Raw genomic sequence first — 60514 nt, forward strand, 5'->3', positions numbered from 1 at the left:
ATCTTCCTTTGCTTGTACCATATTGGTGATATTAAATTAATTATAGAAATTCCTTAAATCATAGACTGGAAGGCATACACTTTATGATGCCTTATTTTGCATTCTTTATCTTTTTATTCATTTGAAAGGATGGTAAGCTTATACAAGAATTGAAAAATACCCACTGAGGAAAAATCTATGCATCTTAATAAAATCCAGTTAAAAAATATAGATAAATAGAGAACACAGAGTCATAAAAAAAATGCTTTCAGATAAACATTACAGAAGAATTTCTAAGAAAAAAATCAAAAAGACTTTTAAGAAACAAGTATTTTTTACCTATAATGATTGTCAAAAATAAAAAAATGCATTATATTTTTTTAATTTTTTTGGTGTCATGTCAATATGAAATACTACAAGCATGCGATATGACCACCTTTTACATGTTACCCTATCTTTTTCAACTGCATTGGTGACAAAAATCAGTGCTTAACAGAACTCAGTAACTAAAGAGTTTACTTCTACAAGTTAATACGTGAGAGCAGTTTTACTTTTCCCAGTCCTTAGAGCAACATAATCATTAGTATCGAGTGTGTAGGCAGCCCTGGATGTCAGACTGAGCAGACTGCTGAAAATTTTTTGTGACATTTGTCTTTACATTGTTGCCTTGCATCCCAGCTAATCCCCCAGCATATCCCATTAGTTTAAGGTAGTTTTCCATATTCATAATCAAAATGTAGACAACAGACATGGATAATTAATCATGGTTATTTGCAGATGTATTGGGTAATATATATGTTAAGACACACAGCAATGTTTAAAACACAAATATACAAAACTTGGGTACTAAAATACTGCAATTAAAAAAACTGATAGTGTTGAAAAAAAATGAATCTACTTTTATTTTCCATTATATAAAAAATCACTTGATATAAACTCTAAAATTAGCATTTTTACTTACAAGTGTCTTGGAAAGGAAATGATGCAGACACAAACGTTAGCTACATTTTGGACATAACATCTGGATTATTTCAGGAAAGCCCATAGGCAAAATAGTGTTACTAGTCAGATGGTATTATCTTCTGCTAATTCATAATGTTGTTCACATGTTAATCACATTTTCAAGCTGACAAAAGAGATAATCATACCAGGAAATTGATAATGAGCTGTGCAGAACATTCTTGAAAAACTTGTTGGTAAAAAGGTGGATATTTTAGCAAAAGAGGTAAATTTACATGGGTGCAGAAAAAATATTTGCTTAATTATTAGTTACATTCATTTTGAGGCTACAGCCACCTATTTAGAATTAAAGTTGGAGATGTGGCAATGGTGGTGGTATATCACAGTGACTGTAAATAGAGCAATCTAGAAAAGCAGTGCTTGGGGAATTGCAACATAATGAACAATGACATATACTTATGTGTTATATGGATTTCTGTGCTTGCACAAAGCTTAGCTGCGGTTATTGTAGCCAGTGTCTTGAGAGGAAAATACATTTATTACTCTGTGCAGGACTGGCATACAAAAGGGACACTGAGGTGGAACAGAGCCCATGTTTGTGGTGGTGCTTTCAGAAATGTATGAGCAGTGAAATCATTTTTGCTTTCTTTCTTAGTAAATATTCACAATTTAACCTACTAGAATTTAAAAACATGGTACCTTTGGTTAGAATACGATATCATAAATAATTTGTGACAAGGACAGTCATTGGGCCTAATTTATCAATGAAATCTGCGCTCGCTGTTTGCGCGTACTTTCGCGCCGTTATATACCGCGGACTGGAGTCATATGCGCTCGTTCAGTCGCATCTCACTGCCAAGCCGGATGCTTGTCTTCATAACAAAATGGGCAATAGGGGTCGCGCATCCGCCAATTAGGGCGATTAGATTTCAGCTGCGCGATTAAGGAGGATCTGTTAAGCCCAATTTTATGAGGACCTAAATTTAAAAATAATCTTTTTACATTAAAGATTTCAGATGCTTTGTTTTGTTTTAATTTTAGCTTTGTGTTATGTCTTTGTGGATATCTGCAAGTAGATTATGACTTACTATAAAAAACAGACACTATGGAGCTAGAAGTCCAACAGTATATAAAATAATTCCTTAATGAATACTTAGTATGATAGAAATAGAGCTATAGGCTACTTTTAACTATTTGTTGATTTAGAAGGTAGACCTTGTTATAGTAATAAAGAATTTTGCGTATGTTGAACCTTTTGTGCATGATAGTTCTAGTGGCAATTATGGTGGGAATCCTATCTGCTTGCCTAGTGTATGCATTGTTGGTATTTTAATCTGGAAGAATCCATATACTTTGATCACCCTCAAATTTGTGATTCAATATGGTAAAATCTTTACCTTGGAAATCAATTTGCATATCTTTAAACTTTGTTTGCTAATACAACACTGCATTGGAAAGCCAGATGGGGAAAAACAGGGATATGCCTGATACATCAAGTTTCTGTAGATGTAGAATGTTTGAACAACTTAATGACTTCAATATCTGTCATTTATCTCTTTCCACATGATTCCCAAAGCTGATATTACACAGCCAAAGAATGGTTGTAGAATGTTTGAACAACTTAATGACTTCAATATCTGTCATTTATCTCTTTCCACATGATTCCCAAAGCTGATATTACACAGCCAAAGAATGGTGCCACTCTCCTCATAAGGTAGAGTAAACAAATAATTCAGCATTCCAATTTCAAAAGAGTGACACCTTAATTATGGCCTTATGATAAAGCTGATATACAAGCTTTTAGGGAACACTCCAATTTTACAGTCACAAATACACAGGAAATTAAAGGTAAAATATGGCTACATTAATACATATTTTTTAACAGGAGTGTGCTTAATCAAAGCCTGGAATGCACACAGATCTTGGACCAAATAAAACATATTCTGTGATCACGAAATGGCATCATCTGTGTTCAAAATGGGGCAGTCATTTATTAGTCACCACAGGCAAAAAAAATAGAATATAAACAGTCAAATACAATTCAGGCTTTTTAATGCGTGCTATTAAATGTGAACAGCTGCATGGGAGCCCACAGAATCCATGAGCCATGATTCATCACCCAGGGCAATTCTCTCAGACTTGAATCTGGACCAACATTGTACATTCTTTAAACAAGGCAAATTGATTGCTAGCTAGTCACAATTAAACAACAAAATTAAGTTTACATTATTAATGTGTTGGAAATTTATTTCAATACACAGTAAAATATATCATTGTAGCTTGAGCACTCTGAATTTCCGAGATACAAATAATACTACCTAGAAAAGCAGTGCTTGGGGAATTGCAACATAATGAACAATGACATATACTTATGTGTTATATGGATTTCTGTGCTTGCACAAAGCTTAGCTGCAGTTATTGTAGCCAGTATCTTGAGAGGAAAATACATTTATTACTCTGTGCAGGACTGGCATACAAAAGGGAGACTGAGGTGGAACAGAGCCCATGTTTGTGGTGGTGCTTTCAGAAATGTATGAGCAGTGAAATCATTTTTGCTTTCTTTCTTAGTAAATATTCACAGTTTAACCTACTAGAATTTAAAAACATGGTACCTTTGGTTAGAATACAATATCATAAATAATTTGTGACAAGGACAGTCATTGTCTCCCATGTAGTCCCATTCATGGACTATTAGTCCTGTACAGTTAGGTTTACTCTTTCAATGTTTATCTTCTGGGAAGAATATTAGTGCTGATTGTTGGAGTAATGGCTAAGTCACTTCTTGCCTGCCATTTCTGCCACAGTCATTATTAGCCACAAAGAAACTGGAGATTTTGTCTGTGGGGGTCAAGGTGATATCAGCCAAAGTAGGAATCTGATATGGTTGGATGGTAGGATGGTTACATGAAAAGAGGGGTCACTGCTGGTGAAAGACAATGGTGAGCAATCCGATTCTTCCTGTTGAAGTGGAACATTCCTGGAATTCCTTCATGAGACTGCAAAGGAGAGTCTTAGGTGTTGAGAAAGTATGACGTACTGTACTCTACTGTAGTTAAAGAGTGCTTTAGTGTCTGGTGGATCAGGAACTCATCTTCCCTGTGCCATGCCCATATTATAAGCAGGTTATACTTCAGCTTTAGTTTTCTCAGTTTATTGACAGACTTGAGGCATAACCCTTCCAAACTCTATCAATATGTAAAAACTGGCTCTACATTCTCCTTCATTTTGATTGATGAGTACCTTCTAAAGTAAAATGTAATAGTTTAGAATGAGTGTACCTGAATATTAGTATACAAAAGTTATACTTTAGGATTTCTTCTGCAAAAAACTTTCTATAGTTCTAAAATGTACATCCCGTTCACTTTTTTATTTGTTGGCATGTCAAAAAGATATTATGAAGCTAAAAATATCTGTTTTCACTTAGACTGAAATGGTTCTCCAAATACCTTTTATTTCACATTTTCTGAAATAATGTATTTCATCTTGGCTTTACTGCTTTTCATTTTAAATCTTGGTTGACTGTGGTGAATTATTGCTAAATCCTTTTGTTATGAAACACAGGAATATAAATAGATTTAGACATGGACATCTCAACTGTGATATAATGTACAAGATTAATAATGTATACAACTAAGAATAGCTCTTGCAGAGCAACTGCTAGCTAATGCTTTTCAGCTAGTCTTGCTTGTGTTATTTTTCATCTGGCGATACTTCAGCCTGGACATGGCAAGATCCACAGGTGGTAGATAAAATTAAGCTCCAGTTTGGGATTATTATACCCCCTACTTTGTGTTGCCTTCTTTGTTTTACAACAATAACATTTGGCAAAATGCCTCACAACAGTACTTAGCTAATGGGCCTGTATTTCTAAAAATCCAGCTTATTCTATCAGTTAGGGTAAGCATTGTTTGCTCAGCATCACAACAAGATATTTAAAACACTGCATTGTCTCTTGCAAAAAATGTTACTCAGTTGTGAAGATCTGGTAAAGCAGAACACTGGGCAGATAAAAAGGGCACAAAATACAGTTCTTCCATCGTTATTATTACATCATTAAAGCCCATCTCTTTTTTCCTTACCTTCTGAAGCACAACATACTCAAGTAAATCCTCATTCAGGTCCATCGATAACAAGGTTCCTGGCTGCAGGGCACTGCTGATTTAGTGTTGCAGGTATTTTCTTCAGCTACTTTAATGTCTCATCTGCAGACTCTCTTCTAATTTCTGAGAGAACTCAGTCAACTGGAAGAATCCATCTCATGTAGACGGTGATGTGGACATCAAAAGAAGGACCCTACCTCCAGTAAACCATAGTAGACCCTACCTCCAGAGGAAGAGGTAAGGCCCAGGCCAGACTGATTTAGATGGGCAAAGTAGCCATTTAGATTTTTTATGCAACAGAGGTTGCCATTTACCTGGAGATCAACCTAATAAAAATAAGTCTATTCGCAGGCTGGGTCAGAATTAGGCTCCGAGGGGGTGGGATGAATGGGGTGTTGTTCACCAGACTGAGGACACCTTGTGGTAGATAATTGTACTGCAAAAACAAATTCTGGATTGACATTGATTATTGCAGCAAAAGCTGATTTTATTTTAGGTTTTAATAGACTAAAGTTATCCTACTGTGGCTGGAGATCTGCTCCAGAGAATAAAAATTGTTTCTGCTAATTATGTATTATTTTAGAAAAAAAAATAACAGTGAACTTAGTGAATTAGCATTCTTTTCTTGCTATACAAAGCATTTTCTTGTTTTGCTAGTTGTAAAATGGGTGTTATTTGCTATTTGTTAGCAAATATTTTCAATCCTAGACCAGATCCATTTTAGGTTTGCTTGGTCACCTGGGTTCACTGATGAAAGTGTATCTTCCAAAGTCCTGGAGAGCTTTAATAAATCAGGCACAGTGGAACTGATTTTTTTAAGCTCTCAAAGACTGGAGAAGATAGACCATCATAAGTGATCCTGGGTGATCCAACAAACCTGGAATGGATTTCTTAACAATCATTTGCTTTTAATTGGCAAATTGTTTCAATCCACTCCAGTTGTTCTGGATCACCCAGGTTCTATCACGATAGTTTATCTTAACCAGTCTGGGAGAGCTTTTATAAGTCAGACCCAATGGGCCTGATTTATTAAAGCTCTCCATGGCTGGAGAGAATACACTTTCATCAATGAAGCTGGGTGATCCAGCAATCCTGGAATGGATCTAGTCCAGATTCAAAACATTTGCTAGCAAATAGCAAATGACTTTGAAAAAAATCCATACCAGGTTTGCTGGATCACCAGGGTTCATTGCTGAAAGTGTATCCTCTCCAGCCTTGGAGGGCTTTAATAAATCAGGGCCTTTGCAGCACTGTAGTACATTTGGTGTATGGCAATACATGTGTGTTGGAGGTGCCTTTTTCTTAAAGACAAATGGCACCAAACATGCTAATGCATATAATTGCAACATACCCAGTTGAAAATGTGTGTTTCAGCCTTTTATGTCTTCAACATCAGGACTATATCTTTGCAATATACAGTTTGGCATTACCTGAAATATTCCTGGCAAAGAATCAAATACTACCATTGAAACACATGGACCAAGCTACAGGAATGCTGTTTTGTGCAGTGAGGTGCTCTATCCCTTGTAAAAATAAAGGAACATAATGACATACTAACAGGAAGGTATTGTGGGGTGGTTCAGTGTACGTGTACATGTATGCCATTATAGTGATACTGTGCCAAGTTTGAACTTCAGCTAGAACACTGTATGAATAGAATTATATATGTTGGCCCTGTATCTGCGTTGGATTCTTCCTCCTGATGACATGCAGGTAGGTTGGCTTTAATGGTTGGTGTTAATGGCTACGGTAGGGACATTGATTGTGAGCCCCTTTGAGGGACCTTTAATGACATGACTATAGACTTTGTAAAGTCTTGTGCAGATGACAATGATGAAGCCCAGTGAACTTTAAAATCTGTTTCTATGATTGCACTAGAATCAAAGTTTTGCAGGTATGCATAAGATACATTTTTTTTTCATTTATACACTATTTTCATCTTGCAATTTCAGAGTGTTTACATTAAAGAGGAAACTCTTTACGCTTTTTTGCCAGTACCTTGAGCACCTTATGTAATATAAATGTGTATGGCATTATATTCTGTGAATTCAGAGTTATGTAACTGACATTTTTATGAATCGAGCTGCTGATGGATGTGTTTGAGAAAAGTCTGATTATGTTTTTTTTGCTTTAGCTTTGTGACTGAGAGCAGCAGATTGAAATGTTATATGTGTTGTTAAAAGCTACTGGGTGAATCACTGTCAAAGCAGATTAGAAGACTTCCAGAGTCCTTTACTTTGTGGTTTGGATTTATGTTTCCTAAATTAAATTAGTTTTATTTTATTTTTTTTTTTAATTATAAAATAAAGATGGTAGTAACCTACAGTGTTGTGCTACTTTATCTTGGTGATCTTTTTAAAGGGGCAAAGCCAGGAAAATGGAGAGGAAGCTGGTTTATGGAAGCAGAAAGTACATGTTGATGTAATCCTTTCTTGACTAATATATTTTTCTAAAGATGAAGTTGAAAGCCTAAAGGACAGGACAGAGGCATGAGGATTTTAAATTGTGGTACTCCATAGTAGGTATAACATTCATAGGGGCCACATTTAAGGAGTTATGGCAAATCCTTTAGGTTTGAAATGTAGGGTCTTTACGCTAAAATAATCATTTTGGGATTCTGCTGCTGTATGTAAACTAGATTAGTTGTAACCTGTAAGAAAAATAAATGAATTTCACTACCAAATATGCACTGCCAGGATGCATTGTCACTTAGGCTGTCTGTAACTGAGAGAGGAAAGTAAGGAAATAGAGGGTCTTTATTACCAGGAGAGCGAGGAGGAAAGTTCCCCACCCTCCAAATAAATGGTACAAAAATTGGGTTTATGATTCTGGATTGGCAGTTTGGGCCAGTGTTTTAGGGTTCTGGTTGGGTAAACCCATCTATGGCATGTGTTTGTCAGGAGGTGGTGTCCCCAAAAAGGGGGTATGTGGGTGTATGTAGGGCTTCTGGAGTTGATTTTCATTACCGAGATGATGTAGGGCGGCTGGGAGCAATAATATCATGGGAGTGGCTGAGCCTTCTGGGGGGGGGGGGGGGGGGGGGGGGGGGGGGGGGGGGGGGGGGGGGGGGGGGGGGGGGAGAGGACACTGGTGGGGTAAGGGCCTTCGAGGACCTGAAACCTGATGTTATGGTGTTAGGGGATTGTTGTAAAGTTATATCTTAAAAATTGTATTATTTAGGATGTTTTTTATTTTGGTTAATAAATGTGTTTAAGAATAAACGGCTGCAAACTTGGGTGTTGTCTGGTAAAGGGGTGAGGGGTAAAGAGGGAGGTGGCTGTTGCAGCAAGGAAATAGGGAACGAATATCTGGGCTACACAAGTCATGTATAACTTGCTTTAAAGCATCTGCAAACATGTAATTAAATTATTGGTGAATACCACAGAAAAAGGAACCATTTTCTGATATTTCTTAAACATTTTTTCTAAGTAGATGTCCCCCATAGTGGTACCTAGCTTCCCAGTAGCTTTTCTGTTATCCCCAAATAGGGCCAGACTTTCTAGCAGGATTTGACCCATTAAACTTCATCTAAATTTAGGGTAATTTACAGACAATTTACAGCTGATTTATATTGAACTGCTCTAAACCAATCAGAAATTGCATGCTTGTTGCTCCATTGACCTGATACCTGTAGGTTACCCCACCATATAGCTATTATTAGACTTTTGAGTGATTTGCTGTTGAGGCATTGTATGCCAGGTTTGATGCCAAATATAGCTGAACAATTCTAATTGAAACCCCAACAAAAATCCAGCAAAATTCCTGTCCCTTTGTTCACAATAACTACAAAATTCACATAGTTTATCTCCAGCCACAATGTGAATTTTGTAGTTAGTAATCTGTTTTTATGATAACAGATTATTATTTGCAAGCACCCCACATCCAGAGGGCCCCAAATGCGCTAAAACATGACAACCTCTTCTTCTTCTCTTCCTCTTCCTGGCTCAGCTTTATGATGGGGGCATCAGTAACCAGTATAGAGAGTCCAGTTGAAGATCAGAGACCATTTTGATTCTTTCAGAATTAGCATAATAGAGTGCTCCATGTTTTTGGTGGTTTCAGAATTACTTTTAGGAAATGTGAACAAGTTGTCAGGTACTTGAATTTGGCATTTTAATACTGCAACCCTTAACAGGGTCCAACACTGAAAAAAACTCCACTGAAAAATGCTTTTAAGCATTTCTTTAAAATGAAAAACAAAAGAAAGCAGTTTATTCCTATTATTAAAGATACTATTGTGGGATGAATGATAAATAAATATAACATGCTTGAAAGTATGAAGTGACAATGATTTTTTCTTTAAGAAGAATCTTGTTCTAAAAGGCATGGAGAGTATTGTTATTTACTTTAATGAGAAATCACAGATGACAATTGCTATTCCAGAACGGCATCAAATTAGTATTCTAATTGAATGCACTACGGCTCTGATATTTACTGAGTGCATCACACACCTACTGTTGTAATGAATTATTCATTATAGAAAGAAAAACTGCCAAAACACAATCAAAGCGATCCAGAAAAACAATGAGTAACCTTTAAGTGAGTGGTAGGAGTTTGTAATCACCTAAAATGATCCCTTTAGAAAAGACATGTATTTGCCCCTGGAATTCTCTATAAAAGCATGTTTTACCATTTGGCATTTATTGTTAGAACGGCTTGCATGCCTTTGAATTATTTCCTGGGTAATTGTCAAGCAGAGAACTTGTATTGCTGTTAACTCATTCTTACTTCAGGTTGTTATTTATGTTTTTTATTATCCATGCAGTATACAGTAATCATTTTCACAGCCAATCTAAGACATTTTTGCTTAAGAACATATATTAGCACATTCCCTATTTATCATTAATATTTACTTATAATGTATATATGTGTAATAATACAAATATAAAAAAGTACTCAAATTTATTGAGTAATACATTTCCAGTTTTACATTTTATCAACTGCAATAATAATTATATTTTGTGGCCTTGATGCTCTAAACCAGGCTTTCTCAAACTTAAAAAAAGAGGAAAACCTTTGAAATGCCTGAGTTTTAGGGAACCGCTGCCAATAATAACAATATCCACAACCCACACTAGATATGTGTGGTGGTCATTCATTGCTGGCTATTTGTAAGAATTTTCACCCTTACAGAATAAAATGATTATTGGTACCTGACTTTAGAGGCACATATTGCTCATTTTTCAAGCAATCGCTGGAGGAACTCTGGATGAGAAACACTGCTCTAAACTAATAAAATGATCAGCCTAAATAGTTCCATAAAATACTGTACATCATTGATTCCTGCAGTTGAACTGCACACAGATCAACATGCCTTTGTGTTTAGAATTACAAGGGAACATAGTAATGTGAATTACATCTATCGTGCACTTTACCCAACAAGGGACTAACACTACTTCCAATTAGTTACCAAAAGGCCCTGGAAGCATTGGAAGAAGAAAATTGTATGTTGTGGCTTGAAGGTCCATTTTGTCCTAAATATAGCAGGGATATATATAATCTAATACATGACTATGCAATATTTTTTTTTCAGTATAGATCTTCCCCTTCGATCTAGTGCTGCATTTGCCCAACAACATTTCCCTTTTATAGTACCAGCAATCACAATATTTTAAGAAATATTATAAGGTTACCTTAGGTTTACCATCTTTTTAATTGGATGGAATGGGTTTTAAAGAAATCCCATGTCAAAATACCTGAATATATATTGGAAGATGTGAGTTCATGCTTAGGATTGCCCTTCTCCCATGTTCCGTTGCATATAAATAATTAGTATTTTCGTATAGACCTGGAAAAGTATTGGATTTACATATTGTGGATTGAACTTAGTCATTATGAACATGATTAGGTATTGAATTAACTTTTAGCATTACCTTTACGTTACCATACCTTTCTTTCTTTGGATTGACCGGGACCAACATTATGGAAAAACATTGGAAATGAACACTTCTGATGATTTTTATCAGTATTTATTTTTGCTGCTAGGGTAATGGTAACCCATTTCTTGCCTGAAATTTTAGTTAGGCAGTATAACAGAAAAGTGGATTTATGCCTAAAGTTATGTAGCTAGGTAAAATACTAAAATTGGGCCTGTCTTTAAATCCACTAAATATATAACTATTTTGTTATAACTAAACTTTAGAACTCATATAAAGCACATTTTCAACAGTTAAAAAGGTTTAATGTTTATTTTGCGAGTACAATGGGAATGTTACACATTATTGCAAACATTAAAGGCTTCTAAATGAAGCACAGTACAAAGGCATAATTCTGCATATGAAAAAAAATGGTTTTCTTACATGTGACCATCTGTCAAACCAGATGTGATAGCAAAGCTGAAGATCTTCTTTTGTTGGTATGTTATATGCTATACAGATTGATGTTATCCAAAAATTATTGCTATATTTTACTATTGCACATGCATTCATTAACTTTCTACCCTTCTCTCTATTATAAAATAAATTTTATTAGGAGCACTCCCTCTGAAATGGAGTGCTCCTAATCCAAGCTTGTTACAGTACCTGTATAAAAGACACCTGTCCACAGAAGCAATCAATCTGATTTGAACCTAGCCACCATGGCCAGGACCAAAGAACTGTCTAAGGATGTCCGGGACAAGATTGTAGACCTACACAAGGCTGGACTGGGCTACAAGGCTATTGCCAAGCAGCTTAGTGAGAAGGTGACAACAGTTGGCGCGATAGTTTGCAAATGGAAGAAAAACAAAATAATGGTCAATCTCCCTCAGTCTGGGGCTCCATGCAAGATCTCCCCTCGTGGAGTTGCAATGATCATTAGAACGGTGCAAATGGCACACTGTGCTGAGCAATACATACATACATACCACAGCGCTGTACAAAGATCAGCGGTGCACTCACATGAGTCTCAGTCATATGTCTAGCAAGTTTGATTGAAATGTCTCCATGTGTTTCAGAGTGATGGTGAAACATATATACATACATCTAAATATAGCTCTGACATATAACACAGCGCTGTACAAAGATCAGCGTGTGCACTCACATGAGTCTCTGTCATATGTCTATCAGGTTTGGTTGAAATGTGTCCATGTGTTTCCTATTGATGGTGGAACATTAGCAAGTTTGGTTAAAATGTCCCCATGCGTTTAATCCAAATATAGCTCCGACATATACCATAGCACTTTACAAAGATGACAGGTGAAATATCTCAATGCGTTTTCGAGTGATGGTGGAACATACACACATATATACATACATATAAACATCCAATTTTATATATATATATATATATATATATATATATATATATATATATATATATAGATAGATATATATATATATTTGTACATTATTTTAGGTACTAAAATAAAAATATTCAAAGTCTGCAGTTTGCTTCATGTTTAACATCTTAGGGTGATCAAATATCAACTTTGTGCATCAATCAATAGTAGTTCTGGCCTCCTCTTACAGATGCACTTACTTCAGATTGCACAGGTAAATTGGATCCCTATTGTGCAAAATGATAAAATTTGCCAAAGGTCCAAAAGCTTTTACAAAGCACTATATGTTAGGACATGCAATAGGCATGCAAAGCTGCAGTAACAAACAGGCTGCCACAGGTGCGATTACCCCCCAATAATCTACTAATAAGTCATGATTTAGTACTTTTGGCATTATAAAATATTTTAAGTACAGGTTTATCTATTCCAGATTAGTGAGTTATAGTGAATCTGCATCAGAAGGAGGATTTAGTGGTTTTTGCTGCTGTTAGTGCCATAACTTCTAACTTTTCCAACTTTGGCAGGTTTAGAGGCCTAAAAAAGTGTAGGCTGGAGGGTGGAGAAGGGCCCTAGCATGAGAACTGAGATACAGACTCATATGTTTAAGCTATTTTAAGCTGTCATGTGAAAGCTGACATCCATGCACAATGAAAAAAAATACTACCTCCCTTAACTCTCTAATTCTTCGGGATAATGCCCTGATTATTCACTTAAAGCCTTGGTCATATATCACTGCAACTTTAGGTCTTCTTTTTTTTCTCTTGTTAACATTAAACAGCAATCTTTTTTTTTAAATGTTCACTAATATTACCTGCATAACAATAGCTGCCCAGTGCTTGGGTCTTCTCACAATGAAAACAAGAGAGTGGACCAACAGGTGCAGACAGATGTGCAGCACTGGGGAGTAGCAGTGGTAAAATGTCATTAAGAAACCTGGACCTCAGATTTAGGCAGGTATGTCTTGCTATAAAAGATAAAGTACAAAATTATTTACATCGGGTGTTAGAAGTTATAGAAGAATGCATGGGAAAAAGATAGGTGTTTTTTAAAGATTGGATTTATCCAAAGTGACAACAAATGATGGGATTTGTGGGATTACTGCATATTCTATTCACAATTTATAAAAAAAAAAAAAAATATGCTATTCGTGTTTGGCAGCCTTTTGTATCTGATTTTGGAAAGACAGTCATTGCAAGATCTAACTGCCTGTGAATCAGTGTTGGACTACCAGAGGACTGGAAAAGAATAGTTACATGCCACCCAATTGATAGATTTGTGCCAAATGGGTGGTCACAGGCCTTTTAGTGGGCCCCTAACCCTGCCTTCCATACAAAAATGGCAGGAAAGCTATCCATTCTTGTGGGCCCTTATTCCCATTGACTCTGGTGGGCCAGGGGTCCCCAGTTTAATTCTGTCAGAGTTCTGTTCATCAAAACAATGAAGGATGTTATTTTACAGCTTTAGCTACTAACCCAAGAAAACAATTGTTTTAAAAAAAAATACAGATGGAAAATATACTTACTGCATGTCATGTCTACTGAAAAGCCAATTGATAAAACAAGACACATAAAGGCATGAAAAGCATTAGCTGCTATGTGTTTGCAAACATACTAAGCCAGCCATTGATTACTAACAAAAGATCATATTCACTGCATGTCATTAATGTAATTTACACAATACAGTGACTTCTCTTTCTTTATTATCCCTGCAGTGTCTGTAGGAAAACAAATTGTACATCCACTATGCTCTGAACCAAATTTGAATTTAATAAGATGACTGCAGTCAGCTCATTTTTCCTAACTGCCAGTGAAAGAGATAGCAGAAAGACCTGAAAGGTAATCCTAGGCCAGACACACATTATTTCTCTTTGCTGATGATGAATCCAAGCATAGAAAATGGAATGAGTCACAGACTTTCCTGCCCACAGTATTATCTCTATGGAAACCACTGTTGCCAGGTGGAGAATTTTGTCATAGTTCATCACAATCACTATGCCCAATTTACTCAGCCATTACATTAAACACTGTAATGTTCTGTATATACTGTATGGATATATAATGAAAATAAGTGAATGATCCATGGGTTTTTTAACATGATTAACATCAATCAGGTTTCATTGCCATTACTACCGTCAGGAAGAAGATGGAAACGAAAGACTGTAATATAGAATTACTAACTAGTGCACAGCACTAATCATATAGTACTGCCATCATATATAGCATTGATTATACTTCCAGTCAGCCGAAGACATTTAAAATAGATGTAAAAGCTATGCTCCTAAACCACCAAATGTATAATATGGCAAAAGTAAAATTAAAAAAATAAAAAAAAAAACTATCCGAGATAAGATTTTTACAAATGCCTTTATTTCTTTTTTTTTTTTAAAGACATGTGACTACATTTATCTGCAAATGTTGGGAATGCAGGTTGAGTAGTAGGCATCGTTGTCCCTATATTTGGAGTGTTCTAATATTATGTAAGCTAAAAATTTAGTAAACTAAAAAAATCTTGAATAAAGAACATTAAAAGGCTATTAACCATACCAAATCAAATATTATGCTACCGTTTTGTTTTAAATGTATCATCCTCTATTTAATGTACTTTAATTTTAATGTAATGTAATTTGTAATGTAATTTTGGTAGTCAACATGACTTCCTTGTTCTTAGTGACAAGGCAGTGCAGGACTCATATTTCTCTTCAGCACTGCCATACTCAGACTTAGAATTTTTACAAGTGGTTTGGAGCTTCTACTGCCCTGTTACCACTTCTGGGCACTTTGACAGTTTGACAGTGACTCCGCAGTCTTTATCAGCAAGTCTGAACATGTGCAAAGCACTCATGCTCTTCATTCCATTTGGGAAAAGCAAAAGTCTTTCTGCATTCTTCGCCATGCACACCACCGTACATGACTCTATTTGTATACCTTATGTGCACTCCATCTCCCAGTGCTTGTGCAGTTTTTCTTGGAGTGCATGGTTTCCCTACCCCACACAACTCTATTAAATACCTTGTAGTGTAGCCTATTACATATGCAGGCTGTATTTTACACATTTTCTGAATTCTCCATCTACACACAATGGAAAGTAAAGTGCAAAGTAACAGTAAAAAGTCAGGACCTTGATAAGAGGCCACAATAAAATATGTACATTTTACCATAGCAATTGGCACTGCAAGGGTTGTAATGGGCATACATACATAATTAGGAATAAATAAGAACTAAATATAGAAGCAAACTTTTAAACTTTGACATACTATAATATTATTTAACCTATTCTGATCTCTTTTGAGATATATATCTAGTAAAACACATTAAAAATACAGTACAATCGCTTTAAGAAATTGCTGAAAGTGTTTGGCATATGGTAGCTAAAGGTTCTGCTGATTCAAAGCCAAAAGTCATAAACTATGATGCATCACCAATTACATACAATACTCGTCTCTTCCTCTTGTCATTATTTCCAGCATTCATTGCTCAGCTGCAGAGTTTTTTTTTTATGTGAATTAGTTCTCATAATCCTTCTAGATCATTAACAATTAAAACACCGCCGTTCAAATGGCTCCTGTTTAGTCTATAGTTTTAATTGTTCCACAACATTATATAATATAGTTTCACAAACAATAAATAAACAGCATGTGACACATTTCTTTAATTGAATATGAAGTCTAAGTATTTAGTCTTAATGAAATAATAATTCAATACAAATTTAGGTATAGAATGAGACAGAATGACAAGTTATAAATATATACAGGAAATAGACTTTATATGCTGTGAGGTTAAATTAGAAAAGGAGTTTTTTTCATCCTAATCTATGTCTTTGCCGTATTTTTTGAATGCAGCACATTTCCCAATCAGTGTTTGATCTGTATGTAGATTGGACATTAATTGGGGATTTCTGTTCTTTGTGTAACTAATGCAGCTCCCCCTGTCTCAAGCATGAATAATGTAACTTGGAAGAAGGATCTTACTATGCTATTGATGATCAGATGGGGGGGTGCTTTTGATGATCAGATGGGGGGGGGGGGGGGGAGAGATCAGGCAAAAACCAAGGCTGGTAAGTAGGTGCACAATAGTAATCAAGTAAATGATCGAAATCTGAGGGATATTACTTAATTTCCTGTTGTGCACCTATTGACCACAAACCATGAGCTGAACTGTAAGGTAAAGATCATTGTTAGATACTATTTTATTTAATATCATAGTCCTTCCAGCACAATAATGTCCTACTGACATACATACTGTATGTGTGTTACTAACATACATATACTTTTCATCATAGAGGATTGCAACTCATCCTACAGCTGTTATTCTTTTAAGGTGGGATGCTGGATAAGGATGATCATTAGCCAGCATTGATCTAACATTGTCCATTATTTCATCTCTTGTGGAATTTAAAAGACCATACCACATTTAATCTGCAGTGCCTACCAGAACTTCCTATATTAAATGTGTTTGTGATCATCTGCCAAGCCATGGGATCAACACTGATTGGACTCCTTTATTAGGATTACAATGAATTTTAGCATATCATTTTCTTATGGTATTGTTGATCTTTTTGTTGCATTGTTATGTCTACCTCTTTGTACTGTTGAATTTCATTTGTATGCTGGATGTTACCTATCATTGTACACTTTGAAATAAACTCATCAATATTCTTATAAACTGTCACATCTCATAACAATCATTTAGGTGGCCACATTTAGCACTGCATAATAGATTATTTACAGCCTTTACCCGACCCACATAGAACATTTTCTGTCCATTTATTAATGATGAAAGAGGTAAACTCCATTATTTAAAGCTAAAGTCCAGGTAAAGAGCTAAAAGGGGTGGAATACAAATATATAGACTGTCCTTGTAAATCAATTATTTGTAATTCTGTTCAGCAAGTATACAAAGAAAAGAGTTAATACTCACTCACTGATAGGTCATTTGGGTGTACGTTAACCCATAAATCAGCTTTGCATAGATATGTTTTTGTATTTATGTAAGTTTTTGCACAATTCATCTTTTAGGATTTATTTTCTTAGTTCCCTGGTCCGTTTTATTTCTGACCACACCAGGCATGGAAATAGATCCATGCTGGTATTGTTAGGTTGCATCCCTAGGCTGCTGTTTGAAGATACAGGATTGTGCACAAACAAAAGTCGCTTACTGCCCAGCCCTTCTGTGTTATTGGAAACTGACTCCCAGAAAAGGACATTGTTGTCAAAACTTAAAGTGAAACTAAACCCTTTACTTAAAGAATTGTGACCAGGCAGGTCCAGGTTTAAAAATATACTCACCTGTCCCGGTTCCATCCAAGGTGCTGACATCTTCTTTTTCCTTTTCCTCCTGGTTTTGATCTTGATTGGCCAAGCCAGGATTAAGTAACTTTCATGTGTACATGTTTAATCCCATTAAATACAGAACTCTGCAAACTTTTCCTTTTTTCCCGTTTTCTCTTTTACATTACTTAAATAACTTAATGGAGTCCGTGATCCCCTAAAATGTCATCACAGTTCAGCTTGGCCACCATGTTTTTTTTTAAGAATAATTTTTATTAAAGAAAACTGTTCAGTAATGAGCAATAAAATACAAAAATACAACATACATGTAGCAAAGTAAAAAAAAAACAGAACATGCACACTTTGTTGTACCTTTGACCAATAAATTTACATGAATGACTTACTTTTTGGAACGTTTCCTTTCTTATAATTTTTACAGTATTTTAAATAGGGAAAGAAGAGGGGGAGGGGGGGGCTTATATTGAACAATTCTAAAATGGGAAGAAAAAATAAAAATAACAGTTTACAATGTCCTGACTAAAATATCTATCTGTGTATGACCTATGATATATAGTACATATACAGGATATACACATCTAAATAAGCCATAATATAGAGATTGAATATGTATCAACATAGACCATGTAAATTCAGATCAGAGTTATCCACCTATTGACCTATGTCCATCAGACACCACCTAAGGCTCTGCAGTCATACCATGATGAATTATGAAAAAGCTCCACTATTTCTGTCAACTGATTGGGAGAAAAGGAATCTTTCAAAAAAGACATCCATACATCGAAAAATGTTTGGATATGCATATCCAGAGGTTGGGTCCCTTCAACGCTCTATGTAAAATTTTGTATTGCATCTCTCTCCACACTTTACTGACTATACGTTTTACATACTATAGACCAACTAGTTTTTAAATATTCCAAGGATTCCTGGTATGGTATACCTCAAAAATATGCCCACTTGGTCACATGTGAACTCGTATTGGGAGAGTTAGCGTCTTTAGTGAATATTATTTGATAGAGATCAGCAATAGAATACCAGGTGATAAGGTGGCAAGGTCCGGACCATATTAGAATACAGTTAGCTACATATATGATGTTTCACCTGGAAATAGTTCAACTGATAATGGGTCGGCAAGTCATATTTTGCTAGAAATATATATTGAACAGCAGAAGATGATGTTCCCCATCTAATAAATGGTCTAGACTGGTTATACCTTGCCTTGCCCAATAGAGATAAGCTTTCAATAGGGAACCCTGTGGAAAGTCAGGAGTAGATTGCAAAGGTTCTGAAGATGTAACATAGTTGTAGGCTCCATAGAACTTCTTAACCTTTCTCCAGGCTATGAGTGTGTCCCTAAAACGCATATTTGTTTAATAGGAGGATCCGTGCCACCAGTCTCTGACATGTCAAAGCAGACAGGCTATATTATATTTCTGGATATCTGGCAATTCCTGGGGTTTTACCCTGCCACAAGAATTTTGTCAATGCCGACTGTAGACGGGTAACATCCAGATGTTTACGTAGAAATGGTAAGTTCTGTAAGAAGTACAGTAAATGGGCAAAACATATCATTTTTATGAGATGGCATCTGCCCATTAATGAAAGTGGGAACATCTTCCAGTTATTAAGTTCAGCTATGATCTTCTTCATAAGTGGGTCATAGTCTATGCTATACATCTCTGAAATGTTTTGAGTCACTTTGACACCCAAATATGTTATATAATGTTGGGTCACTTCTAATCCCAGTTGTCTTTTCCTAAGGAGTAACACAGAACGGTGGGCCCGGAGCTTTATTATTGGTGGATCCATAGATTGCCCCTAGTAATTCTTTCCCAGCGATCTCGGTATTCAGAACTGCCAGATGATCTACTGAAAAAGGCAGAAGCTTTACCTTGGCAAGAAAAGCATGACCCTGCGAATACCCTTAGAAGAGTACAATTGTTCATAAGAATTAGCAAATACAATAGCATATTCTTTGGGAGTTAAGCATAAGGTATCTTTAGAGTGCTTATTATTCTTGACCAACGGAGGGGGTCCATAACCTCTTGTCAAATTTCTTAGCAGTTTGTCTGATATGTTGCCATACCTAAAGAAGTCTACTTCATGATGGGATCTTATTGTTATGTTGTATTGTTTAATCTAGAGGTCACAATTTCTTATGGCTTGTATCTGAGCATCTCGATCCTGAGTGGAGAAAATGGAACTATACTTCTTGTATGCCCGTCTTACCTGGGCACAGGCATTCATATAGTTTTGCAAGGTTGTTTTTTTCAGTCGTGAAACATGGGCTATGATTGAACCTCGTAGAACGGACTTAGCAGCATCTCAAAAAAATTTAGGACTGGTTAAATAGGTTTCATTATGGTAGACATAGTCCTTTCACCAATTCTTTAGATTATGTTGGAAAGACTTGTCTTTAGCTAAGTATGATGGAAAACGCCAAACATATTAAGTGGAATATAACGGGATATCCAATATGTCCAAAGATACTAGAGCGTGGTTCGAGATCACAAGAGGGTGGATATTGGCATCATCAAGATTTAGAAGCATATTTGGGGATACAAATAAAGAATCCAATCTCCATAAGGTAGAATGGGCCCCAGACACGTGTGTAAAATCCATTTCCCAAAGGGTGTAAGTGTCTTTAGGGATCAATCAGTCCCATGGCCTTTAAAAATATCGGGTAGTGTTTATCATTGGAGCTTGTGGCCGAAGAAACTGTGGGGTGAGGCTTTCTATCTTCAAAAGTATTGTTGGTGGCAATTAAGTCCCCCCCAACAATCAGTGGAAGATTGGGGAAATGCGATAAGGTATTGGCCAATTTAGTGTAAAATAGTTTATTGACTTGATTTGGGCCATAAGCTGCAACTATTGTCAAGGCTGTAGTGGTAAACTGTAGTGAGATGGTGGCCCATCTTCCTGTGTCACAATCACTTTGCCTGGTTATTATGGTATGTTGAAGTCTCCTATGGAGTAAAATCAGGACCCAGGCCTTGTGACCAATAGCGGTAGAACCCCATACTTCACCAACCCATTGTTTTTGCATAAATTGAAATAGTGGAAATGGTAAGTAGGTCTCCTGTAGTACTGCTACGTCAGCCTTTAGCTTTTTAGGATGTCTCAGGATTTTAGTTCGCTTTTGAGGAAAGCGGGGATCTTTAACGTTCTAGGTGATTATCCTCTTTAAAGTGGTATAAAATAGATTGCGTATTATTAGATCAGAAGCCAGAATGAAACATTAGGTGTCTGCTCCTCCCAGCCGAGCGACCAGACGTCTCCAGCAAAATCAAGAGCCTATATCTTGACCATCTTGCAGGTATGTTCAGTAAGACATTGCAAAAAAATAATTGTAAAAGTTGAAAAAGGAAGAAGGGGAGGGTAAACTTGGAACAACAATCTAAACAATGTCGCAGTATGGAATAAAAACTTTTTTACAACTTCCTTTTTTCACGATGTAGCATCCTGAGCAAAAGGATGTAATATAGATACTGACATTATTATCATAATGAGTGATATCATATATAGAGCATGAGAAGGCCAACTTCAGCTTTCCTGTCTGGTGACTCAACAGTGGGATTATTATCTGTAAGGAAAGAGCATTGGTCACTCACCGATTTCTGTGGTTCTCGAGCAGGTCAACTTCTAAGTCACTGATGTGCTGCTGTAAAGTAGAGATCTCCCCTTCATGTTTGGCAATTGTTTCTGTTATAGGCTGGAGCTGATATGCAATCATTTCCTTAATAATAGAAAGAAGACATGGTTGGAGATTATTACTCACTTCCTGGGCTAGCTTTTGATAGTCCAGAGGTAAGTATGAGCCTGGAGAAGAAGAATTAGACAATTCAGAGTGGTCCCCCACGTCTGCATGCATGGAATGATCTGCCCCTATCTTGCCAGACAGGGCATCCGCACGGCATTCTTTTGCTGTGATCTTCGCATCTTCCCAAATAAAGATGTCGATACAAATTTGTCCATGGCATGCCTGTTGAAGTAAGGATTAGAGGGCACATTCCAAAGTAGAAATGATCAGCGTAGCCGAAAGTTTGGCAGTAGATTGTGCACCAGGGAGCGGGAGTCGTTACACTCTGCAACCACCTGCAATCACCTCATCGGGCGCCAGAGCTGTAAGTCACCACCAAGTTTTGATAACAAATATTTTGCCAAAATCCAAGCTAATGCCAAACTCAGGCATAATAATTTTTTTTCTAATACTTCATGTCAAATACTTCATGTTTCTTTCAAGTTGAAAGAAAGGACCTCCAAGGTTCTGTTCTCTGGAATATTGCCTGTGCCTTGTGCAACACAGGAAAGGCAGAGGCAGCTTAGGCAGCTGGTGTAGAAAGGGAAGGGTTTGGGTTCCTAGAGCAATGGGTTGACTTTTCATTGGGGTACAATCTGTATGCCAGAGATGGTTTGCACCTAAATGAAAGGGGGTCCGCTGTGCTAGGGGAAAAATTTAGGGGAATAGTGGAGGGATATTTAAACTAGGACAGAGGGGAGTGGGACAGTTAAATAAGGTGGTAGAAAGGTTAGTTAGTCAGCCACTAGTAGAGGGTGGATTGGAAATAGTTGGGGGGAGGGTTATGGATAAATGTATGAAGCTTCCCATGTTACAAAAAAACATTGGATTGTGCAGTACTAGTTGTACTGAAAAACAAAATGCTTTGACAAACAATGATGGTAAATGCAGCAATGGTTTAAAGAGCCTGTTCACCAAATGCTAGAAGCCTAGCAAACAAAATAGAGGAGTTGGAAGCCTTAATGAGTAAAGAGCATTATGACTTAGTTGGTATTGCTGAATCCTGGCTTTGTTCTTCACATGACTGGGCTGCCAATATTCCTGGTAATATTCTCTTTCATAAAGAGTCAAACGAAAGGGTGGTGTGGTAGTGATCTAAAAGTGAACGTGAAAGAAGAAACTGCGGATGGAACAAGCTATGAGGATTAATAACACACAATTAATTATTGGAGTCTGCTAAAGGCCCCCCAGTGCTAAGGAAGAAATCAACTACTAGCACAGATAGAAAAAGCAGCAAAATGTGGAAGTGTTTTAATCATGGAGATTTCAACTACCCTGAAATTGACTGGAGTAATGGCACTACAGGAACAGCAATAGGGAGGAAATTTGTGAAATGAATACAAGCTAATTTTATGGTACAGTTTATAGAAGCCACACTAGAAATGATGCTGGACCTAGTTCTTTCTAACAATGCAGAGCATATAACAAATGTGCATATAAAAGAGAATCTGGGTAGCCGTGACCATAATATGATTTCATTTCATGTAAGTTGTAAACAGGAAGCAAAAACAGGAAAGATAAAAACATTTAATTTTAAGAGAGCAAATTTTCCATTATTAAGGGCGACTCTCTGTGACGTGGACTGGGAGACAATATTGTTCTCAAAGAACACATACCAGAAATGGGAATGTTTTAAATCTGTTCTACAGAAGAACACTGAAAAATATATTCCAATGGGTAATAGGTTTAAGAGGCTAAAATTTAAACCTATGTGGCTCACAGCTGATGTTAAAAAAACCATAAGGAACAAGAAAAGGGCATTCCAAAAATATAAAAATGAAGGATCACCTTCATCGTTTGAAAACTATAAAGAATATACCAAAAGAAGTAAAAAAGGAGATAAAATGTGCAAAACTTCAAAATGAAAGACTGCAATGAAAAGTAAGGCAAACCCCAGATTTTTTTTAAATATATTAACAGCAAAAATATCAGATCTGAGCATGTAGGCCCCTTAAACGATGTGTCTGGGTTGGTAACTGGGGATAAAGAAAAGGCGGATTTACTAAATACTTTTTTTTAGCTCTGTGTACACAAAGAAAAATGTCCGAATTCATACCAGCAATGTCACTGCCTTAAATGAGTCACAATGGCTCAAAATTGATATGACTGAGAAACAGTTGGGCAAAATTAAGGTTATTTCCAAGCCAATATTTCAAATTTTTTGGGACTGTTTAGTCACTGGCATGGTACCGATGGATTGGCGTAAAGCCAATGTGGTTCTTATCTTCAAAAAGGGAGCAGTCATTACCAGGTAACTACAGACCGGTTAGTTTAACGTCCATAGTTAGAAAGGTCCCAGAGAGTTTGATAAAGAACCACATAGGTGAGTTTCTGCTAGAAAATAATATTATAAGTGATAGTCAGCATGGCTTCAAGAACGACTGAAGTTGTCAAACAAATTTACTTTCTTTTTATGGGGAAGTAAGTAAACAGGTAGACAGCGGAATATCAGTTGAGTACTTGGACTTTGCTAAAACAATTGACAGAGTACCCCACAGAAGGTTAATATGCAAGTTAGGGTAAATAGGTTTGGAAAAGTCAATCTGTAAATGGATAGAGAACAGGCTTAAAGATCACATCCAGAGAGTTGTAATTAATGATTCATACTCTGAATTGTCTAAGGTTATTAGTGGTGTACCCCAGGTTTCAGTGTTGGGACCTTTACTGTTTAACATCTTTATAAATTATATAGAGTTAGGAATTAAAAGTACCATTTCTGTGTTTGCAGATGACACCAAACTATGTAATGGAATTAAGCCCATACAGGATTTCTATAATCTACAAGCAGACCTGGATGTACTGTTTTATTGCTCAGCCAAATGGCAAATTACATTTATTATAGATAAATGTAAAGGTATGAACTTGGGGGCTAACAACATGCATGCTTCATACTGTCCAGGGGGAATACATTTGGGGGGTGAGGAAATGCAAAAGGATCTGGGGGTTATGGTAGATCATAGATTTAATAACAGCATGCAATGCCAAGCTGCAATATCTAAAGCTAGTTATGTACTTTCTTGTATTAAAAGAGGAATAGACTGCAGAGATGGAGACATAATCCTGCCCCTGTACAAAGCATTGGTCAGACCACATCTGGAATATGCAGTCCAGTTTTGGGCACAAGATCACAAAAAAGACATTGTAGAATTGGAGAGATTGCAGAGAAGGGCAACTAAACTAATACAAGGAATGGAGGAGCTAGGCTATGAGGAAAGATTAGCTGAACTGAATCTAATCTCCCTTGAGAAGAGACGTTTAAGGGGGGATATGATCACCTTGTATAAATATATAAATGGTCTATATAGAGAACTCTCTTCCCAATTATTCACTTTGAGATCATTGCAAAGAACAAGAGGGCACTCTTTGCGTCTGGAGGAAAAGAAATTTAAGCTCCGGATAAGGAAGGGATTCTTTACTGTAAGGTCTGTGAAAATGTGAAATCGGCTCCCTCAGGAAGTAGTTTCAGCAACTACTATAGATTGCTTTAAGATAAATCTGGATGTTTTTTTAGAAGCACAGAATATAACTGGGTATTAAGGCTTTAAAGTAAAAATAACAGTGACTGTTGATCCAGGGAACATCCGATTGCCTCATGGAATCAGGAAGGAATGTTTTTCCCCGGTTGAAGCAAATTGTACCAGGGTTTTTTTTGCCTTCCTCTTGACCAACTACGTCTTATAGGGTTTTATATCTGGGATATGTTTATTACCCTAGTGGTTGAACTTGATGGACTTGTGTCTTTTTTCAACCTAACCTACTATGTAACTATGTAACTATGTAACTTATTGCAGGTGAGGATACTTTGCTGACTTCAACCATCCAGTGATGTGGAGGAAATTTTTTTTCCCTTGTATATGATTGGGTATTCTTTTAAAATTGAATTTTCCCAAAATCCATTGACCTATGTGAAATATCATTTGCAAGTAGATAATTCTCTGCCAGATTTCTTTAACCCCCCCTAGCGGTAATCCCAGGTGTGACTCGGGGTAGCTTTAACCTAAAAAAAAACCCCAGTTGCCTTGTTCTGTCAGTGTCCCCCAGCGTCCTGCTGGTCCCCGCAGGTCCTTGGGACACGTCTGTCGTCTTTGATCTCCAGCCGTGCAATGCGGAGATGATCTCCAGGGTTTCCCAGTGACGTTGGTGCATGCGTCGGTGCAGGCACATCAGCGGGAAATTCAAATAATTTTGTATTGGATTCAATACAAAATAGCTGTATTGAGTCCAACACAAAGAAATTTTCATATTATATATATAATTATATTATATTTAATATTATAACAGATTTTTGTGGTTTTTATTCAAAGTTTATTAATACATTTCTTAAATATTGGATTTATTTCAGTGAGTTATGCCTAAGAATGTAAAATAAATTTCCATGCAAAAAAAATGTAACGCTCTTTGCATGAAAATTTGGACGGAATTAGAACGCTAGGGGGGTTAATAAATCAACCCCATGTTCCTGTCACTGATGTCTACTGTTAATATCAATACACATATACACAATCCTGTACAGCAGCACAATGTTATCTTTCAGCCACTTCAGTCTGGTAAAAACAAGAAAAGCTAACACTTACCGAGTTTACATGAACTTTGTAAGAAGCGGCCAAGTAAACACTTGCTGCAAAATGGTAATACACAGCTAGCCAACAAATCAGATGAAGCCAGCCATGAATTAAATAAGATAGGCTAGAACACAGAATTATTTAACTAATATCCACCCAATCAGATCAACACTCAACCTCCCGCCCCAATTTACAGAAATGTCTCCCTCTCTCTTTTGGATTAGAAAAGATTAAAAGATCTGTTTTTTACCTCTACCTGTATACATGTATGCATTCATAGATGGAAGATGCAGGTATGTCCATTGGTCTGTTGAGGAGCAGGGACAGCTCATTCTTAATGCAAAGTATATCACCTGTGTGAAGAAATGCACTGCAACTGATCAGCCCCTTAAGGAAAAACTAATTTTCCATAAAAAAAATGAAAAAACATTTATACTAATTTACAGTCCATATCGTCTGTATGTTGATGTAGATAATGGTCAATTTCCAAACACAGAATTATTATTACGCAAGTATTTATAGATATTTATTTATAGAGGTTTATGTTGGTAGACCCTCCCATGTTTTCTTTCTCAAAAAGGTTACACTTTAAAAGCACACCCACACTAATAAGCGTAATCATTGTACTTTAAAACTTTATTTTTGTATAATTCTTTATATTCATACCAACACTGGAAACATAGAAACATATAGGCACAGATGAATTCTGTATCTGTATTTGGAGTAAAATAGATGACATTTCAACAATAAATACAATTGGAATACGGTAAAATGTAATAAATATCATGCTCTTGTGTTAAAATTAGCCATTCATCTTACATGTACAGAATATCGAGTGATTTATATAGATATTACAACTTGTGTACATTTGCATACATTCCATAAAGAAAAAAAATATAAACATAAAATATATTAAAGCTGTATATTAATTTATATTTTCTACAATTTTGTTTTCTTTTTTTACTACTAAAATAAGCATTTTATACCAATGAGAGCATAACAATATTTTAGACCAGCATACTCTATGCAAAATAGTACTCAAAAAAACTACAATAACCAAACAAGGGTATAAAATATGGTAGGAATTACTGTTCATATATAGTATTGCTTACTAGCCTTGCTTATATTCATGCAAGACATTTTTTTATAGATCATGGCTTTTTTACATAGGACATAATAAACTTATATGGAAACCAGCATGTTATGCTTTATTTTACAAAGTTTACATGAATAATTTTTTGCTTTTCTCAAAATTATTTTTACAATAGCAGTGTTTCTTTTGGAAGCAAACCACTGCAAAACATACAGTTCACTGTTAATACACAAAGGAAACACTGTCTTTTCTGTAGGAAGCGTATCTATAACATTTCCATTGAAAAGAAAATATACAAAACAAGAAAAAAGGAAATATTATCCAAAGGGTAAAGCTTTTTGGTAACACTTGTGTAAAAGTGAAAATCCCTTTTACTTTGGAGATATCTTCTCCTGGAACTTGATAAGATAGATAAAAAAGAATGGGGTATTAACTATCCTTGCCTAACTATCTATACTTGCCTAATTGTAATATAATTCAGCACAACAGACACATTTGTCCACCAAATTCTCTAAATACATTACATTTTGTAAATTCAGCAGCCTGTTATCAATGGTGCAAAATAATGTGGTGTCTTTAAGGACTAAAATATTACACAGATACAGAGGGCAAGATTTACTATGGTGTAAAGTGGGATGAAGTGCAGTGAATTGATGCTAAAACTAAAAAGAAAAGAAAAATAACACGAATGGTTATTTCGAGAGCATCTTTATTTACTTCAGATTGTTGCACTTCATCTCATTTCACTAGTCAGAGAATTAAGCTCAATGAGCATGCTCAACCTCTGATTCTTTTGTGCTTGGGAATATAAGGTTCTCTTTATCAATGTTTTCACTATCACCCAGGTTGCACTCATTTGTCACAGAAGATTAATTGAGAATGATAACTGAATCTTGGGTAAAAGTTGTGTATATCCAAGATGAAAACATGGAATAAATAGACCCCTATAGTTGCTCTAGCCTAGCCTGTAACTGCTGAACTATAAGACACAAAGGACTGTTTTTTTTTTCAGGACAATTGTGGACGTCACAGTGTTTTTGTGCTTTGCTTTTGTACTAAATATATTAACCTCAATTCTAATCAGTTACCAATAATTATTACTATTGTTGCCTTCCATATAGAATATTCTAGAAGGTATAATAACTGTTTTTTGCATTTGATAAGCCTTACATATTTGCAAAAAATTGACTTATTTCTGCATTACTGACCAACATGGATATGGTGATCCAGTTTGTTTAAAATATTGCTTGTGCTTTAAAACAACAGGCACAAAAGTCAGCAAATACTCAATTTAAAATCTAGTCTGACTCAAAAACATTATACAACTTAGATATATAGCTGTAATGGTTTCAGTCGGTGGTCACCTAATTTATAGGTATAACCCCATGCTCCCTTTTTTTTTCGAAATTATTCAAAAAAAGTTTGATTTTAGCTCTTAAATTTACATTAAAATAATCCACCATACCTGACCCTAAAGCATGTACATTTCTATATTAAATACATAGCAACTACTTTGGAAAATCATCTTTCACTATAATATTAAATATCGATGGTTGGACATACGTAGATCTATCCCATCATTCGTTGGAAGCAGGAATCCTTTTAGTGTGTCTATTTAAATTACCTAAATATGGGATCAGGACATACTTTTATATGGATTTAAAAACAAAAAAAGGAAATTTTCTCTGAACCTGCATGGGAACTCAACGTAAAGATTTGATTTACTTTTGCAGTATAAAAGCCCCTGTATTGGCCTCTTTGGTCTGTGCAGCAAGAATAATTAAAAAAGTTGAACTATACTTAAATTATACTTACATGACCAAATCGACACAGTACACAATATATATATATATATATATATATATATATATGCACACACACATTTTTAGATATACTATTTTAAATATACATTATTGAGTTTAATGAATATTAAGTGCAAAGAACTGTAGAATTATCCCCAGAAATAATGTGCAAGGTAATCTTAACTCAGATTTTTTAGATAAATTTCGTGGGACATAGATCTTCAATTCTCTAATAAATCATCAAACTTGGATGATAACCAGTATAAGTACACATATCAGCCTATTCAGCAAAATGTGCAAAATATAATAGGCTAAATACAGACCCCTTACTAGTAAATCACAAATGATCTCTAAATGGAGTAGATGACAATAACATGAAACAGTTACCAATGACTACAGTCTATCGTCACGATTTAATAACCCTGTTAAACTCCTGTTTGCTTCTAACTTTATTTATTATACTTAAATTACTATGACCTGAAGGTATAATATAATATAAAAAGAGAGCATTTTATAGTTGCTAGTTGCTTTTACTAAGCATTATTTAAGAAGACCTAAATGTCCCAATGTGTGATCATTAGGATAGCATTTCCATTAAACATATAGTTATTTATGTACTATGTTTCTTTTGATTCACAAGCAAGAGCAAAAGAAACATTATCATTGAAGGTAAACTGATAATTTACTTCCCAATGGGCAACTAAGCAGCTATCACCAAGACAAAGGTTAATTGCAATGAGCCCAACATTATGGATTTTACAAAGTATTAAGCTTCTCCGGACATATAGCATGCACTGTATAGGAAGAAAAATTAGATTCCTTAGCATACCCAATAACATAGCAGGGGTTCTTCCTTCAGTTCAACATTTTTTCCAGACATTTATGCATTTCAGTTGTTCAAGTTCAACAAGGTACTGCCTAAGACACAAAACCTATACCATAAAATAAGCCACTGATTCATGTAGAATGTCATTGCTGATCTTCAGAAACTGTCATTTTGTGGCTATTAAGCTGATTTAATGGCTACAGTTCTTTTGCAACCATTGACCTGAAATAAGTATCCAGATCATGTGACTTGACTTGCTGAATTTAACGTAGCTAGGGATTTATGATTTTCATCAAGAACTATGCAATGGCATTCTGCATACCCCCTAGAATTCCTTTAATTGTGGGAAATGTTGAGTTTATTTGTTGAACAAAACAAATGTGCTTTTCTCACACCTTTTTGCATTTGCATTTTAGGTTTTTATGTTAGCATAAAATTAAACTAGGTAATTAGAACAACTCAAATATTAAAAAATTAACAAAGTAATATACCACTGTTAAAGGCTTGTACAGTTTTCACATCCCATTTTTGTGTTAAGATGCACAAAAGAGAATTGCTTGGAAATGTCACACCTAAGATTAGTTGCAATAAACAACATTATTTTTCTCACTTTTTATATAAATATTCTACATTGGTTCCTACCTGATTAGTTCTTTATTATGAGAAGACAGTAAGGTATTGGGTATAGCTTATGGATATAAAATATGTATTTAGTTAATTAGTTCCTGTTTAGCTTGCTGCTTTTATAGCACAATTTGGTTCACTAATTATAATAAAAAAGATATTTTGAATTAGCATTATAAACCTGTTAACAAAAAATAGTGCAAAAGTATGTACCTTATTAAAGCATGCCTCCCATATTTTTGTCATGTTAGGAAACACATTCTGAGAAGGAGTATTGTTACTGTTTGGGTGTGTGCTATCATGCATAAAATGTTCACATATTATAATCCCCATTAGAGATTCATATTTCTTGGCACAGCCATTCTAAATATGTTACCAGATGCAAAAGCTGGACTCCTGTGTTGAAACCCCCTGTGTATTTCATTGTATTCTAAAAAGCATGATTATTGCATGCAATTTATTATTTGTAGTCTATATATAAAATGTATTCTTAGAAACATTTCTAGCAATTGACATGCCAGAAACAAGAATGCAGTTCTATTAAGTTATAGTTAAGTTACTGACTACTGTAAAAAAAAAATCAAAGTAAGTACAATATGTTTAACTCCAGTTCTCTCTGGAATAATATAACTACAAATCAGGTGTTATGTATTTCCAGATGTTAAAATGATTGCATTGCCAAGTGTTATACATGCTATTGTCCCATCGTCAGTGATGTTGAAATGGGTGTAAGCCCATATCATTCGCAATGTTGACCTTTACATGACTACACATTTCCCTTTCAATTTTTCTTTCCTTTTCTGCTGTTTGCTCTTTTTGCCATCAATCTGGAGACTCACAGTCCTGCGTTTCTCAAGGTTTAGCAGCTCTTGAAATAACTCTTTCACATTGTGGTTCATCTTGGCTGATGTCTCCATAAAGGCACATTTCCACTTCTTTGCTATTGCTTCCCCTTCTGAGCTTTCCAGTTCTCTGTTTTGTGTTTCATCACTTTTATTTCCAACAAGCATTATAGGGATGCTTTCAACATCTCCTTTAATCTGACAAATTTGTTCATAGATTGGCTTTAGTTCTTCCAGGGATTGCCTGCTGGTCACAGAATATACCAAAATGAAGGCATGTCCTTTTGATATAGACAGACGCTGCATAGCTGGAAATTGGTGGCTTCCAGTGGTGTCTGTAATTTGTAAAGTACATATGCTTTTATCACAGCTTATCACTTGTCTGTAGGTGTCTTCAATTGTTGGGATGTAACTTTCTCGAAATGTGCCTTTCACAAACCGCAGGACAAGAGAACTTTTACCTACTCCTCCTGCTCCAAACACAACTACTCTGTAATCATTACTTTGTTCAGGCATTTTCACGATTATTCAGATGTCTTTATGAAAAACACCTAGAAAGAAATGTAACAAAATATTATCAATGCTTATTTGATACTCAGTGACCTTAAATCTTGGTATTAATCTCCTTGCCTATAGGTTGTCTATTGCTTTTATTACAAAAATGACAAATACATTCTAGATATATAATTATATACATTCTTCTCTTCTCAAAATACACATACACACATATGGTTTTATTACAGTTGTCATTTTCTTTATCTTTTGTGCGGACTTATCTTTTGTGATGTCTTAAAAACATAAAGAAAAAAATATACTTAAAAAAAATCCACTGTATATAGTTAACTATTGGCAATTTAAAGCTAATTAGTAGATTTAATAAGTAAAGTTTATTGCAAAATTTCATAAAGGCAAAAGTAGCTATATATCTTCTAGATCTTTTAAACAAGATCTTTTTAATGGCTTCCTGTGTAAAATGTAATTCTGGTAATTCTCTATGGCTTTTATTCATAAAAGCAACCTTCATAAAAATAATATATTGTTCTGGCTGTGTAGCAGGAAAATAATACAGCACCAGTAAATTAGGGACATGGGATAAGCAAATCTGCTTGCATTTGGTTCACTAACAATTTTGTTGGAGGTTTCTGATTTCTGCAGTGAACTCAATTGACTTCTATAGGAGATAAATCATTTAATATATTCTGACCATTTGTAGGCCAATGTGCAGGGTAATGTGAAAAAACTGATCTTTGTTCATTCCTTGATGCGTTTCGTGAAAATGGTCCACTTCATCAGGAGGAAATGATAACAGAAAATTTAAGGTAGAATGGTCAGTTCCCTAATTGTGTGATTCCCTCAGGCACTGGGTGCAGGTTCCTAAAAGGAAAAGTTGCAGCTATGCAAGTCCTTTTTGCAATTCAACTAAAACATGCAAATTCAACTATTTTAACCATTTAGATGAATACACCAGAAATATAACAGCCATTTATAAAAACACCCTCTAAAGAAAATTCAGTCTAATATCAGTGCTGCTAGTCCTTTGTCCCTCTAAGCTTGCAATGGAGCCAGCTTCAAATTGGGACTTGTGACCAGGGGCATATGTGATGCTCAGGCATCCTAAGCCAGCACATAATAGGATAAAATAAAACTGTGGCTGTAACCATACCCTGCAGATTATCAAGAAGACTGCTATTTACCATACCAATACAAACCAAAATAGTTTTTCAGTTTTATGAGATGTAGTACTAATCAGTACCTAGAGTATTAGAAAATGTACTCACAGTATGATATCATTACCCATGGCCCATTTCAATTATATTTGCAAGCCTTTCTGTTAACAAGACAAATGATTATATCAAGGGCTCTGCAATTGATAAGCATTTTTAAATTTAAATCTAACATTGCAGATGCAAAATCTTTGTGACTCTTTGTGACTACATTAGATTACACAGGTAAAGTAAAACGTTGCATGTGAGGTTATGTGGGTTTAAACATGCCAATGGTAATTAACGTTACATTGGCCAAAGCAGTATATAGACAGGGGTCATGTTGCTGACGGGTAATTCTCCATATTTTGCTCCCCTAGCCCTTGGATCAAAGGAGCAGTTAAGTAATTGCTATTTGGTATTCTTAAGAACAGGATCAACTTCTTGTGTATTAAAAAAACTGCATTTATTCTGAAATCTTTATAAAAAGTTACACAAGTAATGAGTACTTATGAATGTGAAATGTACCCTACATGAGTGTGTCGAAGGAAGATGTGTGTGATGTGACAGCAAGATGTGTGTGGATGTGACGTGCTATAATATGGATACAATATGATAAATACAAGACTGCACAATCCAATATGGTCATAAACACAGCTAATGAAAACTTGTTCAAACAATAGAAGAATAGTTGCTTCACACCTCCTGGGCAGTTGCAAACTTCAAAGAAAGCTTTTACTCTGTCAAGTAGGATGGATAAATTACACATGTTCTGCTTTTCCCTTGTTCAGGGATGTACATGAATATGACATTATAAAGAATCTTACCTTTTATTATTTGACACTCTCCATTTTTAATTTCTTAGAAAAATATAAATGTATTATTCTGTTATATTCTGGACAGAAGACTTTTCAAATATTGCCAGCAAAATGGGTCCTGCGATATGTGAATGATGGCAGGCTAAGTGTTAAGCTAACACTGAACTGACGGAATATTGTTCTTCTATTATTGACCATTGACCCTATCCATGACATACTGTCACCTCAATGTTCCCAACAGAGGTGTTATCATCAGCTGCTAGATCCCACGCATGTAGGTTTAACAGATATTATGTAATAATCTCTTCACATAGCAACATGATGTCAGTGCACAAAGAAAGAGAACATCATTGAATTACAACCTATTGAATATTATACCATGTTAGCGTTTTATTGACTAACTTAAGTTAAAAAAGCAGCTAGCATTTATTATGACATATCTTTTCATCTGAAAATAGTTCTAAAACCCACATATTTATATAAAAAAGTTGAAAAAGCACTTCATGTGACTTGATTATTTACATATCTGTCTTTTTGGGCACTCACTGCCAATTACAATATTTTCATATACATTTATATAAGTTGTTTCCTGTACATAATTCATCTCCACAATTTATATGCTTATTAATTGTTGGAGAATCGGTGAACAATAATTTGTAGTTAAACAGTGTTTGATTTATTGTAAACATGAAGGATATGTATGAGGGCAGAAATAGCAAATACAAAGCTCAAATAAATATTTTTTTATTGTAATACAAACTATTTAGTTGTATACCCAATATGTTGTGTTAAAAATGTAACTATACATCTGGGTTTGAATAGTAAGGGTTAAGTGCAATTGTTTGTCAAGATAGGAAAAGAGAAATATAATATTATATATATATTGTGTACACAACCAAATCTCACTTTAGCTTGGCCATGCCCCAGAGCAAGGAGTCTACATCTCAGCTGATTGATTGTGACTCCCATTGACCAAAACTTCCGGAAAGCCTTTTAAAATTGTTGCTTTGCCAATGACAGAGTAAGCTAATTGCTAGGGTGTGCATTTTGTTCTTGATTTTCTAATTATGATTATATTTATGTGCAGTAGCTTAAGTAGCAGAAAGCAGAAATGCAGTGTTGTTTTTAAAAGGCAAATGCATCTCCTAAAACCTCACATTAAATAATTCAAAATACTAGTGTCTACTTCACAATATTCTGCAGGCACAAACTAAAAGAGGTTTAAAGAGCATTTCGCTCTACATTGTTTATATTATACTGATCTGAAACAATAGAAACCAGATGTTTAATGATATTAAACCTATATCACAATGGTATATCAATGGAGTCTTTACGGAGATAAAAAGAGTGCTATAGAAATACCAAAACAATATGTTCGTCTTTGTTCTTTACTAACGTTATATAGTAAGATATTAACAGACTGCACCAGACCTGCACCAGACCTCAGACCTGGAAAACTGAACCCTTACATGACACAAAACCTGGAATAGATTTATTAAAAGTAATTTACTATTTTTTAGCAAATGTTTTCAATCCTAGATCAGATTATTTACAGGTTAGTTGGATCACACTGCTTTAGTGAAGAAAGTTTATCCTCTCCAGCCTTGGAGAGCTTATATAAATCAGGCCCCTTGTTTGTATCAGTATGTTATTTGTAGTTTTGTTGCTTTAAAATATTGTTTACTGTTATTAATAATAATAACAAAATTCCTAAAGATAACTCATTCACTTGTAGTTCTGTATTAAAAAAATAATTCCGACAATCTTTGGTTCAGAACCACTGTGCCAACTCACAGACAACAGATTTCCTGGAGCTCAGTTATCCTCTGCACCTGACTGTTCACCTGGGCACTGGGTTACAACCTGTACAATACCTGGAGACCTTTAATAAATCAGGCCCACTTTGTACCACTCGGCCTTTTTCTGACTTAAACTTTCTATGTTTATTTTCTAGAAATTACACTAAGGGCTCAATTTATAAAACAGGGAACATGACCTTCCCTCAAACATTCCCTGGTGGGAATGTTTCAGGTCCATGAGTTTCAATGACAGAGGGGAATGCCACCAGGGAGTTGAGGGAATGTCAGATGCCCTGCTTTATAAATAGAGCCATTTATTGCTACTTAGTTTTACATAATCTGAACTTTGTGTATACCTTCACAAAATTAGAAAATCATTGTGACCTTTTTTCTTGGTTGTTCATATGTTTTCCTACACTAATATTTTTTTTTTTAACTAAAAAGTATTGACTAGAGCAGGGGTGGGCAAACTTTTTCATTCAGGGGCCACAATCTTTTCTAAAATTTGTCAGGGGGGCCGGGCCAATGGGAGAGTGGGCAGGGTTATGCCATCATGATGCCACTGAATGTGACATCATGATGGCATAACCCTGCCCACTCCATCGCAGATCTGAGCCTGTGATGGGAGTGAGCTGCTTGTTCCGCCCACTTTCTCAAGCTCGGGATTTTTACAGGGAACATGGTCTGCAGCTCTAGCCATTGTGGTCCCCCAGCAGGATCATTCTCCTGACCCAGCTCAGGGGCGCCCCAGCCAGGACCGTGGACCGCGGTCTGTTTTATCCAGCTCGTTGAACTCTCTCTACTTTAGCGGAGCCACTTAAGTAGAGAGAAAGTTCAACTGGCCGGATAAAAAAGCCTAACGGGGCGTATATGGCCCGGGGGGCGTAGTTTGTTCATGCCTGGCCTAGAGCTACTTCTTTATTATTAGCAGTTTGATTAATTGAATGAATTAATAAAAAATGAATAAAACCATGAACAAAACACTTCATCTTGTTTTACCTAAATTATTTTTTATGCCCATGGTGGAAGTCACTGTAAATACCTATACTGTGTTGGCAACATATGGCGTCTTTAGGTGCAGTCACAGGTGCCTTTTTATAGCTACTCAGAGGCTTTCAAGCAGGGAAACAAGCTGTATATTTGCTGTCGTCAGAAATCAAGCATAACATATGTTCAACATTTTATAGCCAAGAGCTCACGTCTACTGTAACTAAGCAGCAAGACTGTAAATGACCGAGACTGTCTTTACATTATGTCATGACACAAACCTTGTGTGTGGATACATTGCAATTAATGAACAATTACTATTACTAAACAAAGAGAACTACTTAGTTAAAGTTTAGCTAATTGTAGGTATAAGAGGGTTAAATGAGTCCAATTAATGGTAAATTCACACAGCAGACTAAATCTTGTTGACATACACATTGTCAAAGCTTATAGACTGCATATTATTTACCCCTATTTTAGGGCTCATTCATAGCATAACGTATGTATTATCATGCACATAATACACACACATTGCCATAAAAATGGATGTTATATTGTACTGCATTGTGTTCTTAACATGGATTACAGTTGGGCTTTTTCCCTTTTTTTAAATTCTAGACTTTTTTCACAAGCTAGTGTAACCTGTATTTCAGTGCCTATCAACTCAGCATATTGGTGCAACAAGGAATATATTGCTTATAACTATTTTGTGTTAGGACTGCAATGAGCAAAGCAACCCAACACTGTCCACAAGCCCTAAAGGGTAGCAAAAAAAAATCTGTGGTGCAGAAAGTTTAAAGCTCATCTAAAATCTGGTAAAATATAAATTCTGGTGGATTTTTGATGTATACGAAATGGAATTTATCTTTCATGGCCTCAAGGGCATATAAATTACATATGTTGGGAATTTAGCTTTAAAAGTAAAGGCTAGGGAACATTTATAAATGCTGGATGTGTCTAAACAATATGCTGAAAAAATGTTACTTGTCTGGAATTCCTTTTTAAATGTGCACTGCTCTTCCTGGTATGTGAGGATACCCAGGCCCTCCATTTCCTACAGCCTCATAGCTGTAAATCAGCTACTAGAATTATATTTTGTGATACCCCCACTGTGATAAGGAAGCAAAAGCCCAGCTTCAACCAAGATGAATGCAAGGTTGACTAATACTTTGCTTTCAGCCTGCATTTTTTTGGGCACAGCTTCCAGATTAGACTAAATCTAAGTATCTGATAGCAATCTAATACAAATTATAATAAATATGCTAAAATAGTTTTAGTGACTCTGTCATCAGCTTTTGGCCTTGTGTTGATAGCATCAGTTTGGGATGGTTCTGAGATCATTGTAATAATTGAAAGATACAATTGACCTATGGTTAACTTTCTTACCAGCATTTCACCTGCTTGAAGCAAGTTCTACTCTCCAGTAGACTTAACTACAAAACCTTTCTGATGTGAACAAAATTCTATAGTCACGGGACTATGTTTAATTGTAAGGCCATATAAAATCGCTATTCCACTTATATTCCTTTCTATCATCAGCACAATCTATCATTAATCTGCTCTGGAATCTTATTTAGGTTTTGCTTTGCTGAGCAAATATATATAGAAATGATGTATTGGATATATTTATTTTGTCCTGACATAAACTATAAAACTATGACTAATGCATAAGCCAGTGTCATGTCTACAGGGCCAATGTGGGTAGTAAAAAGATGCATTTTGAATGTAGCTACTGGTTTTTGTATCGAGTTATCTAGTTTTTACCCTAAAGTATGCAGGATGTCTAAGTTAATGGCTTATGCAGATTGTTGCCAATCCATTTATAGCATTTTGCCATGTGGTTTGTTTTTCTTTTACCACAGTACTATTTTATATAGATTTGTGCCACTTCAAGTATAATTTATTATTAAGAGGTTACATCCAAAGAATGCTCTTTTAGCTTCTTGATCAGCATCTCGATTCATAAGGAGGATAATGTAGCACATAAGCCAACATATTCAATTACAGCGTGAAAGCTTTTTAGTATATTTTCATAGTGTTGAAGCATGATACTAGCAGTCATCTGAATACCTAAATATTGTGTTTTCCATGTACTGCATTTGAAATGTATTATAACAGGAGTCCACAATTTTCTTCTCTCTATAAATCCTTGGACATAATCTCTTTTAGATTTTAAGCACAAGTACATGGACTAATTGTGTTAGAGACACCAGCTGCTGTTTTGTCTTGTCTGCAAATCAGATTCATTACCTCATCATCCCTATTTTACTGCATACCTGACAACATATTGTAAAGTGTGGCAAACCTGGGAGCAGATTAACATGCAGATGGGGGAGATTTCATGTTATCGCTGCACAACATACAAGAACATCAGAGAATAAACTGCCAGGAGGTGCAAAAACACTCCTTCTGTCTATAAATATCTTCAATTTATCTGCAATGCCTCAAACAAAATCATAGCCCTGATTGACACAAAAGATAATAGAAAACTCCATGGCATAGATTTTACATTTTTAAGGTCAGTTTAGAAGACAAAGGTTTTTTAAGGGCTAGGTATAAATGGGGACACCCTACATAGCTATATAGAATAGAAAATACATTTGAAGAACTATCCTCACTATTCAATACCTGGATATTACTCAAGCAATGCAGCAATAAATGAAACATATGTCTTGAGAAGAACCCCACCCTAACCGAAAAATATGTCACAGATTTGTGCTCCAATCTCCATAGTTTGTAAAAGAATTCATTCAAATCTGCTAATTTTCCCTTTATAGGTAAAAAGCATTTTTATTCCAAGTTTTATTTTTTATGTCTTCAAAAAAAAAATTAATTATTAGTGGTATATTCACCTAGAAGACAGATTCTGCGTGCATCCTGCTACATTATGTTATTATGATCTTGTATATAGAACAATATATTAGCAATCTAATAAACTTTTGTTAAAACTAGGGGTGGTTATTCAAATTTTCATCAAAGAAGTCAACATCTAAACAGCTTTACCAGCAGAACAGGTGACAACACTGCAAAACTGATTTTGTTGCAGTAGAAAGAGAACTTTAAAGGTCAGTTTATATCTATGCACTTGGGGAACACATATGCTTCTACATGGCACAATGTCATATTGTCCGAATGTCAGTCCATTGTATCCTCTTTGCACATTGCATTTGTTGCAATGTCGTACATACCCATTTGGAGCATGTTGAAGTATTAGGCAGCCCATTCAAATGAGAGAGTTGCAGTGACACAAATCCCAAGAACATGGGAATACAGCACAAATGTCTATAATGGGCCAAAATACCTAAAACCTCAATCCCAGTGACAATGATCAGTAGCCCAAAGAGAGTCAAAAGTGACATACACATCAGTAAAAACCTGACATGGCTTCTTATATTTCCTTGTTATATTCAAAATTTAAAAAAGGCTCTGGTTATAGATTTACCTTGAATTTATTGGACTTTCAGATTGTATACCTTGTTGAGTTTCTCTTTAAAGGATACATTAAAGGTTAATTCTATTAATAACATTGGTAGGCTCTGACATGATACAGAGGGCCACAAGGGAACATATTTATTACATTATTATGTAATATATACTTTAGGATGTGTGTGTGCATGTGTCCTGCTCAACATATATCCTATAGCCGATAACCTGTTGAGAAAATTTAGAAATTATAATCTCCCTCTAAAGACAAGGCAAATGAGCGATAATGAGCCCTTTGATAAATGTGCGTTACTGTCAGCTGCATAGTACAGAAGCCACAAGCAACTTCTAATACACATAGAGCTATATCATTTTACTAATGTACTGTATATATATACACACATACCAGAATTTCTATCTACATTACTTGATATTGCTTTACTAATTACATGCCTTCAGATAAAAAAATAAAAGAAATATTGTGGGTTTTGCATCATTGCTTATATTATGGATACTAACTGCATGCTATCCGCACATTAAAACACAATGCATTCTCCAGTTGTTTAACATCAGTTGCCCTTCAAAAAAATCAACCACAAGGATCAAAGTGCAGCAGCATCAGAATAAACCGAACATTTGTTTTATTCACTGGAAAATATAATTATAAAACAATGGACTTAAGCTTTTCCTTTTTGACATGTAATTTGTCTTCCTCAGGTCATGCTCTATCTGGCTCAAATTTTTAAAGTGATATGTCCATTTAATATAGTAAAACTGCCTTAACAGGATATTGTGCCTAGGAACAGATTAGTTTATGTGTCAAAATCTTTTTCACATGATTCTTTGGTAAGGGTAGAAGAAGAAAATGCTAAATATATCTGTCAGTGTACATCCATGTAGCAATGACTAAAGTACCAGTGAACCCAAATTCACAAATTCTGGTTTATACTTTTTTAACACAGAGGACAAATATGCTATGTAATGATTGACAACTAAAGCTAATTGATAATGTATTTATGACCAGGGTCAAAATGGCTTTAATGTGCTCTCTGGTTGGGCCTCAGTGCCTTACAAAAAAAATACCGCTGTGTCAGGAAAACCGTGTTGTGGTAGGCCCACCTTCTCACATCCTCTGGTGGGCCCTAGGTTCCCACTCCAAACCTGTTTATGGCAATGCAAACATTACTACAGTGGACAATACATTGTCCTGATTTATTGAAGTTGTCCAAAACCAGGAGAAGATAGAATATAATGTGAGAATCTGGGTGATACAGCAAACCTAAAATGGATTTAGTCCAGGATTGAAAACATTTGCCAAAAAAAAGCAAACGATTTTAAGAAATCTATTTCAGGTTTGTTGGATCACCCACAATAGTATATCTTCTCCAGTCTTGCAGAACTTCAATAGGTCAGACCCAATGTATTTCCAAAGGGGATGTAGCAAAGAAGTGAGAAAGTCCTAAACTATATTCATAAAAATGTCCATGAAGACATATCAATACAATGGGCTTCAGCACACAAAAACACATTAATGCAGTGCCATGTGACATTTTTACATCAGTTCCTAGTATATGAACAGTGGTGGAGGCGAGGATTATATATATATATAATACTAAATCCAACTGATTTCAAACACCTTTTGGATAAAAAAGTGATGCTGATTGCAAGCCAGATGTGTTATAGAGAACATTTCCACATAACAGAGGATTGAATAATGATTGCACATAGATTTATCTAGCATTTTCACAGGTGTACCTGTCATAAGTCAAATACACACATGCATTAAGGAACAGTCTAAATACAACAGTTTTACGACCGTGTCTCTTTAAAACCCTCCTAATACTGTGGATTCCAGGAAACATTAGGAGACCTTTAAAAATAATACATTAAAAAAAGACTTTACATTTCTTCTCATTTCTCTTTTCTAGTTCGTTATTGATTTACGAGAAAGTGCCAAAGGTAAGATATACAATGATATACAATACTACTAAAGTGATATACAATACTACTAAATGCTGCAGAATTTGTGCTTGTAGGAAAAGCTTAATCAGCACTCACCCACAGCAGATTTTAGATTAGAAGGTAATCAATTTCTTTCAAATCCAACTAAGCACCAGCCTTTAGTAAGTATTATAAAATATTCAGATCTACTAAATATTAAAAAGAAGGCATGATTAGTTACAACTGATTTAGACATTCTCAACATTTTTGTACCATTTTTGTTCTTTCTCCAACGTAAAGCACCAATTTACTGTTAGTAAAATTCAAACTTTATAGTCCATGTATAACTTTATAGGACATTACAACATTCTTTTAAATGCTTGTATCAATGAAGCTTACTATTTTTCCAATGCCAGTCATTTTCGAATAAAAAACACTTTTCACCCCGGGATGGCATGTTGGCTAAGCAGTACAACTCTTGCACTAGGGTCCCAAGTTTTTTTCTTGGCCAGAACACTATCTGGATGGAGCTTTTATGTTCTTCTCATGTGTAGGAGTTTCCTTTGGTCACTTTTTTTCTCACAAAAACATACTGAAAAGTTAATTGGCTTCCTTAAAGTTTAGTCTAGATTATGTTAGGGATGTTTGACAATGAAAGAAACGCTAGCTCATAAGACCCTTTGAGGGACAGTTAATGACATGCATATCAAAGTGCTAAATACACCGCCTGGCCAAAAAATGATACTCATTCTAATATTTCATTGGACTGCTTTTACTGTTGATTAAGGCATACATTTGCCATGGTATTGTTTTGATAAGCCTATACAATGTCACAACATTTATTTTAGTCTAGAGTTGCAATACTTTTTTACCAAGATTTTGTATTGCTGATAGAAGAGTGGGACCGCTGCATAAAGTCTTTACCAGCACATCCCTAAGATTCCCGATGGTGTTGAGATCTGGACTCTCTGGTGGCTAATCCATGTGTGAAGATGATTTCTCATACTCTCTGAACCACTCTTTCACAAAATGAGCCCAATTAATCTTGGCATTTCCATCTTGGATTATGCCATCAATGGAAAAAACCTTGATGTTAAGTATATTCAGGTAGTCAGCTGTCCTTATTTGGGCACATAACTTTGCTGAACCTAGATATGATCAATAGAAAAAAATCCCAGATCATACCACTGCCCCAACAGGTTTGGGGACCTTTTTTGGTCTTGCAGTGTAAATACATGATAACCTAGGTATTGGTGTGTGAACTAAAGAATGCAGCTTACACAAAAAAATGATTATACAAAGTCCTAAAAAGGATTTAAAAGCAGGCACACAGTCCTAAATCTCTGAAACCATATTGATTTGCCATATAATAATTTCTACAAGTTACGGCTATAAAACAAAGATGTTGGGTGGGGGAGCGGGTATACCTAATCACAGAAACAATGTTTGAAGAAAAGACTCGTTGTGTAGGGATGATAGAATGCCTTAATGAGTTATCCCCCTCCTCCAATATTCTGCACATCCTCTTCAAATCCATGGGTGCCAAAAAGTCTGATGCGCATTACTAGCAGCCTTGTTTTGTGTAGATTGTTGTGGGTATAGGTTGTGAGTGGGTATACTTCAGGGAATAAGGGTTGAAACAGACTAGCAGTAGATCTGCAAATTGACAAATAGGACGGTGAGATCAGGTCAAACAAACTGCAGCTTTAGTTGATTCTTCATTATTTGGATGCCTCCACTACTGATTATATTGTGCTCATATACACTTTACAAATATAAATCTGTGTCTTCCTGTAAAGTAACTAGAACACTTGACACAATAAGAACGGTGTGTAGAAATGGATGTCAGAATAGAAATAATGTGCCATCTCCCCTTTTTCCACTCATAAAATTTAAGTGTAATCTCCCAATGCCTATTTGCAGTTGACAATAGCTCTTAAATGATGCAGAGTGCACAGTGAAAGATCACAGGAAAACATTTGATGCAGCTAAGTATGCTTTGCAATAACAACATCACTTTCAAAGTGCTTCACACAACATTCGGCATCAATCGTGGGTGCTATTTTGTTTTTTTTTATTACTAGAATGTGCAGACTCATGAACCTTTCCATAAAGAATGAGTAGCCCATTGAAAGTAAATATCTGAAAATGCATATCACACAAAAAAGCTTATAATACATGATATACCATAAACAAAGCTATTTCATTTTAACCTGGTTTATGTTTTTACCAGAATCCTAAAATTGAATTTCTGTGGGACTAACAGACTGCGTCATGCTCTGAATCCCAGGTAAAGAATTGACATCAATGACTGCAATGGAAAAGGCTTTTTCTCGAAAGCCTTTCTCCTGAGCATCTAATTGTTCTGCTGAGGTTATGGTATCACCGTGACAATTAATTCTTTCATTTCTGAAAAGTAGAAAGCGTAAAAATAATTCCTAGCAGCTTAGGCCACAGATTGGATAACAGAACAACGTATGTATAATTCTCATTTTAAACAATAATACCAGAAAACCAAAATAGCCACAGAGATGTTTTCTTTACTTAGCATTCATTTTAGGAGTATTTTTTTTTATAGAAGGCTATCAGCAATTATCCAAATATAGGTATAAACTGTTTAAATCCTAACTCCATGTTACCAACAAAAAGAAATATAGCTCTGTATTTACAAATATATTGTTACATATTTTAAATGAAAGAAGTGTAAATACTTGAATTTGACATGGTACTAGCATCTTGTAATCCCTATACAGCAGAGCTGGGGTGCGAATCGAAGAAGCAGTACAAGAGGCCAATCATACCATGTGCTAACAAGATAGAACTAGTAGGAAGGGAATGTCAAGTGACAGAAAAAGAAGGACTACAAATTAAGTTTCAGGATTGAGGGTTTATTTTGAAACAAAAGTTATCTTTACTATGCTGTTTTATGTTTGTCTGAAGTTCTCATTTAATAAAAAAAAATCTAATGTGTTTCAAATAAACATTTCCTATATATTCCTAAATTCCTAAATATGAATACTATTATTGCTAACCATCTTCTTAAAACACTATTTTGAAGTTTCCCTGTGCAACAATCATTCCTTTCCTGTAAAACTACCTGGGCATTTGCTAACTCATTCTTAAATGACCCCCCTGGTTGACTGATCTCCCATGCATGACCTCTGGCTTTTTCTCTCTTCCTTAGCACAAATTATCCTACACCATCAGACCATCCATTTTGATCTAACCTTTTGTGTTTGCCTCATTCCTGGACTTGCCTTCTGGCTTCTGATATCTTCTCAGGCCATCCTTTCCCCTAGCTCTGGTCCACTGGTCTGTCAATCCTTGCCCCTCTCCAGGTACCATGTCTTGCATTCTCAGGTTCTAGGGGCACCCAGGATTGATAGGACAGCACAACTACCCAGCCTTGCTTTTGGGTGAAGATTACAGACACATATCGGGGGATAGGTCCCTTGATAAAGCAATGGCACTCAAGCAAAGATTTTCTACCCAGCCAGTGAAGACGATCAAAAAGCCTCAACTGGGAAGAAGACTAGGCAAATATGTAAGTGGCAGCAATGGAGCTAAGTGCATTGGCATCTACGTTTGCCTTAAGTCCCACCAGCTATTTTTTTTTATTTTAAATTTCTCTTCAAGACAATTAAAAATAATACATAATTTGCTTGATTAATGCATTGATGATTGCTATCAGGGTACAAGTCTTAACAGCTAGAAGTTATAAAATAATTCCTATAACTGGTTATCCTTTATAGGTCTCTTAATGTTTATAGGTAGTGTAGGATAACTAAAAGCTTGCAAGACTCAATTTGCAGACATGCTTTAAAGTTTAATAATCACAGCAGGCCAATGAAGAACTTGCCTAACAAAATGGGGACCTAAAGTGCACAAGGGATGTAGCTAAACCTTCACAGACCTGAATAAATACACTAGTGAAAAAAAGGTATCTAGAGCAACTAGGCAGAAAATCACAATTGTCCAAGTGGCATTATTGTTCAAGAAAATCTTTGAAGCAAAACATATAAAATAATAGTGATCTACATTGCAATTGAAACCAAAATGCAGCATTGATGTTCCCCTAGCATTAGAGCACTGGTTAATAGTAGTTAATAACAAGGACATAGTATGTATCACCTATTGTAAGGATACTTTCAAGGTCGAATTTATTGCATATTAGCAATATTGCTTTAATTGTCATATTTCCATTTTTCATTTTATTGATTGGAAATATGGTACTTTATTGTGAAACAGGTGGTTATTAATAGTGAATTCAAGTGTATACAAGTGTATATATATATATATATATATATATATATATATATATAAACTTGAGATAATACTACTTAGGATTGACTTTTCATTGCAACAAAAATCAATATATATATATATATATATATATATATATATAATACAAAATATATATATATATAATCTGAAAATAGTTACATTTTATCTCTGCAATATAGAGTAAATCTATACAAAACTGTGAAACTGCAGGTCTGATTCAGTAATAAAGTTTTCTGTATTCTCTGTAGTAAAAACAATATTGCTTTCTATAATAAAGTATAATACAGCAGCAGAACTGAGTATACAAGGATCTTCTTGATAAAAGCATTCTGGAGAAAAAATATGATAGCTCTGTCCAACAAGTATACATATAGAGAAAAGATTAAGAAAGTCTTAAAGATTATTATTTTTACTTTATCAAAAACCATTGTCTGAGAATCTGTTCTGGATCACAACACTTTTGGTTAGAAAAAAAATGGCATTACTTAGAGGACAAACTTTATGCCCAAAAATTTAAAAAACTCAAGGTTCTACTATACCACCCTTTTTTTGACTTACTGCAATCAGATGAATATAACACCCAATGTTAGGAATATGAGGCCTAAAAAATGGCAGGAAATAATATTTATAATAAGAATTGATGTTTATGGGGATGGGTGGAAGCCATGCAGAGCATTATGGACTAAATATATTCAGTTCACTATAATTTTCAAATCAAGTCAAAATTCAGGTCAAAAATAAAAGCTAAAACTAATATAGTAATAGTAAGAATAAAACAATAAACAGTGACAAAAGTCAATTTTAGTAACTTGGTATGTCTGTCATAATTAAATATCACTGTGCTAATGATCCAATATTTTATTAAAATCTTTGTAATATTGGTAGCAAATTAATGTAGACTCCAGCCTAGAAACTCAGTAAAGTATTGTTCAAAGGATGTTCATCATAAGATTTCTTCAGTCCATGACAGCAACCTTTAACCGATATGCATAAAAGCTGTCTGACTGGTCTTTTGTAACTTAGTGCTGTCAAGCCAAGCAATGAACAGATCTAAATAAGTTGCTTATTCTTTTATTTGCAGATTATAATTACTGTATTTTCTTGAATGTATTGCTATCATTCACATGTAAATGTAGGCAGGTATTCTATAATTAACACAAAGAACTCAAGAGACAACTTACAGTGACTGCATCCTCAATGTATAGGAAAATAAAGGTGCATTATAGAACGTATGCATGCTAGAAGATCTGATTATGTAACTTTACTGCAGCTAAATTATCATGGTATGCGGAGTGTGGGGTCTAAATAAGTGAAATACTGTATACTGATGAAAACTAGTAGAAACAACCAGTTATATAATAAATTCAATCATTTGTTGCATAGAAATATTCTGAATTACTGCTACAAGTGTTTGAAATATTAGGCGCAGAAGCTGCACAATTTTATATAATAATTATTACACTCAATATACTTATTTTTATTGCTTTTGTGTTTCAAGTAAAACTCAACAATGTGGTTTCATATTGCATTTCATTTATCGTCTAACAGTATAGATGAATGTTATGTAATTTAAAAATATTTAGTTTATTTAGTTATTTGTTTCTTCTATACATTTTCTTTTGTTTGTGCACAAAAAATCATATTCCTATTGTAGAATTTCTGTCATATTTGTTTGATTTATACTGTATAGTAAGTAATAATTGCATATTTATTTTTTTAATACCAGCCATATTAATTCTGCTTTCAGTGAGTGAATAAAAGATGGGAGAAGACAATCTTATTTTGTCATAATGTTATATAAACCGCAGCTACAAAACCCTGCTGGCTCCCAAATTTAATCTGTTTTTTTGTAAGCATTCACTGCCTTTTGCTGAGATTGAGTGAGCTAAGCTGATTTAAAGGATGTGGTGCTCAAGTATCTTTTTTCTGAATCATTCCGGATAAGAAAATCAATGGTAATGTTTACCAGGAGTCCCAAAATCAAAGGCCAGATTTCCTCCCCAAAAAACATCCCGCACCGGCCATGCTGTTATTTTTTTAAAGTTGAGAAAACAAAGCAGAGATGTTTAATTGCTTACCTTGTGTTCAGTATTGATTCTAAATCAGGATTACAGTACATTAACTGAAAATATCCTCCGCACAACTGAGATGGATTTGCCTTTTAATGTTGCTGCCCTGCTGAGCATACATTGTACCAGCAGAGAGACAGAGAAAAGAAGAGAGTAGAGGGTCCAGATCATAAATCTACATGAAAGGTATTATTATCTGAGCCAATGCAAAATTCCAGAAGAAACTGGCAACTGCATAATCAGCACTTAACTCAGTGCAGCATATACTATAACCTAAATCATATTTGTATTGAATTGTATATATCTATAAACAAGCAAACAAACAAACAAGTGTTCATAAATTATAAATATTTAAAATACTTATAAATACTTGATATCTCCATTTAAAAACTAAACCCATGTTATATTAGTACATTAATGTGCATTATGTACTGTATACCGTGAACAAATCTGTTGAATGATGTTGATGCTACTGACCCTATTTTAATATATCATGATCCATGTAAATAACAACAGTACAGTGACGGTATTGTGGAAGCAATGCATAGCAAATATACCTTGGATGCTGGGAAAAAAAATGTAAAAGAATTACCTGGTTTGGATCAAGGCAGCACCGGAGATCTTCAATTTTTTGCTGTCATAATACAAGCAGAGCTGCCTTTTTAATGTGGATCTGGGTGGTAAAAGGCTATCCCTGCTGTGACAGATATTTGCAGCTCAATCTGCTGCACTGTGAGCTTGGCTCACGACTCTTGCCTTGTGCTGCTTGGATTAGCTGTGTGCTGCTGCTTGATGTAGTCTGTGGCTTCCCTGCCTCTCAATCTCTTCCTCCCTCTCTCTATTTCCCTCCCTCTTTTGTCTATTGCTGCCTGGGCCTTGACTGTTGCTTTAGCCTCAGTGCCTTGGCTGGAGTGCCTTTTCTGCCTGTGTGTGTGCCTAGGGATGGACAGGCTCCGGCCTCTGCTTCTGTTGCTTCTATAATGGCGACTGCAAACACATAGAAGCTTTTTAAGTGCCACCTACTGAATGTTCCTGTGAACACTCCTTTAATTTCCATCTTTTTATGTCCCGCAAGCATTTGATCTTTCTAGATAGCAGGTTAGGAACATGCATAATTCTGCTTGGAAATTTGGAGGTAGACTTGAATATATAAAGTATCCCACAGGAAACTGCAATAAATGCACAGTAGCAGGACACTAAAAATAAATTTGGTTTGATATCTTTTTTCAAGCTTCAACCACAAAATTATTCTTTTGAAAAAAGACATGGTGTTTTTCATTATTCATAATTAGATAAAAAACATTTTTTTATTGAGTTTTTGACTTCTGGGTGAATGTTATAGTCGAGTAGGTGTACTCAAGGTGGGTCCTTAATATTGTAGGAATCTATGATCTGCAAATTACACTTGCCCTAGGGAATAGGACAAACAAAGGCTGACACTCTTCATTCCAACTATTGCAGCAGATGGTGGTCTTTCCTTTAAAGCAAAAAGCTTTTCCTAAACCTTAAGTAAAATAGATGTTGTAGGTTAATTAGGGATGAGAACACAGTAAGGAACAAATGAGCAGTATTAGAAGTCCACCAAGCAAAAAGAATAAACTGGGCAGCACATTGGCTCATAGGTTAGCTAGCCTTAACAGCGCTAGGTCCCAGGTTCAAATCTCACCTGGAGTTTGTAGGTTATCCCTGTGTTTGCGAGGGTTTCCTCCCACATCCTAACATGCAGTTAGGTTAATTGGCTTTTCCACAAAATGTACCTTAGACTGTATTAAAGACATATGACTTAGGTAGGGACATTAGATTGTGAGGGAGAGCTAGTGGCATGACTATGAATTTTGTAAAACACTGTGTAACATGGCTCTATATAAATACTGTGTAATAATATGAATCATAGCTTTCATATGCAATGTGCAAATTTATACTTAAAACTGACCTATCATGATATTTTTACCATTAAATGGGTGGCTAAACAGTATAATGTTTTCCTTTAAATACCATTTCTTTTATTTTTTCAGGTGGACACTTCATTTTCATCTTTACCATTGGGGCGGTAAAAGACTGAATGGGAAATCCGCAGCCTCTTGGGATACACATATCCTAGGAGACTTTGGGCTGCTCCTTCTGAGCATGCTTGAGCTGAGGCATATGCAAAAGCGGCTTTCCCGAAATGTAATAAAAAAGAGTGCTGATACTGCGCATGCACATATTCTATTTACATTTGCAAGAGGAAACATCACCCAGTCTCATGCCTCTACAGTGCAAGATTGGGTGACTTAAGCAGAAGAAGGAAGAAGATGAAAGAATATAATGGTGCGAGGGATTAGAGGTTCTTCAAAAGTAAAGGTAAGTGTTTGTTACACAGAAAATAAATAGGGGATGGGAGATTAGCTGCAGTGCAGGTGTTTGAGTGGCTGGCAAGGTGCCAGTTGTGGGGAGCCATGCAGGATGACTTGATCCTGAGGGAAGTCCAAGCCTGCTCCAAGGAAGCTACGCGTATGTTGAAATACTGAAAAGTGTTCACTACCCCTAATCCAACCCCAATGATATTAGTGAAAACTGCATCAAAAGGAACTGTCACGCACGGAGAGATAGGACCACTAGGGGCCATATGGAGGTGGTGCAAGCCCTGAGAAGGGCCAAGGTGCAGAGTCTAAGCCGTAACTAGATTTTCTCCAGAGCCTCTGATGGTGAGGGTTTTGCACTGCTGGTTACAGCCAGGGTGCGGTCCTTGGGCACACCAAGGTGGGCAAGCACGGTACCAAATTACCAGGCAGGAGGATAGTCAAGGAAAGCCGGGGTCGAGACAGGCTGCAGGCAAGGGAGGTCAGGTCACACACCACGGGTCAATAGCCAGGGATCCAGGAGACAGACAGCAATGACACAGGGGCCACTACAAGCACTGGAGACACTGGAACTAACAGACTGGACAAAGAGCGGTTAACAAAGCAGCTGGACACAGGAAACACTGGATTAGGCAGCAGGTGTACAGGAACTAGTTCACAGAACTGGGCAGCTAAGCACTAGTAACTTGACGCACTAACACAGACTGGAGTCTGTGAGCAAGCTAAATAGCCAGAGCTGGTAAAGGGGCTACGTCCCCATTGGCCAGTGGCATGGACGGGGTTGATAAAGCCTGCACGAGAGAGATGCCTGTGTTTTAGTGAGCAACAGGTAAGTGTGACAGGAACTCTGAAAGTTAAAAACAGTTGGATAATATTCCCTCTGACTTCTGAGGAAATGTAATATTTTATTAAGAGAGATAGTATACAAAAGTATTAGTAAATCTCATTCAACAGGGAATATAGCTCTGCTTAAGATGAGGCAACATATGAAGGTATAGACCTTCAGTTGATATGATATTTATAATATATAGTTATAGATGTAAATGATAACAAAGGCTGTGTAACGTGTATGAAGTTCCACTCTAGGACCTTCAGTAATGACCTAGTTTACCCTTTGTCAAAGAAAGGTATACATTTTCCAGCACAAGACTGTACATGTTCATATTTGTACAGAATGTTTATAGTTTAATATATGGCCTAGTTTATTGAGGCTTAAGGGAACTGTTACAAGATTCCATATGCAAACTCCTAAACTTTTCCAATATTGAGCAATCTTGCTGTGACATTGTGAGGGCCACCTGCAGGAGGCAAGGCTTGTTCAAGTACTTTATGAATTTAAAAATACATATTTAATGATGTATTAATTAACACAAAGTTTCATTAATGTGCATCTTTTATTATTACCTAGAGATCACTTTTTATCTTTTATAGATCAAGACATTTTCCTCTAGGAAAATCAATAATCCTGTTGGGCAAAGTGTTTGGGGGTCCCCAAAACTTGAAAGTTTTTTCAAAGGATCCCTGTTTGTTTAAGGAGTCAAGAAAGGATGGTCTACAGTCATTGAATAATTGAATAATGACAATTAAATTGTGCTTCTCGAGTGAAAAAGTAATGTATCTGACACTGCTGGTTAAAGCTTGTTGGAGAGAAAGGGTATCAGTATGGCTTGTACCTCCACTGTTGTACTCTGCAGTTAACTAAAATGTGCCAGTCACAAAGCATAACTTTTCCTTACAACCAATCATCCTTTATTTATTCTGGTGTCTATGTTCTTGGAAGGTTAAATAAATTACTAATTTGGGTAATCCAGGTGAGTTTGTGCTGAGTGAGGTTTATATATTAGGTAGAAGTGCGTAAGGCCTGCTAAACCAAAGAAGAAATACCACCACAAATCTCTTGGATCTTGGGCCCTGTATTTCCACACTAAATCAGCTGTCTCAAGGAATGGGTGCTCCAAACGGAGCTTTTTGGTTTTTACTAGTCTTGAACTACTTGACCTTAAAAACCAACTTCCTTTTTATAGGTTGTTAAATTTGGCTTTAGGTTAAACCATGATAGTTCAACCCAACCTTGGAAACACAATTAAAAAAAAGTTATTTTTTACGTTCGTATCTAAAAATACCGGTGATCGCTCCATAAAAACCGAAGTACAAGTCCAAAAAAGGATTCCTTTAATTCCATCTCTTCCCTGGCTTCTGGTGTTTTGATGGGAGGCTAGGAGGTTGATGGTATGAACAAAAAAAAAACAAAGATTGAGAGCATCATGGGTATAGCTGAAGTTCTGATACAGCCTTCTGAAATAACTCAAAAATCCTAGACAGAGAATACTAGAGGGAAACCCAGAAACAAATCTTATGCTATAAAAATCACAAAACATGTAAAACGGAACATGCATGGTGTAGGCAACCAGCAGGAAAGGTACTACAGAGTAGAGATATTTGCACAGGATTCCTATCCTGTGTGAAGTAGCAGGTGGAGGACTCTCACCTGGGAGATAATTGATGAGGAAGCACTGAGGGTGGAGATATACCATAGGGCCAGGAGCTCCGTCAGTGGATGTGATGTGCTGGAGACACAGAGAGGTGCTCTGTGTGAGGGCTGTGCTGGAGACACAGACAGGAGGTCTGTGTGAGTCACTGTGCTGGAGACACAGACAAGTCTGGAGACACAGACAGGTGGTCTATGTGAGTGACTGTGCTGCAGACACAGACAAATCTGGAGACACAGACAGGTGGTCTGTGTGAGTGACTGTGCTGGAGACACAGACAGGGTGGTCTGTGTGAGGGAGCTCTGCTTGGAGACACAGACAGGTGCTCTGTGTGAGGGAGCTCTGCTTGGAGACACAGACAGGTCCTCTGTGTGAGGAAGAGGAAAATACCCTAATGGAGAGGGCTTGAGAGCATGCAGCTCCACAGTGTTCCTGAGAAAGAGAGAGAAAGACAAGACTCTACAGAAAGAGGGAGAGACAAGACTCTACAGACAAGGTGACTCTAGTTTTCTGCCTATTTGAAAATGGACTATTATAGACACGGGACAGCTGAAGATAAGTGATTGTGTGTTTCATTTTTACCCGGCTGAAGTTAAGCCTTCCTCTTGGGATGATTTTGTTGTTTTTTTCAATAAAACCCTGATATGGCATCCAGTCCTGCTAGTTGCCTACCATTTGTCAAGCTAATTCCCACAATGGGTACTAGGTAACTCCATCCCTACATACATTATGAGTTAATAAAGAAAGAACAATTAAAGCAGTTGACTATTTTTGTGCAAAACACCATAACAAAAGTTTTATTTTCCTTTAGTTGTCTGAGTAAGAAAAACAAAAATTGCAGAGGAGGTCTTTGGACAAATATCTGGAAAATTAATTAAGATAATTGGATCTGAAATTGGATCAGTGATGATTTCTCTGTGAAGTGTCTGCCAATGATTTAGTAATTTGTTTGTTCTAAGGTATGTATTCCTTGCAGACTTAAGGCTGATTAGGCTGCCATGGTAAGATAAAAAATAATAAGTTTCCTATTTTATGAAACATAGCAACATACGCATTGTCTAACATATATATTTATTCATTTATTTACTTAATATATATATATATATATATATATATATATATATATAGTCATGTAAAAAGAAAGCACACCCTCATTCGTTTTTCAGGTTGTGCCTTTCAGTACATAATACAAAATCAGTGCAAAATCCGGTTTGGACATGGTAGCATTTTCTTTAAATTAGATAACCTCTGATATACAACACCGCATAACATATTACATGTCAAAATGTTAAGCAGTGTGTGAAAATTTAAATATACCCTTACCACTTATATAGGTACTGAGTGGGCATCAAATGCTGCTAATCAACTGCACTTGAATAATTATCATTAGGAACTGAGACAGAGGTTTTGAAAGATCGCAAGTTGGAGCATTCAGGCATGTGTTAACACAGTACCATGGAGGAAAGATATCAGTAACAATTTTAGTGGCACAGCTTAAGTTGCCAAAGTTGTTAGTGAGAAAACAACAAGGCTTCTGCAACATTGTCTTTTGAACATGAGTGTGTGATATATTTGGCAAAAACCAAAGGCTTTTTGTTTAGGCTTGTTTTGTAGCCACAGGAAATGGGCACCAAGCAGTCATTAGGTTTATATCAAAGAATTCTGGAATTCAATTTTAGGGGCATCTGTGTGACACCTAAAGTTTGGCTGAAATTGGGTTATGCAAAAGTACAAGTATCCCAAGCACAGCAAGAAATCTACATTTTGGCTTAAAAAAAGGAGTTACACTGGCCCAGTCAAAGTTCAGATGTCAACTTAATTGAAATGCTGTTAGCAAGACCTTAGGAGAGCTGTGCATAAAGAAATGCCTGCAGTGGGCCAAAAGGGCTAAAAGTGGCTAAACACCAGGATCCAGCAGTGGATCAAAGATCAAGGCTGGGAATATGGCAGGATGCTTGGACCTTTGATCCAAGTCTTGACACCCAGCTGGATCCTGAATAGTGTTGGTCGAATATCTCACTGATCGATTCGACAGCTATTCAATCGAATAGGGTGATATTGTTCGCGTGATCGAACGTCGAATTCGAACACCATTAAAGTCAATAATGGGAAAATTCTGATTTTTTTTTCGGGACTGTGTAGAACTGCAAGAGCAATCAGGGGTGCAGAGCTGACCGCTCCACTCCCCTGATTGCTCTTGCAGCCCTAGCGTAACTATAGTATGTGTTCTTGGATAGAGATTTCCACAGGATCCCCGGGCACTAGAGGTTAAATGGGGACAAGTCTCCCTATTCATTCATCTCTAGTGCTCTGTGATTGGCTGGGAAAAGGAAAATCCTGATGACGCTTGAACTGTCATCAGGGTTTATCTTTCCTCAGGCAATCACAAAGCACTAGAGTTGATGAATGGGGAGACTTGTCCCCATTTACCCTCTAGTGCCCGGGGATCCCGTGGAAATCTCCATCCAAGAACACAGTGACAGAAGGATCATCCTGTCATTGTGGGATAAACTGAAAAAACCTGAAAGTTAGTTACACAAATCACACACATTCAATAGATTACTTTAACATTAAAGCCTCATTTTTAACACATTTTTTTACACACAAATTTGCAAAGTTGAATACCGCGTTTTTCGGATCGGATTCAGATTTGTCACCAACAACAGAATTGCTAAATGGAATCATTATGGAATCGTAGGAATCTATTGCTAGCATGACCAGTTACATTGTTGCTCCATTGCTCAAGTGATTGAGATTCTGCAACTTTCAGGAACAGCAATGGTGTGATTACCCAAAGGCAGGCTTAAAGCTCTTTTGCATGAATCTACCACTGGCAATGTATCACTAGTGGCCACATAGTCCACATAATATCAGCTAATACATTAAAAGACACGTTAGCTTATAAAAAGTATTCCTGAAGTTTTTTATATATCTAGGTGCACTAAGCCAGAACGTATATATTTTTTTCTGGACTAAGTGCCAACCAGGTCTATCCAGGTCCATAATCCATAATTATGGAAGAAAGCTCTAACCAGTTTTTTTTCCTTAAAACTGAACATCTTCAATATACTTTTATAAACCTCTACCTGACTACTATCTCACAATCGTACACACTTCCATCTTACCAATGTTCATTTACATCCTTACTATATTTTTGAATATGCATTGTTCTATACAAATGATTCCTTTATTTAAAATATTGTATTGAATCCAATTTGGCCTAAAAAGATATTAACGCAAGAGTTACAACACCTAGATTTGAGTTTATGAATGATATTATTTGCACAATCATGCATCAACTATAATATTGCATTATTACCTAATGTTTATATTATTATTATTTCTCGTAAACGATGTTACATAATATTCTTGTTTTCCTTTCTCAAATCCTTTATTACATTGTTCAGTACAAGTTTACAAACCAATCCCCTGAAGAAGCCAAGTGGCAAAATGCGTCGGGATAAAGAGATACTGTATATAATGATATCGGATCATATTGTACTGTTAGTATTACAATAATACATGCTATCATGCTGTTTTTGAGCACAGTTGAACTTTGTACAGCACTAAGTAATTACATTATATTATTATTAAGTAAAAGTACATTTTAACTGAAGTGTTGCCTCAAAAAAGCCTTCCTTTTTTCTATTCTCCTAAATACCTGATATGATATTTTAGGCTTGGCAACCCTTTAATCTCTAACCTCTCGGGTGACCAAAACTTCTGTGGGACTTATGATGCACCTAAAGGACTACACACTTTAGTCCTGCCTTGCATCTCATACATGCTCTTCTTATGTACTCAAATTGCTTACTCCTATTGCACCTATAGTATATTTTAGAAGCTCCAGCATATTAGATATACTACCTTATTTTCTGAATGGAGGACATCAAGCATCATCTAGTCTTGTTCTCCCCAGACTGAATGACTTTTTATCAGGCAGGATCAGCGTAGGATTACTTTTTTTTTTAAGGAAAGTAAGGGTGGGTGTAGGGAGGTGCAAAGTGTGCCACTGCATGAGGGCTCAGGGGTAATTTCTGCATGGGGGCCCACTGTTGGCTAAGTCTACCACTGATGATCAGCACCTTGATGACCCCTACCACCAATTATGTCTGTCTGCAGTGCATTAAAAACACTGAATGGATTTGATGATGTCAGTGAGTCTAAAATAAGTTATGTGACAGAAGTAAAAAGGTTGTATTAAATAATTTATTTTGCATGTTGGTGAGGGAGAAGAAGGAACAATGAAAAACAAAAGATAAACAGAGCTGCTGCCCATTTTTGCTCTATGTGTCTGGTGCAACTTACCTTTCTATAAGGTAAAAATCATGATCTAAAATGTTTTACAGGGCTGACAACTCTCTCTCTATGAAGGCAATGGGTACTTAAGGGCTGAGTAGCAAATAACAAAGCACCAACATTGCCAAGTAAAAGAAATAGGAATGCATAACATGTTTCCCATACCTGTAAGTATAATTTTTTCTCTTCACTCTGTGTCAGAGATATAGTGAAGGAAATCTAAGCATGTAAATCTAGGAGCACAGGATTATATTTATTTTTGTTAAAAAGCTTTGGTTGTTGTACCATATTACACCTGTCTCTGGTTTCCCATGCCACTCTTTTTACTCTATTACAACCTTAAGCAATTATTAAAAAGAATATGGCAACCCAGAGTTCGATATCCACAGTTCCTGATACAAGATTAATATTTCTGAATGGCTAGATTAAATGTACTATTTCTAAAATACTACAATTCATCAAATTAGCTAAACCGGTGCAACTGAATACATTCTTTATTTTGTTATATGCACTCACAAAGGTACATTGTGTATCCTATATTATGTGACAAGGATATTTTGTTCAATAGTGAAACATTTATAAATCTGTACAATGTAGAAAACTATTGGTATGAAGTTGCCCCTGGCTGTCCAAGCAGTAGTAGCCATATTAGCAGTGAATAAGTGTTTGCAGAATTGCAGTGTCACGTAGGGAGAGCTACAGTACATATCTATCTCTAGGCATCCCTGAGGAATAATCCTCCGCATTTGGAAATGTCAAGATCCTGGCACTGGTATGCATTAATTAATTTCCCTTTACTGAATGCATTTGCAGTGTTGGTGTGTTTTCCTTCACTTAGCCATGATTTCGGTGTTCATGTTATACTGTTAACAAAGTACTCTGAGTTGTTATTTTCTGCAAATAAAACTTTAAGGTATAAAAGCTTTACAGGAGGGTTGTATGGATAACATATGCATGCATCTATGCATACAAAATATATACATTGCAAAAGTGAAAAAAAAACATGCAGTTAAGTTAAATGATATGCTAGTTCATGCCTTTGGGGTTTAGGGTGTAAAAAGTGATATTAGGCAAAAGGTTATTTAAGGCTTTTAATCAACTATAATATATAATAAAGTCCAAGAGCCAGTCGAACATCAAAATCCCTATTTTGTCTTAAGCAGCAAAATCTAAATCTTCTGGCTATTATTATCATTTTAGTTGTAAAATGATAAAGATATTCCTTGTCTGTCTCTAAAAATGTTAGTTTTTGTTTTCTGCATTCTTTAGAAGTTGTCCTGTAACACCCAAACCTCTCTGAAGGCTGTAACCTAACAGTACGTCAGATTGGAGGGTGTTTATTCAACTTGTAGTCGGAAAATGTTGAATTCAGTAGTATCATTGATGTCATCAGCCATGATTAGATTTTGCTTAAAACAGAAGGTTTTATTTAAAAAAAAAAAGAAATGTATTATTGGTGAGGAAAGAAAGTCACGTATTTGGGCAAATACACGAGACTATAGTGCAGCTTAATCTAGAAAGGATTTTTGATAACATTATTTACAGAATATTGTATGTTGGATGAACAGTAGAACATGCCTACTCAATGACAGTCTCAATGGATGAATGGACAGTTTGAAATCACAATACAGCATTTGGGAATTTCTTAAACCAGGACCTTCATTGTAAAATAAACAGAGTTTTAAAAAAAGTTACAGATTTAAAAATGACATTTAACATTAATAACAACATTTCAAAGAATATATACATTTCAGTGATTTCACTTCCCACAATTTTAATGGTAGGTCAAGCTGAAGATTTTAACTCATATAATAATGTTACATTTGTAGAAAGCATCTTGTTCATATTTTACAAACCACTGTAACCTTATGAAACAGCATACCTTTTATACAAGAGCTATATGGCTGTAAAATTTATGTTAGTCATGGTACAGTCAGGTTTCTTGGGTGTTTCAGGGCCACAACAATATACATAATAGCTTAAATAATATCATTTTACATTTTGTCATTTTTGACAAGATAATACAAGGCTTTGTTGTTCTGATAGGTGGACCTAGTTGGCCAATTTCCAAAAATGACCATATGGAAAAATATGGAGCAATAATTAGAAATATATGCCCTGCATATGTGCTATACCAATTCTGGGGCACACACAAATAAACTAAAGTCTATGAAAACCAGAGAAGTGCACAGTAGAATAGTGCTTTGTGGATGTCCAAAGCATTAAGTAGTTCATTTCATTTCCTAAGGGGACAGTGGAGGGCTTGCTCACATATTGTTTAGAGCCATTTATAGCTTGTGTCAGCATCAATACAGTGCATAGACATTTTATCATACAACAGATGGTTTATGTTTTTTTTTTCTCTCGCTAAAGCTCTGAAGAAAAGTGCCCTTAGTTTACGTGTTTATTCTTGCAAGTTAAAAGGCTGCTGGCAGCAAGCTGCTCAAACCTTTTCAATTAGTGCAGCTATCACATGTATTGCTCACTGCTGTACAGTAGGCTAAATATTTCACATTTGTTCTGAAAGGTCATCAATTATGCTCACCAGTATGTTATGTATAAACATGTATCTGGTTATTCTGTTGGCTAGCTAAGAAAGATTCAATTGTGGAGCTGTCAGGTAATTCATTCCTGTTCTGTTTTTTTTTTCTAGACATAGTCAAGGAAGTTGGAAAAACTATTTAACTTTTGAGATGGAGGAAATATGCAAATGTGCAAACCATTTTTGTTTTATATATATATATAGATATATAGCAAACTTCAGGTATCTCCAGTCAAGAGATATATGATCAGAAAACTGTATTCAAAAAAAATCTATCAAAAGTTATTAAAAAAGTATTAGGCTTCTGTAAACCGACTTCCTAGTCCAGTCTCAACCAATGTTCATGGAACCCTAGGATTCCTTCAGAGGTTGCTCAAGGTCCCTTTTTAGCTATCTGTGAAGGGGTATACTTTCTATTGACCGACAATGTAGGTTGTACTTTTTCCAATACTCTTCTATGGTTTTTAAATAACTTTTCGGTGGGTTAAAAAGGTGGAGAAATGATGCTCTAGTCACACATTTTTATGATTTTGATAAATAATTTTGTAAGACCTTCTCATTGGGCCTTATTTATGAAATCTCTTGAAGAATGGAGAAGATAGACTATCATGGGTGAACTTGAGATATTCTGCAAACCTGGCATAAATATGGTCCAGGATTGAAAACTTTTGCCAACTAGTAGCAATTTT

The 60514-nt window shown here is 35.8% G+C and overlaps 1 protein-coding gene across 2 annotated transcripts; it reads right to left on the reverse strand.

Moving 5' to 3' along the window:
* Nucleotides 1-27337: 27337 nt before the first annotated feature.
* DIRAS2 (DIRAS family GTPase 2) lies at nt 27338-49082 on the reverse strand. 2 transcript variants are annotated; one of them, XM_072415043.1, is made up of 2 exons: nt 48746-49082; nt 27338-31680 (listed from the first exon to the last, which is right to left on the reverse strand). In XM_072415043.1, the coding sequence occupies exon 2, from the start codon at nt 31643-31645 to the stop codon at nt 31046-31048; it is 600 nt and encodes a 199-aa protein (XP_072271144.1). In that variant the 5' UTR covers nt 31646-31680; nt 48746-49082; the 3' UTR covers nt 27338-31045. The 2 variants fall into 2 exon arrangements, with proteins under 2 accessions (XP_072271144.1, XP_072271145.1); XM_072415044.1 differs by lacking the exon at nt 48746-49082 and adding an exon at nt 48163-48284.
* Between the last annotated feature and the right edge of the window lie 11432 nt (nt 49083-60514).

This window comes from Pyxicephalus adspersus, chromosome 6 (assembly GCF_032062135.1).
Source record: "Pyxicephalus adspersus chromosome 6, UCB_Pads_2.0, whole genome shotgun sequence".
Classification (NCBI taxonomy): Eukaryota; Metazoa; Chordata; class Amphibia; order Anura; family Pyxicephalidae; genus Pyxicephalus; species Pyxicephalus adspersus.

Bases quoted from the DNA above. Each gene is read 5' to 3' on its own strand.
- DIRAS2 (XM_072415043.1), bottom strand. From the start codon at position 31,645: ATGCCTGAACAAAGTAATGATTACAGAGTAGTTGTGTTTGGAGCAGGA.